This window comes from Paralichthys olivaceus, chromosome 16, assembly GCF_024713975.1.
Source record: "Paralichthys olivaceus isolate ysfri-2021 chromosome 16, ASM2471397v2, whole genome shotgun sequence".
In the NCBI taxonomy this organism is placed as follows: Eukaryota; Metazoa; Chordata; class Actinopteri; order Pleuronectiformes; family Paralichthyidae; genus Paralichthys; species Paralichthys olivaceus.
The window spans coordinates 23,704,551-23,776,639 of NC_091108.1; the positions used below are offsets into that span (position 1 = coordinate 23,704,551).

General features: G+C 41.6%; 2 protein-coding genes and 3 long non-coding RNA genes across 5 annotated transcripts; 4 read left to right on the forward strand and 1 right to left on the reverse strand.

The window, feature by feature from the left end:
• The first annotated feature begins 686 nt into the window (after positions 1–686).
• LOC138405023 (uncharacterized) lies at positions 687–1,622 on the forward strand. The gene is made up of 3 exons (XR_011238674.1): positions 687–906; positions 1,396–1,463; positions 1,559–1,622. It is a non-coding gene; the product is annotated as an uncharacterized lncRNA (long non-coding RNA).
• A 22,238-nt stretch (positions 1,623–23,860) lies between these two features.
• LOC138405088 (golgin subfamily A member 6-like protein 22) lies at positions 23,861–25,575 on the forward strand. Its single transcript, XM_069511282.1, has 2 exons — positions 23,861–24,033; positions 24,112–25,575. Exons 1-2 carry the CDS (start codon positions 24,022–24,024, stop codon positions 25,378–25,380), a joined length of 1,281 nt encoding a protein of 426 aa, XP_069367383.1. The 5' UTR covers positions 23,861–24,021; the 3' UTR covers positions 25,381–25,575.
• Positions 25,576–43,365: 17,790 nt separating this feature from the next.
• LOC138405187 (uncharacterized) lies at positions 43,366–45,050 on the forward strand. Its single transcript, XR_011238872.1, has 3 exons — positions 43,366–44,081; positions 44,563–44,630; positions 44,726–45,050. It is a non-coding gene; the product is annotated as an uncharacterized lncRNA (long non-coding RNA).
• Positions 45,051–49,752: 4,702 nt separating this feature from the next.
• LOC138405190 (E3 SUMO-protein ligase ZBED1-like) lies at positions 49,753–53,345 on the reverse strand. Its single transcript, XM_069511884.1, has 2 exons — positions 51,998–53,345; positions 49,753–51,496 (listed from the first exon to the last, which is right to left on the reverse strand). The coding sequence occupies exons 1-2, from the start codon at positions 52,848–52,850 to the stop codon at positions 50,469–50,471; spliced, it is 1,881 nt and encodes a 626-aa protein (XP_069367985.1). The 5' UTR covers positions 52,851–53,345; the 3' UTR covers positions 49,753–50,468.
• A 9,553-nt stretch (positions 53,346–62,898) lies between these two features.
• On the forward strand, positions 62,899–66,680 carry LOC138405189 (uncharacterized). Its single transcript, XR_011238874.1, has 3 exons — positions 62,899–64,045; positions 64,862–65,063; positions 65,176–66,680. It is a non-coding gene; the product is annotated as an uncharacterized lncRNA (long non-coding RNA).
• The last annotated feature ends 5,409 nt before the right edge of the window (positions 66,681–72,089 follow it).

Sequence of the window (72,089 nt, forward strand, 5' to 3'; positions counted from 1 at the left end):
GCGAGCCAGACCCCGGAGGATACTTAGAGATACTACGCCGTGGAACCTGAATCCTTTTACACTTTACATACACACACACACACACACCATCCACGCAACAGTGCGGTGGGACTGATTTTCCACCTTCACGGTGTTGACTGAACAGTGACTGAAAACAGGTGAACTGAACTTTAGAAAAAACGCAGCTGCAAAACTTTATTTTATTTTTTATTTTCTATACTTACCCGGGTAAGAGTTGTGATAATTTGTGTGATTGATGTTTTTATTCATCCTTCCCATCCTGTAATAAAATAGGGAAGCGTATACTCCTGCGTCATCGTTTGATCAATCCTGGGCTCCATAGTCGATCTTAGAACTTCTGATTTCACTGGTTATTGAACCTAGTTACTATTTTTCAGTACTATTCTCTTTTCCTCTCAGAAGGGTTACACTTGTTTAGTTTTATTTCATAATACATGATAATATTGGATCATTCATTTGTATTTATCAGCATGTAAGCTTGTTGCAGTGTCTCAAACCCAGTTTTTCATCAATGTCACAGAAGAACAACAATGAAATGGATGGCTACACACCAGAATTGTATGGACCTGAGGGCAGAAAGTGACCTTACTTTGGAGGAGATGGATGACAAGGAGTTGTTGGACATGGTCTGGGCAGTGGTCAACAAATTGTCAGAGGGCACAAATAACCATCCACTTCCTCAAGATGTCACTGCTCAGGAATGGCATGACTTGTTCAACTGGACTGGTTCTGATGAGGACCCCCCCCCTAATAGCATCACCTCTCAGCTTGGAGCAGCATCCTCCTGAAACCCAATGGTGAACTGGCTGCTGCCATAAATCACCAGCAAGTGTCCTGCAGTCAGGCCCCGTGTTCAGCCAGGCAGGGCCTCACATCCAGACACAGGTAAGGTACTAACTATAGGTTAGAGAGCGATTCAGAGGAACTTTATCAATACCTGTATCAAGAAAGATACTTATTAATGGAGGATGGGGTAATTCATGAGTACTCAGAGTAGTGAACCTGACCGAGGAAAGAAACGTTTACATTGGTAGAAACCTCCCGTTTGGCACGCAGAAATTATTCTTTCATTAAATTGTAAAAACTGTGCATGATTGATTTCTTCTGTGGTTGATTAAAGAATCTGGTGTCAGTGATAGTGCTGTGCTTTAGAGTTCTGGGAAACACCACAGAGCAACTACAGGTTACAGATATTATTCATCTTTGGTTCATCATGTTCAGGAGGACAATATTAAGATCAGGACAGAGATTATACAAGGCTGGGTTAGGTATAAATGTGTGTGGTGGTGGTTTTAACTCTCTGACACCAAGGGGACAGATGACAGAGGATGCAGGTTGTCTTATCTCTTATTTTGTGTCTGTTCTTGTCTCCAGTTCAACAATGTGCCATCAGGGAAGCTGACCAAACACCTGGAGGTGAGGCTGGCTCCTGTTGGATTATTGTAAGTATCGCACACATTAATGCAAACACACACAAACACACCTCTGAGCTACTGTTTCTATTTGTCTTCTTATGTGTCTGATTGTGTTTATGTAGCAAAGGAAAGGGGGTTTACGGGGCTCCAGGAGACAGACTTCCTTTTCCCGTGACCAACCGCCACTCACAGTAAGTCTGCCTGACTAGTTCACAGTCACCTTGTCTGTCATGAATTTATATTTCTTTGATTGAGATGCTTTCATGTTCTTTTCTTTCCTCACACTTTTAAACATTGGTAATTCATGCTTTCTGTGTTTTTTCTGTTTTTCCACAGAAAGAGAAAATGTGAGAGCTAGCAGGATGATGACATGCCGTATGTCAAGCTTTCGAAGACGGAACAGACACTAAACGCTGTTGCTGAGCTCGAAACTCCTGACTGTGCAGTCGTTGAGCCCAACCTTTAAAAGAGAGTATGTGTCTTTGCTTTGTAGGTTTGAGACTCTGTGTCACACAAACCTCATCCAGCTGTGTCTATGACCACACTTCTAAAACCGTTCTCTAACTATAATTCTTGACATCATGACACATCTATATACCCAGATTTAACTTGTGCAAAACAAGAAAGACACCAGTTCATTGTTGATATGCATTATGATATATACCAAATAGATATTAGAAATATAATAAAACAAATGATTTACCAAAATAAAATTAAAATCGCGTTTATAAAAATACTATATATATACATATACATACATACAGATATACATGCAGATATACATGCATTTATACTTCTGACCAAATGTATTTATGCAAATATTTTAATGACCTATTTTTCTTATAGTAGAGTAGGTTTTAATAATGTGACTTTACTTTTACTTTTGTTAATATAAAGTATTCTGTTACATTTCATTACTGGATGAATAAGAAGTATTTAAGTGGGTAGAGAAGAGACGGGGACTTTGATACTGATTATAAAGGCTCAGTATAGTGTATGACTTGCTTATGGATGAGGCACTGATACAATCCTGGATGAAAACTATTATAACTAACAGGTTGTGGTTTTAACTCTCTGACACCAAGGGGACAGATGACACAGAGGATGCAGGTTGTCTTATCTCTTATTTTGTGTCTGTTCTTGTCTCCAGTTCAACAATGTGCCAGCAGTGAAGCTGACCAAACACCTGGAGGTGAAGCTGGCTCCTGTTGGATTATTGTAAGTATCACACACATTAATGCAAACACACACACACACACACACACACACCTACCTCTGAATCTCCGTTTGTATCTGTCTTCTAATGTGTCTGATTGTGTTCATGTAGCAAAGGAAAGGTGATTTATGGGGCTCCAGGAGACAGAGTTCCTTCTCCCTGTCCAGACACAGGAGGCTCTGGAAGAGATGGCAGCTGACACTGTCGCTGCTGTCCAGACACAGGAGGCTCTGGAAGAGATGGCAGCTGCCGTTGCTGTCGAGGCACAGGGGGCTCAGGAGAAGATTGCAATGGAATTGAATGCTGCAAGAAACAGCTCTCTGTCAGCTCTCCTGTTTTCTACTATGGATTATCCAATGCATCTAGTTGAGGACAATCTTCTTCTCCAAAATTCAGTTAAAATAAAAAAAAAAAGATTACAATGGTACTTCAAGCTCCTGAAGTTTGTTACATTCTCCTATGTGTTTTAACCTGTAATGGAAATTACATTTAATTGCATGAGGGGACAATGGTTGACCAAATTGTTAATCTAAAAAGGGTAACCTTAAGGTTTATGATGGTGGCTTAAGAGACACAGAAATTGCCACCACAATATCCAACCAGATGTTTTTTCATTTATCCGACCACCTCTCGTTTATTCGACCGGACGTCGTTGCTCCGGTCAGGTTTCTCATTTATCCAATCACATGTTGTATATCCAACCAGATATTTTGTCATTTATCTGACCACCTCTCGTTTATCCAACCGGACATTGTTGCTCCGACCAGGTTTCTCATTTATCCAATCACATGTTGTATATCCAACCAGATATTTTGTAATTTATCCAACCACCTTTCGTTTAAAAAAATGAGAAACCTTGGTGAGACAAACAAGGGGTGTTTGGATAAATTTATGAAGTGGGATGATTCAGATCCGTACGGACATTTTAAGGTCCTCATCAGTGCATAAAAGCAGAAGAGATCATTCTGTGCTTGGTTTCTCCTCAGAAACAGATCTCTGTCTGCTCGACAAGCTTTAAAATGATGGAGTACATGACAGTGGTTGTCCGATGGTGCCGTGTGCCACAGCCTCACATCAATTAACCCACATCAGGTCTTGGTGGTACATGAGCAGGTGGAACTGTACAGAAAATGAGACCCAGCATTTGAGAGTTATTTGCGCTCACCTATCCAGCGCTGGTGTTTGGAGCTATATAGCCAAACTGTTCTCTACAATGAAGAAGCTATGGTCAGACCCGACGTTTAATCTATTGGGCTCTGGAGCTTTTGAGTTATTGTTGACAGATAAACAACCATTGACTGAAATTGTCAACCAATATAGTGTCACATACACTGAGATTCAGCCAGGAGTTAGCTTCTACGAAAATGTCATGAAGACAGTAGCATTGGTGAAAGCGTGCAGTATGTTTAATTGCATGAGCAGACATGTATGTGAATGACTGACCAAAGAGTTGACCAAATTGTTAATCTAAAAGGGTAACCTTAAGGTTTATGATGGTGGCTTAAGAGACTTGAGTTTTATGGCCTCGAGAAACCACAACTTTATGGTATCTCTTGGTATCTCTTGGTATCTCTGATTGGGATCTCACACCTGGGGTCTCACAGGGGGGTCATCCACAGATCATGTAAACAAATGGACAGGATATCTCCTCCACTGAGAGAAACTACAGGAGGGTAATAAATACCTTTGCATGCTTAGTGGGAGGGGGCTGCGAGTTATAGGAACACTGATTCTCCTATGTTCTTTTCTCATTTGTGCATGCCATTCAGGTGATGTGTACTGATGAGTCCATCTGCAGATGCTGAATTAAACTTTCAGAAAGAAGTGTTTGACTTTGTGCTTGTTTCACAGAAATTGCCACCACAATTTTGGTGTTGTCGGCAGGATCACTCTTGTGAGAAGACACTCTGGATCTCAGGGCTGAAAGGTAAAACTGCGCAGGGAGTCTGGGACTCTGACCTCAACCTCCCTGACAAAAGAAGGTAGAGACGTGAGGGCCTGATGCCTGAGAACCAAAGACTGCTCTCACTGCTGTGATCCAGCGGACCAATTAGCACAAAGACACTGTCTTTCTGGGAAGACAAATTCAGAAGGGAAACGGTTCTCTCACAGGGTGAGTGACAGACGTGTCTGCATGGCAAGGTTTGGAACCAATGTAGAATCAAGGAAGCTTCGGGTGTTCTTGGAGATCATGGGTGGTCTTGTAGACCACAGAGTTAATATAGAATAAGCCTGTTGGTGATCTTAGAGAAGGTCACATAGTTAATTGGGAACTAATGAGTATGGTATTAGAATAAGCAGGTTGGTGATCTGAGAGGAGGTCACAGAGTTAAGGAGTATGGATATATACAAGATATAATAATAGGGATTGAAGGTAGGGATTGAACTAATCTCCAAGTCTCAGTGTGTCCGACTAGACCCTGATCTGGACTCAGCTCCACCGAGAGGACAACTACAGCCAGCAGCGGTGCAGTGTGATGACCAGCAGGACACTCAGCTGCTACCGGTGCAGAGGGCGCAGGCGGCAGCTCCAGCTGTCCCTAACCTCCATCCAGACCTCGACCTTGTTGCAGCAGAGGAGGTGGATAGGCCTCCATCATGCACCACTCACATACTCCACGGCGAACTGGGAAGGAGGCAATTTATGATTTGAATGCAACCCTGCAAGCACCGATAGTGGAGGTGGCTGCAGGAGATGGAAACACTCAGCTGATCTCCAGACCATGGTCATTCACCAATATGAAAGAACCTACCATTTCATCTCTCCCACAAGTGTTAAGTGGGGGAGCGGTATGCAGTGCAACTGGAACCAGCACTGAACAGCAGAGACTGCTGATGACTGAGATGGGGACTCAGTATTCGAAAGTGGCAAGATCTGTCTCTGCACAGGAGCGGTGAATGGTGAATCCAGCATGGGGTCATGCTGATCATGCAGGAAAACTCTTGAACAGCAAGACAAAGAAAAAGGACAGCTGGCAGCATATCAAAACCAAGTCTGCGGGCACAAGAAAGGTCATGGACGGAGAGGAAGGGGACGTGGAAGAACTGACGCTTGTTTCAAATGTGGCAAAATTGGACATTAGATCAGGGATTGTCCTGAGAACCAATACACATAGTGTGATTGAGTAGCGTTGGAGCTGGGGACAGTATATAGAGAGATACACTGTACCATTGTTTTGTTAAAATGAGGTTAAGGAAATTTTAAACATTAATTTTTGTTGTCACCACGCTGGCTGATAGATTTTATTGGTAGAGATTTGATGTGTTCATTGAGTAATATGCTAATTTTAACATCACAAGGCGTAGATGTAACTAGAGGATTTGATACATGCATATCAATGGAAGATTCTGAACTCTTCCCTCACCTCTGTAAGTAACACTTTTCTTGTGTGTTCAATCACTGTGTTGTCTCAGTAGCTTAGATTGATTCACTGGAAAGGTATCAAATTCTGATCTCCATGTTCTATTAGGCAAAGGAGAACAAAAACAATTAGTATTGAAGGTTTTGGAACTTTGGACCAAAAGGGGTTATGGGAAGGGAAAAAACATCTGATCCCAATAATAATAATAATTTGATCAGAGGTTTAGAGGTAAATCACAAAAGATTTCTGCAGTGATAAATGCAATTATCTTAAAACAGTTCTTAAAACAGATCAGATCATTATAGCAGGTGATTTCAATATTCATGTAGATGTTGCCAATGACAGCCTTAGTTCAGCATTTAAATCAATAATAGACTCGATTGGTTTCACTCAACATGTGAATCAACCGACCCACTGCCTGAATCACACTCTTGATCTTGCCCTGACATATGGCATTGACATAGAAAATATAACTATTCCAACAGAACCCTCTTCTGTCTGACCATTTTTTACTTACATTTGAATTCAGAATTGTTAATTACGTCAATTCTGGACGGAAATTCTATTATAGTCGATGTCTATCCGACAAAACTGTTCACAAATTTAAAGAACTGCTCCCCTCTTCCCTTCCCTCTCAGCCATGTGTCAGTACTATACAAGAAGATTATCAAGACCTTACTCCCACACTAGTTGATAACTTTGTAAATAGTACTGCAGCCTCACTAAAAACAGCACTTGAAGCTGTCGCCCCATTAAAAAAGAAGAAAGTAAGTCAGAGGAGATTAGCTCCATGGTATAATTCCCAAACGCGTGTTCTAAAACAGACATCGCGGAAGCTAGAAAGTAAGTGGCGTTCCACCAATCGCCAAGACTTCCACCTAGCCTGGAAGAATAGCCTTATAAATTACAAAAAAGCACTTAGAAATGCTCGAACCTCTTAATATTCATTACTAATAGAAGAAAATAGGAACAACCCCAGGTTCCTCTTCAGCACTTATCTTTGTTAACGTTAACAATGACTCCTCCATGCATATCCATACAAGGTTCTGTCCTTGGACCAATACTCTTCACCTTATATATGCTCCCCTTAGGCAACATTATTAGACAGCACCACAGCAGACAGCTGGGGGAACTCCCATCATGCACTGAGCACTTCATCACTTCCCTCTTTCTCTCTGTCTCTCTGCCCCCCCACACCTGTTTATTTATTTATTTATTTATTTTAACATGTCATCATGTCAAAGTGTCACTTTGTCCTCCCATAGTCCCTCTGGCTCTTCTCTCTCTCTCGTTTCAGATAACTCTGGCTGCAGGACAAAAACGACTACCATCACCATTGTTATCATTAATTACAATAACTCAGTAATTCATTAATATATATAATCCTGTTGTAGATCACTACATTGTTATTGTTATAGTCAGCCTTGATACTGATGGTGCCCAATTGTTCCCGGTCTCTCTCTCTCCACCTCATTTCTCTCTTGGCTCCCCCGCTTTCCACCCATCTCTCCTTTCCTCCCCCTTCCTTTTCTTTCCTCACCCCAACCGGTCGAGGCAGATGACCGCCCACATTGAGCCTGGTTCTGCCAGAGGTTTCTCCCTGTTAATGAGGGAGTTTTTCCACTCCACAGTCGCCTGTGCTTGCTCATTGTGGGAACTGTTGGGTTTCTCTACGTTAATATTGTTTTAAGGCCTTGACCTTTAAATGTAAAGTGCCTTGAGATAATGTAAATTATGAATTGGCGCTATATAAATAAAATTGAATTGAATTGAATTGAATTCATGTCCCACGGAAATAACATTAACTTTATAACCTTACAGTAAAGTTTTTTCGCGGTGTTGCTAAGTTAAGCTCACTCTACTTTATACTGTATATGCAGTAGGAACAGAAAAGCACAGATATCAATGTTATTCTATATAAAATGCAAAGACTTTCCCTAAGACAACGTGACATACATATCTGTCAATTATGTTACTATGCTTCCCTGCAGACTCTTCACTTCCTGGCCCTTACCGAGACCTGGATCACTCCAGAAAACACTGCCACTCCAGCTGCCCTCTAATCTGCCTACTCCTTTTCACACTCCCCGAGACAAACAGGTCGAGAAGGATAAATCTGGTCTCCTCCTCTCCCCCATGTGGTCCTGCCAGGTCCTTCCCCTGGACCACCTTCCCAGATCTGCTTTTGAATTCCAGGCTGTCTCTGTCACACTTCCTTTCAAACTCAACATTGTGGTGATCTATCGCCCTCCTGGTCCTTTCCGTGACTTCTTTGATGAGATGGATGCCCTCCTGAGCTGCTCCCCTGACGATGGCACACCGCTCGTTGTCCTGCGCTCCTCTGAATTCATTGACTTCTTCTCCACATTTGACCTCACCCTCTTCCCCTCTCCACCGACCCACCGGGCTGGGAACCAACTCGATCTTGTCTTCACAAGATCCTGTAGTACCTCGGCACCACTCACTGTGTCTGACCAACACGCTGTCACTTTCTCTCTCCCCTTAAAATTCACCACCTCCCTCGCCCCCAGGCCTCACACGGTCACCACCCGCTGCAATCTGAAATCCCTCTCTCCCTCTGCTCTCTCCTCTACTGTTCTTTCCTCACTACCATCTACAGACAAATTTTCACTAATGTCTACTGAGGAAGCCTCCTCCACTCTGCTATCCTTCTCTTGTCCTCTTTAGATGCTCTATATCCTCTCACCTACCTACCGGCACGATCTGATGGCCTTACCTGCTTCAGCCCTCTCTCCTCTGAAGATGTTCTCACGCTAGTGACGTCTAACCGTGCCACCACCTGTTCCCTTGACCCGATTCCCTCCTCCCTTATCCAAGACATCTCTCATGACATCCTGCCATTCCTCACCACTCCGATTAACTCCTCCCTCACTTCAGGCATTATTCCAGCTCCTTTCAAGACAGCCATGGTAAAGCCACTCCTAAAGAAACCCACCCTAGACTCAGCTGACATCTGAAACTACAGACCTGTATCTCTTCTTTCATTCCTCTCTAAAACACTGGAACGTGCAGTCTAAGACCAACTGTCCTCCTATCTTTCAGAAAATGACTTCCTTTACCCTAATCAGTCAGGCTTCAGGACTGGTCACTCCACTAAGACGGCCCGCCTCACAGTGACTGAGTTTCTCGGTGCCGCCAGAGCCTCGTCCGACTCGTCAGTCCTCATTCTCCTTGACTTATCCTTTGTGTTTGACTCAGTCAACTACCAAATCCTCCTCTCCACTCTGGCTGAACTTGGCATTGCTGACTCTGCTCTGACCTGGTTCACATCATACCTGACAAATCGCACCTTTCAGGTCACATGGAATGGCTCCTTGTCCAATCCCTGCCTTCTGGAAACTGGTGTCCCTCAAAGCTCAGTATTAGGACCACTTCTGTTTTCACTATACACTAGATCGCTAGGCTCTGCAATCACATCGCATGGATTCTCTTACCACTGTTATGCTGACGACACCCAACTGTTCCTCTCTCTTCCCACATCCTCCTCCAGCACCCACGTTGTGACGTGCATCTTGGAATGTCTGGCAGACATCTCCGCTTGGACAGCTACGCATCACCTCAAACTCAACCTTAGAAAACTGAACTGCTCTTCATCGCGGGGAAATACTGCCCTCATATGGACCTGTAAGTCACTGTCGAGGATGTCACGGTACCATCTTCGTCGACGGCAAGGAACCTGGGCGTAATCCTAGACGATGGACTGTCCTGCGCCCCCCAACATCACTGCTGTGGCCCGATCCTGCAGGTCTGCCCTCTACAATATCCGCAGGATCCGGTCTTTCTTCACAAAAGACGCAACGCAACTCCTGGTCCAAGCGCTGGTCATCTCCCGCCTGGACTACTGCAACTCCCTCTTGGCTGGACTCCCAGCCTCTGCAGCTAAACCGTTGCAGCGTATCCAGAACGCTGCAGCGCGCCTCGTTTACAATCTTCCCAAATTGTCCCATGTGACCCCCCTCCTCCGTGACCTCCACTGGCTTCCTGTTGGGGCCAGCATCCGATTCAAGATGATGGTGCTGGCCTTCAAGGCCGTCAATGGAACTGCACCTGTCTACCTCCAAACACTAGTCAGACCACATGCCCCAGCGAGAGCACTTTGCTCATCTACATCAGCTGGCTGACTAGTACCCCCATCACTGAGAGCAAGCAAAGCCCGCTCAGCGAAGTCAGAATCAGAATCAGAATCAGAATTCTTTTATTTGCCAAGTATGTTTGCACATACAGGAAATTGCCTTGGTGTCGTTGTGCACTACTTATGTACATAAAACAACAATATAAAAAACAACAATATGTAAGAAATTGAATAAAATAAAATAGAATAAAATAAAATAAAATAAAATAAAGAATATACATATATACATTAACAGATTAACAGGGTTATGGGCACGTGCTGTGCGAAGGTGCAGAGATTGGTGATAGTGCCAGTAGTATATAAGTAATAAATTATAAATTATGTGCAGGGGGTGGGGTGTGGTGGGGTAGAGTCAGTGCGGTGCAGAGTCAGTGTGATGCAGGGGGCTTGTTTGTGAGCCCCACTGCCACGGGGAAAAAACTGTTCAGATGGCAAGAGGTTTTAGTCCTGATGGCCCGGAACCTTTTTCCGGAGGGAAGTCTCTGGAACAGGTGGTGACCGGGATGTGAAGGATCAGCAATGATCTTGCCTACTCTCCTACTGGTCCTGGAGTGGAACAGGTCTAGGAGGGCCGGCAGGTCACAGCCGATGACCTTCTCAGCTGACCTTATGATCCGCTGCAGTCTGCCCTTGTCCTTGGCAGTGGAGGCAGCGAACCAGACGGTGATTGATGAGGTGAGGATGGACTCAATGATGGCTGTGTAGAATTCAACCATCACTTTCTGCGGCATGTTGAATTTCCTCAGTTGCCGCAGGAAGAACATCCTCTGCTGGGCCTTCTTGGTGATGGAGGTGATGTTCTCCGCCCACCTCAAGTCCTGTGCAATGATGGTCCCCAGGAATCTGAAGTACTCCACTGTTTTAACTGGGGAGTTGCACAGGCTGAGGGGGGCAGTTTGGGCTGGGCTCCTCCTGAAGTCTGCCACCATCTCTACAGTTTTCAAAGCGTTCAGCTCCAGGTGGTTCTGGCTGCACCAGGAAGCCAGGCTGTTAACTTCCTCTCTGTAGGCGGCTTCGTCCCCATTGGTGATTAATCCGATGAGGGTCGTGTCGTCTGCAAACTTCAGGAGTTTGACAGAGGGATGGCTGGAGGTGCAGTTGTTGGTGTAGAGGGAGAACAGTAGAGGGGAGAGCACACAACCTTGTGGGGCTCCAGTGCTGATGGTCCAGGACTCAGAGACAAGCTTGCCCAGCCTCACGCGCTGCTTCCTGTCAGTCAGGAAGTTAGAGATCCACCTACAGGTGGGCTCAGGCACGCTCAGCTGTGTCAGCTTGTCACGGAGAAGAGCTGGGGCGATGGTGTTGAATGTGGAGCTGAAGTCCACAAACAGGATCCTGGCGTAGGTGCTGGGGGAGTCGAGGTGCTGGAGGATGAAGTGGAGTCCCATGTTGACTGCGTCGTCTACGGACCTGTTGGCTCTGTAGGCAAACTGCAGTGGGTCGAGGAGGTGGTTGGTTATTGTCTTGAGGTGGGTCAGCACGAGGCGCTCAAAGGTCTTCATTACTACAGAGGTCAGGGCGACAGGTCTGTAGTCATTAAGGCCTGTGATCCTCTGCTTCTTGGGAACGGGGATGATGGTGGATGTTTTGAGACAGGCGGGTACAGCACATTCAGCCAGTGAGGTGTTAAAGATGTCCGTGAACACTGGCGAAAGCTGGTCTGCACAGTGCCTCAGTGTGGAGGGGGAGACAGCGTCGGGTCCAGGTGCCTTGCGGGGGTTCAACTTCTTCAGAAGCTTGTTTACATCCCTCTCCTGAATAGAGAGAGGTGTGATGGGGGGGAGGGGGGTTGAGTCTTTGTCCAGGCTGGGGTGAAGAGGTGTAATAGCTATGTGGGGGGGCTGGGAGTCTGGGTTAGAACTGGTCCATTGTCTTTCAAATCTACAGTAAAAGTCATTCAGTTCGTTTGCAAGTTTCAGGTCTTCCACAGAGTGGGGGGATTTGGTTTTGCAGCCGGTGATCACTCGCAGCCCCTTCCAGACTGACGAGGAGTCGTTGGCTGCAAACTGTTGTTCCAGCTTCTTTGAGTACTGTCGTTTGGCCTCCTTAATCTCCTTGCCAAACGAGTATTTTGCCAGTCTGAAACTATCCATGTCCCCACTCTTGAAGGCCGCCTCCTCCAAACGAAGCTGTTTGAGTTTTGCAGTGAACCAGGGCTTGTCGTTGTTATAGCTCACCCTGGTGCGTGTTGGGAAACATCTGTCTTCACAGAAGCTGATGTATGACGTCACTGCATCTGTGTATTCATCGAGGCTGTTGGAAGCAGTTCTAAAAATGTCCCAGTCAGTGTTATCCAGACAGTCACGCAGCTCCTCCACAGCTTCTCTGTTGCTCCAGTTCTTGGATCTCAGCACAGCAGGTTTAGAAAGTTTGAGTTTCTGCCTGTAAGCTGGGATCAGGTGAATAAGAGCGTGGTCGGACAGGCCCAGAGCAGCGCGGGTAACTGCATGATACGCCTTGGTGATGGTGCTGTAGCAGTGATCAAGAGTGTTCTCCCCCCTGGTCGGGCATTTGATCAACTGTTTATATTTCGGGAGTTCCTGAGATAAGTTCCCCTTATTAAAGTCCCCGAGGACAATAACAGGGGAATAAGTGTTCTCTCTCCTCCTCTCCACCCCCAGTACCTGCTCGGCGAGTTGTCGTTGTGCTTCGCGTACGTCAGCTTGCGGGGGGATGTACACGCCGGCCAGGGTGAAAGAGGTGAACTCACGGGGAGAGTAGAACGGTCGGCAGGTAATGAAAAAAGTTTCCAGGTCCGGAGAACAGGACTGTAAAATGACTTTCACGTCGCTGCACCAGCCCTGGTTTATATAAAAACAAACCCTCCGCCTTTTGCCTTGTGTGAGAGGATCGGGTCGCGGTCCGCGCGCAACAGCTGGAAGCCGGTCATCTGTGCGGCGGAGTCCGGTGTGGCTTCAGTCAGCCACGATTCCGTGAAACACAAGACAGAAGTAAGGGAAAAGTCTCTATTTGTCCGGATGAGGAGGCGCAGTTCGTCCATCTTATTGCACAGCGAGCGGACATTGGAGAGGAGGATGCTCGGGAGAGGTGAGCGTAATCCCCGCTCCCTGAAGCGCACCAGGGCCCCAGCGCGCTTCCCTCGTCGTCTCCGCCGGAGTCTCACTGCGTGTCCGAGGACCACCGCACCTTTGATGAGTAAGTCCACTAAATCCACGGAAGAGGCGATAAAGTTGGGACATAAATCGGATGGTGTTGTGTCCCTGATGGAAAGAAGCTCGTCCATCGTGAAAGTAATCCGAGTAGGGTCGCAGTAAACAGAATTAAATACTAAAAACAAACACAAAAGTGCGCACCAACACACCGAGGCGACCGTTCGTGGCGCCATCTTGGTGTGTTTAGTCTTAAGTTGTGACTCTTCTCTGTTTTAGCACATCAGTAGTGGAACATCAGTGGTGGAACAAACTCCCGACCAATGTCAGGACAGCGGAATCGCACTCCATCTTCCGCAAAAGACTCAAGACTCATTTGTTCAGACTTCACCTCGACCCTGCATAGCATGACTCCCGAGAACCGGAGATGAAGCTGAAACGGCGCCAAAATTTTCAGTGGCCGGGAGGGGCATTACGTCTATAGTAGTTTAGCACTACCATAGACAATGAATGGGAATGTGTTTAGGGCCGTTTAGCTAAACAATCCACGGCTGCTGCGTGGGAGACCGGGGTCGATTCCCAGATGGAGAGGAACATATTTTTTACATAAAATGTCGAGAATTTCCTGTGAAAGTGAAAAAAATAAAAAAAACTGAATCCACACCTGCATCCACATTAAATGGGTTCCTCCCCTTCCATTCATCAAGTTTGGTAGAAAAAGGTTAATTAATGTGGAGGTGAAGGGGCGGAGAGAGCACCTTCACCTGCACCACTGAGGATCAATCAGCACAGGTGAGAGCTGTTAGCTGATTGATCCTCAGACTTTAAAAGGAGGCAGCAGAGCTGCCTCGGGAGGACGCACAAGACACTCGAGAGACACTCGGGAGACACACTGGAGAAGAACACTCCAAGAAGCCAGAGGTCCAGCAATAGGGCTGGACCCATTGAAGTTCCGTATTGTACGTTTCAGTTGGACCTTAATAAAAAGATGTTTCTGAACCCACAATGGTTGGACTGGTCTGTCTCTGGCTGTCGTGAGGGGAACCCCGTGGCGTGGTCAAACGCCACAATTAATTTTTTTAGTAATCTGGCAAACAAATAAACCAATAAACAAACAGAGGTAATAAATGGATCTTTCCAGTTATCTTCATCTGGTGAAACACCTTTTGTCACCACCAGTTCAACCAGCGAAACACAGTTTAAGACTGGTCGATGTTTTCAGCAGAGGATCTAGAAAAGAGGGATTGTAGAGGAGGAAAAGATGTTCTCCATCTCATACATTATTATCTATTTGCTCAGGGTACTTTGTAAAAGACGAATAGAAGAAATATCATCTGAAAGAGGACAACAGTTTTGCTCTACTTCCACTGAATGTTGCTTGGACAGAACCACTTCTTCCAACTGTCTGATCAAAGTTTTCATGACTTGTTCAGCATATTTTATATAAATAATATATTGATATAGATATATAAATTGTATAGATAATATCAATATACCTCTAGTAGCTGGGTTGAAGAAGATTGTGACTGTGTTGCTCCTCTTCATTGGAAGGATGAACACAAGAACAGCGAGATACTGTAGTGTGTTGGAAATGATGTTTACAATAAAACTCGAGGAACCTGTTGTTCACAATAAATTAAACAAATTAATAATTTCTTTTAAAGTCACACTGTCCCGTTGACCAAATAATTGACACACTTTTCAGTGGAACTATTTTCTACCAAGAAATGTTCTCTTTCCAGCATCACAGGGGTCGGACACTCACTGATGAGAGGCGTCCCCCTGGTGATGGGCAGCAGGTTGTTCATGATGAGCAGGATGAGGGTCAGCTTGAAGGAGGAGCGGTTTGGGGCCCAATAATACTCAAGATTAGCCGTATGAAACATCTTACTGTGTGGTTGTTCAGGTATATGAGGGGCAGAGGAGATCTCAGCATGTAGATTCCTGAAAAGATCAATGGTTCAGTTACAACCAGTATACTACTGTTTACTTCCTCTATTTACTTTGTATTCCATTTACATGCTGAAAAACACATATGGGTCACAGTGTAGAAATTGTTAAATAAAACTTTTGGGGGCTGAGGCCTTAAGACAGCAAGACAACAAAATACTTTATTTGTACACATTCACATGGATAGATATAATCTTTTTTTTTTTTTTTAGAGTTTATTAGTGTAAGCCAAGAAATATATCCTATATATCATCAAAAATCATGTACAAATACAGTAACAGAAAATCACAGAGATGGATGTAATTTAATATAAAAAACAAAGAGACACTGTGACACATACATCTGCCCGTCATTTATCTGGTCTTTAGTCAAACAGTCTCTTACCTTTGCTGTATAAAACACCTCACATGTGTAAAGTAGTTGTAGAGCAACATCTGCTGTAGTTTGTTGTTCTTCAGTCACTGAAGTTAAAGGAAAAGTCAAGTAAGAAAGACAGAGATGAAGCTGAAACAGCGCCATAATGTTCAGTCGCCGGGACGGGCATTACCTCCATAGTGATTTAACACTACCATAGAGAATGAATGGGAACGTGTTAGGGACGTTTAGCGCAGAAGGCCTGTGTTCGATTCCCGGCAATAGACTATTTTTGGCCAATTTTTTGGCAATTTTTTCGAAAATTTCGAAAGTTGAGCAGATGAAATGTCAACATGTACTTCTGGAATTGGTTTATTTGTGTAACAGACAATGAAAACCATTTGAAACTTTTTTCTTGAAATATCACTTTTGTAATAATAAGATAGTTAAGTGGGCCTTTTCATGTTTTGAAAAATTTGTGGCAATGACATTGACTTGAAATTGAGAGCAGGCATTGCAAGTCAGAACTGTTCATCAATAGGAAACACAAGCAAAGCATTCTATTTACACGGTATATTTTAGAAGCTCATAGAATCAAGACTGTTCCCTTCAAGTCTAAATCACTTTTGTATTGGGTCTGTTGTTTGCATTAGGGGGCAGCTGGGCAGCTGGGCTTTTAGCACCACTCTGCCCGAAGTGTGAGTTGTTGGGCCATGAAGAGGTATATTGTTATCGTGGTAAAAGGCTCAAAGTTAACTAGAAAGTGATTCTGAGATTTACACACTTCCAGCACTACCAGTAAATCTTTCAAAATGACTTTACAAGCGTGGATACGTCATGAGCCATAGTCATCCATAGTTATGCTGCTATAGGCCTAGACGGCGGGGGGATCACCCATCAGGCACCAGAAACCAGCACCTTCTCTCTTCTCTCTCTGCCTTGTTTATTTTATTGTATCTTATTACATGTCTCTAATTCCTTGGGTCTTCTCCTCCCCTCCTTGGTCCATGCTGTGCGGCTCTCCGGAACCCATCCTGGCCCGGGTCCTGATGAGGGATGGACCTAGTGAGGTCACCGGTTTGTCGCAGGGCTAACGTGGAGGGTCATGCAACCACCAGCATTCTCACCTGAGGACCTCTTACCTTGGAGCCATGTTCACTACTACTACTGCACATGTTGGACCATGAGGGAGGTAGGAGTGCCCGGAGGGACCAACGCGCCCTTGGAAGACCATGCCAACATCCAGGTGGTGATTCCCGGGCTGGATTCAAGCCCATGACCAGAGACTGTGACTCCACCCCCCATTTATTTCCTTTTTTCCCCTATATATATTTTTTTTCTCCACTCACCCCAACCAGTCCTGGCAGAGGCCGTTGATAGATACATGTAGGGAAAGTAGATTTAGTTCTCATGGCCAATGTGTTTGATGTGCAAGTGCTGCCAAATATATACAGAATATATCCTTGCTGGCCCATCCACTGCAGACAGAGAGGGGGATCCCCTCCGTCTCCTGTTTATAATGCATGAAAATCCAACTTAACTGATTAAAGATTTTGACAAGACCAGTTGATGCAGTCGTATTTTTTATTATATATGAAAATATATTTTTATTTCTCGCCGGAGTAGTCCTGGTTTGGGGAGATTATTACAGCTGGAGGTGCAGCGTGCAGGGAGAAGAGGCATGATAACCTGTGTTATGTTATTGCTCATAGTTGTTTTAGCTTTATGGTGTATTTAGTGTTAGTCGTTCAGTTTTGATTGCTTTTTTGTCATAGGGTTAAATATTAAAAACCTATGTTGGAGCTAGTGAAATAGGAAGTATATTCTGGGGATGTATAGTACGAGACCTGAGGAGGTCTTTCTGAGCTTGCTCCACAGAGCGCTGTGTGAGCTTGGGGTTCAGGGTTTTTTTTGTTTGTTTTTTTTTTTTCCCCTGCGGAGCTACTCACTCTATTCTTTCTGCAAGTGTTCTAAATGAAAGGTAATTGTAACTTCATTAGCTGGAATGTTAAATCACCCAGTCTTCTCACACCTAAAGAAGCTCAGGGCTGGGGTAGCCTTTCTTCAGGAAACCCACTTGCATGATTCTGACCAATGGCGATTAGGTAAATGCTGGGCAGGACAGTTTTTCCATTCTAACTTTAAAGGAAAGCCAGGGGTGTGGCCATCCTTGTTGATAGAAACATTCCTTTTGAGCCCTGCAACATTACAGCAGATAAATTTGGACATATTACCCATGTTTCAGGCAAGCTTTACAATAAGCCAGTGGTCTTGGCCAATGTGCATGCGCCTAATGTTGATGACGTACAGTTTTTCAATAGATTTTTCTCTGAACTCCCTGATCTAAATTCTAAATTTTTAATTCTCGGGGGAGATTTCAATTGTTATTTGGATGCAGTATTAGACCGCTCCTCACCTAAACCTACCACTCTCAGCAAATCCGCCAGTTACATTAAAGCATTTCTTGATGATTTTAGCCTTTCTGATCCCTGGCGGTTCTTGTATCCTACAGGAAGAGAATATTCCTTCTTTTCCCATGTCCACCACACTTACACTCAAATTGATTATTTTTTTATAGATAATAAATTCATCTCAAACCTTAAGTCATGTAAATACGAAAGTATTGTTATTTCTGATCACGCTCCCCTGGTTCTGGTACTAGCTTTTCCAGATGCTGACTATACAAGGAGACACTGGAGACTAAATCCATTGTTACTCTCCGACGAGAGCTTTCTCTCACACATCTCTACACATATTTAAACTTTTTTAAGCATCAATAGAACACCTGATGTGTCTAATAAAACAATTTGGGAAGCTATGAAAGCGTACTTAAGAGGAGAAATTATATCATTCTCAGCATATAAAAACAAGCAGACTGACATTGCTAATCAGATTTTAAACATAGATAAACAACATGTAAATTCACCTTCACCTGATCTGTACAAGAAGCGCTTGAAACTTCAGGCCGAATTTAACGTTCTTTCCTCTCATGAAGTCGAAAGTCTCTTACTTCGGAGTAAAAGTAACTATTATGAGCACGGTGGAAAAACTGGCAAACTCCTGGCTACTCAGCTGCGTGGGTTGAGAATGAACCAATTTATTGCTGGAGTACAGACTGATACTGGATGTATAACATCTGACCAGAAAGAGATTAATGACAAGTTTAGAACTTTCTACTCAAATTTATACTCTTCAGATTGTACAGCAGACTTTAATATTATGGAAAACTTCTTTAATAACCTTGACTCACCGTCCCTTTCTCAAGACCTGAGAAATAACCTGGATGCACCCATCACCCAGGAGGAAATTTCAGCAGCTATATCTTCTATGCAATCAGGTAAATCCCCTGGCCCAGATGGGCTTCCATCAAATTTCTTTTAAAAAAATTCTGCTGATCTAGTCCCCGTCCTGTGCTCAGTGTTCTCTGATTCCTTAAACTCAGGTGCACTCCCTCCCTCGTTCAATAAGGCCTGTATCTCCTTGTTGCTGAAAAAAGGCAAAGACCCACTAGATTGTGCTTCATACAGACCGATTTCATTGCTAAACACGGATGTAAAGATCCTCGCCAAAGTTTTGGCCCACAGACTGGAGGATATCCTTCCTTCTGTAATATCGCCAGATCAAACTGGTTTTATTAAAAGACGCCATTCGTTTTACAATATTCGTCGGCTATTTAATATTCTGTACTCCCCCAAACATGTGGATTCAGAGTGCCTTGCCTCTATGGATGCTGAGAAGGCATTTGATATAGTAGAGTGGAACTATCTTTTTTTTACACTTGGAAAATTTGGTTTCGGTTCTGTCTTTTTGTCCTGGATCAAAACATTGTATAAATATCCTTCAGCCTCTGTTTTGACCAATAGTCATTACTCTGAATACTTTGATTTACACCGTGGGACCCGGCAGGGTTGCCCACTAAGCCCACTCCTTTGCGGAATTGCCATTGAGCCTCTTGCAATTGCCTTACGTAGCAATGGGCGGGTACAGGGAATATGGAGGGGAGGAGTCGAACATAAAGTCTCGCTGTATGCAGGCGACCTACTTCTGTTTGTTTCAAAACCAACCACTTCTCTACCAGAAGCCCTCACGATCTTAGATAATTTCAGTCAATTTAAATAAAAGCAAACCATTCCCAATTAATAAGGAAGCTCTTAAACTTAACTATACCCATCTCCCATTGAAGGTGGTCAAAGATCAATTTAATTACCTCGGAATTTGTGTCACCAGAGAATTCAAAAACTTGTTGAAATCAAATTTTCTCACTTTATTTGATCAGGCAAAACAGATTTTGTCTCTGTCCCTTATTGGAAGAATAAACTCGATTAAAATGACATTGCTTCCAAAGTTCCTCTACTTGTTTCAATGTCTTCCTGTTCTCATCCCCAAATAATTTTTTAGAGCCCTTGACTCATTATTGATATTTTACATTTGGAATGGTAAACACCCTCGGCTGCGGAAAGCATTTCTCCAAAGATCCAAGCAGGCAGGGGGAATGGCTCTGCCTAATTTCCAGTACTACTACTGGGCAGTGAATATTGGGTGTTTGTTATTTTGGAGACATTTCCATCTCGAACCCACTTCCCCGGCCTGGGTTACAATGGAGGTCTGTGCTAGTAACCCTGTTTCCTTACCTGCCCTCTTAGGTGCCGCACTTCCACTTGCTTCGGATATTCCCAAGAGCAACCCAGTAGTTAAACACTCCCTGTTAATCTGGGGCCAATTTAGGAAAAGTTTTGGACTACAGCTTTTTTCACTTAAAAGCCCAATTGCTGCTAACCATCTATTTGCTCCTTCAATGGCTGATGGCGCATTCAATATTTGGCACAGAAAAGGTTTGAAATGCTTTGAAGATCTATACATTGATAATTGTTTTGCGAGCTTTTCTCAACTAACAGAAACTTTTTGGCATTGCCAAAACCCACTTTTTTAGATTTTTACAAATTAGGACTTTTATACAGCGCTTAACGACCCAATTTCCTTATAAACCCCCAGTTACCCCTGTTGATATATTTCTTTCTGTTAACCCCACCTCTAAAGGTATCATGTCCAATCTATATAACCTTATTTCCAAACTGCACTGCTCTTCAGTGGTAACTATAAGAACTGCTTGGGAGCAAGACCTAAATTACACCTTTACAGAGGACACATGGGACTCGGTGCTTGATCGGATACACTCCTCTTCTATGTGTTCTTGACATGCACTTTTACAATTTAAAGTAGTGCATCGAATCCACATATCAAAAACCAAATTAGCGCGAATGTATCCTGATGTCGACCCTACATGTGATAAATGTAAAGGCGCACCTGCCTCACTCTACCACATGTATTGGACATGTCCCTCTTTAGGTCACTTTTGGACATTGGTTATCCATGCGTTATCAGATATCCTCCATCATCGAATTGAGCCAAATCCCTTGACTGGTATTTTTGGCATTGCTCCAGATTTGAACTTACATAAAGCTATGCTCAACTTTCTTGCTTTTGCCTCTTTACTAGCCCGACGAGCTATTTCACTTAAGTGGAAGGACCCAGCTCCTCCTTGCTGTTCACATTGGCTCAGAGACATGATATCCTGCATGAATCTAGAGAAGATTAGATACACTATTCGGGGATCAGAAAACAAATTCTACAGAATATGGCGCCCCTTCTTGGTATTTTATGAAAAACCTTCAACAATAATTTTTGAGTAGCCCCCTCCCCCCCCTTTTATTTTTTTAATTTTTTAATTTTTTTAATTTTTATTATCTATTTTATTCATGTATCTATTTTTTTATGTATTTCACCTGTTTTTGGTGGTGTCTGTGCTGTGCTTTTTTCAGTTATTAAATCTTATTAATCTTTTATCTTTCCAAGCGTGGTTGTAATTTTTTTATTTTTTATTATTATTATTATTATTCTGTCTATTTACATTTTTTTGTCAGTAGATGTTTAAGTATGTCCATGTCCGGATGTTTTGACAAGGGATTGTTTTGTGTTATGGATGTTGTACGAAAAATCAAAAAAACTTTTTTCCTGTGCATTGATTGTCTTATATGTATTTTATCATTAATAAAAAGACCAATGAAAGAAAAGTAGTTTGTAAAGAATTGTTTTGCTGTATTGAGAGACCTGCCTGAGATTAACTGATAATTTACTCAAGCTGAAAAGTGCACCACCAGTGATGATGATTCTCAGACTGAGTGAGGTTGTGACGATATGTAATTACTTGCCAAAAAGTCCTTTTTTATGAAGTTACAACTAATTAAACACATTCCTGCACATGCCTAAACATGTTTAAACACATTAGCAGCAGTGTTCAAACATTGTAAGTGAAAGAAGTTTGACTTCTGACCCAGCTCCGAAAGCTGCCTGAAATGGACCACACTAAATGTCTGATTACTAGCAGCCAGTTTGTGCTAGGGTGGAAAGCTGATATTGTTGGGAAGAGGAGAGTCTAATCTTTAATTTGGTGTATAAAGGCAAAATTAAGCAAATTTTTTCTACTTGTCAGCGCCAGTGTACCAGGCGATGTACGAGTTCTTACCCCTTTTGCAAAATAACTTCCGCAAAATCCCACCCCCCCAACCGAACTCCACTCCCCGCCCTCTCTCCGCTTCCCCAACGGGCGCTGACCTTCGGGGACGTGTGCATTTATCAGACCCGTGGTGCCCCGGCTGCTTTGGTGACACTAGATGACCTCGAACTGATCGCTGGCCCTCGTGGTGGCGACGTCTCATTTGAATGTCTGCCCTATCAACTTTCAATGGTACTTTTTGTGCCTACAATGACCACAGGTAACGGGGATTCAGGGTTCGATTCCAGAGAGGAAGCCTGAGATCAATTATTATTAAATTATTGATGACCATATACGACAAAGAATGACATAATGTGCCACACTCACGGCTGATGAAGGGCTGGATGCTGAGGGTCAATGAATTGTGTGAGATGTGTCAAATCTGTTGGTTATTATTTTTGTTCATTATCATATGTAAACAAATGGAGGCAAGATTTTTAAAATATATTTTGCATTGAAGAAATAATTGTCTGCATTCAGATTGAGCTCTATATTATCAAATCAGTAATGATTGGATGACTAATGTGCATAACAAAGACATAAATATTACATAAACCAATCCTTTTAGCCCAGTATTAAGTGGAACATAGTAAATTAAATTAAATGGAAACAGTCAAACACATCTGCAGAAGCATTGACAATTGTATTGATTTAATATACACACATACAAATATTAATAATATGCATTTTCATTAATATCTTATGCCACTGACAGTATTCGACCAACACTCACAAAGCACTGCTCAATAGCCATGAATCTATGAATGAAATTAAAATATGAAACCTTTATTTGCAGTGTAAAATCACATTGAACACATGAACAACACACAACAATACAATACTTGATCACAGAATGTCAGTGCCTGTGTTGTGCATCAATAGCTCTCACACACTAAAATCACATAGATCAACATGTAAATATACATCCTCTCAATTATTTCGCATCAGTTTTAGAAACCAGCCAGCATCAAGGTCCACACTTTCCTGACACACACACACATTTTTTTACAAACACGAATCCAAACATGCTGCAGAAATGCACAATTCCCCATGCTCTCAGTGACACACAATGCAAAAATTAGTTTGCAAAAATGTACCCACTTTCCGGTGATGGTAAAGTAGTTGACTACAGCTGCTCTACAGTGTTTTACATTTTCATTATTTTATTTTCATCCTACTACATTTATTTTATAATGCTTGTGCTGTTAAGATTTCACACTATGTACTTACTGACACATAGACTTATATTTTGTTGATGCTTATGTACATATCTACATACTTAATTTAACACTTCATAGCATATTTAATTAATTCCCTCAAGCATATCACACATTATCTAATGGATCTGAAATCCTTGATTGATTTTCTTCATTTGGTCTAGAGACTAACCTCAGTCTCAGACAGGGATCACTGTAGCTATCAGTGCAACATGTGTATAGTAGCCGCCTAGCTCAGGATTTGTGTATGCTCCGCAGTGATGTGCATCATATAGAAGTCAACCTGATAAACCCCCAGGGGCCGCCATGTTGTGCAGTTATAAAAATTGCCATGAAAACGGTTGCTTCTTAAAATCTTCTTTGATGATTGATGAGGGGCCAACCATCAAAGGGATGGCTGGCCTGCAAATCCTTATCAAATCCAATCAAAGAACCAAAAACTCTAGACATTAAAGGATATTTCTTTGGTCCTCTGAACTACCAAACATAAATAACAAGTTCCCTTGCTTCAAGTTATTAGCTTGTGAAAATAACAGACCGTCAACTGAGAAGACCACAGTCCTCATTAGTGAAGACAACAATCCTGCCTACGGAGACAACTGCTGATTTGTTCAGTAAAAATTCATCAAGAAGACACTGCTCTCATAACTACAAATCCCCCTTTACCAAAATGGACATCCTGGTAATAATTATTTTTTTTTAGAAATGTATGTTCAGGTTCAGGTCTTTTAATAATGAATTCCATGTTTCCATTTTTCAGACATGTGGAACAATGCAGTCTGAGATTAAGGCTCTGAAAGAGAAGCTCAAACTGAATGATGAGCTTCTCATAAGGGAGCAGGAGAAAATGACAGCTCGCTCTAAAGCCCACATTGGTGTCCTGGCTGAACTGGCTGTACAGAGCAACAAGGTGAAGGCTCTGGAAGAGAAGCTCAAAGAGAACGATGAGCTTCTGATGAGGGAGAAGGAGAAAATGACAGCTCACTCTAAAGCCTACACTGGCAAACTGGCTGAACTGGCTGTACAGAGCAACAAGGTGAAGGCTCTGGAAGAGAAGCTCAAACAGAACGATGAGCTTCTGATGAGGGAGAAGGAGAAAATGACAGCTCACTCTAAAGCCCACAATGGTAAACTGGCTGAACTGGCTGTACAGAGCAACAAGGTGAAGGCTCTGGAAGAGAAGCTCAAACAGAAGGATGAGCTTCTGATTAGGGAGAAGGAGAAAATGACAGCTCACTCTAAAGCCCACAATGGTAAACTGGCTGAACTTGCTGTACAGAGCAACAAGGTGAAGGCTCTGGAAGAGAAGCTCAAACAGAACGATGAGCTTCTGATTAGGGAGAAGGAGAAAATGACAGCTCACTCTAAAGCCCACAATGGCAAACTGGCTGTACAAAGCAACAAGGTGAAGGCTCTGGAAGAGGACAATGTGGCTCTGAAGGAGAAGGTGGCCCTTTTGAAAAGGGATTTGAGCAGGGTTGAGCTTGTGGTGACAGAGATGGAGGAAAGGCAAGCTCACAGCCAAAAGATTGACTCCATGGACAAGGAGACTCAAACCAGCGATCTGCTTCAGGATGAGAATAATGCTCTTCAAGAAGAGCTGATGAAGCTCAGAGCTTCTTATCATGAGGTCTGTCTGAATCAGACTACCAACCAGGAGAAGTTCGACATTGAGCTCCAGGAGGAGAAGCAGGAAAATAACGTTCTCCAAGAAGAGCTGATGAAGCTCAGAGATTCTTATCATGAGGTCTGTCAAAATCAGACTACCAACCAGGAGAAGTTCAACACTGAGCTCCAGGAGAAGAAGGTTCTCCAAGAAGAGCTGATGAAGCTCAAAGCTTCTTACAATGTGGTCTGCCACTGTCATGAAGCTGATGTTTCCAGTCGGGAGCTCAATGGAGAGAGTAAGGATGATGTCACTGAGGAGAAGTCTCTCTCCAGTGTTCTCCCTGAGAAACCAAAGAAGACTTCACTCTGGAAGAGAATCCGCCACGCTCTGGGGTTGAGAAAACCACAGTGTTGGAAGTAGTCAGCAGCGCCCATCCAACAGCACCTGAGCTGACCTTACCCAGTGTTGTAATGTAACGAAGTACAAATACTTCTTTACATTTCTACTTAAGTAGAAATTTCACATATCTGTGCTTTACTTTGTTATTTTTATTTCTGACAACTTTCACTTTTACTCCACTATATTTCCTAAGTAAAATGTGTACTTTTACTCCAATACATTTCTCCTAACCATCTTCTTTACTCATTACTACAAATTAAAATCAGAAGAAATTTGAGTTGGTGACGTAATGCCGTAAACTTTTTGTGGTATATACGTGTGCCTGCAATATATATTATGTCAGTGGGTGGCAGTTTCACTCGATGTACCCCATGAAGAAGAGAGTGACTGTGACTGGTACCTGAATAAGAAAGAGTGAAGTTTGTTCCGCTGAATTAGCTTGCCTGTTAACGTCTTTTTTCATTTACACTACACAACACATTCGTTGTCATGTCAACCGCCAAGCACGAAGAAGAAGAAGTCCCGCTTGTCTGGGTGTTGTGGTGAAACAACTCGTGGTCCAAAAGTCCAAAAATTCAGTTAAAAAAAAAATTAGTAGAACTCAACTTAAAAGCAGCAGAGTTTTATTGTCGACAACAAAACCTGAGAGCATTCAGTAGCGAGCCGGAGCTGCACCAGAAGAACTCTGACTAACAGTGGTGTTGCTCCGCTTTATCTATCCTTAAGGGCCACACCTGTTACGACCTTCCCCCTGGAAAATCTCCAAGCACCGGGGTTACTTTGATACGTTGGACTTGAGTTTACCCCTGGAAAGCCTCCAAACACCTGGGTTGCTTTGGCCTTGGAGCTGGGACTTTCCCTCTGGAGAGCCCCTACCGTACCATGATGAGTCTCTTTTTCTTTTACACAGTTTTTCTTACTCTTGACACCATTATATCTGTCCAAACCATTTACTATTTTTTAAAAGATATTTCTCTCTGATTTTACACCATTATATTTCATTCTTGTCAGACTGCCTTTAAAAAAACAAAAAGATTATGATTTCTTCACACAAGTTATACATACACTACATACTGATTGTTACACATAGAGTATATTGTTTGATTCGTTTGATGATTCGTAATATCTGTCTTAAACTTATTGTAATCATTAGCAATTTATGTTATAATCACTCCAGTTTGCAGTGCAGATTAAAGGTACATAGTGACATTCATATGTGACACAGTGTAATGAACAGAAATTTTACTACACGGGCATGTCACATTATTGATGCCATCATGGAAGCACTTGCTGCCGGCTCTGCTGCTAACGTTAATGCTCCGGTAGCAGATGACGAGCATCTCGACTAAAGTGGCGAACTTGGTGAACTCCGTGGTGGTGATGAAGATAACGTTACACCGGCCGTATTGTCAAGAAATATTTTCGTAGGGGGTCACGTGATGCAGCGAAGCTAGGTAGACGCAGACCCACAGGCTCTTCAAACAAATCCATTTTAAATTATTTTAAAACACCCAAACTCAGTCCGAATCTGGTCGGTTAGCTTTATTATGGACCGGAGAACCAGAAACAAGCAACTGAACTCAGCTGGTGAGCAAAACTCGACATCTATTGATAAAACATCTCCCGGCTACGGCGAGGAAGAAGTTCATGTAATGGCGGCGGCCGCGGCACAAGGCCACCTGGAAGGTGTGAAAGACTCCCTCATTCTTCAAGAGATACGAAACGGAAATCAAGCTCTCTCCGGTAAAATCGACGCTAAAACGGCAGAAATTAACCAATCTATCTCTGGACTAAAAGCAATGCTGGATATATTGAACACCCGCACAACCGAGGCGGAATGCCGCATCAGCACAGCGGAGGACCAGCTGGTGAGCCTGGATTCTTGCGTCCAAAAGCTGAGTAAAGAAAATGAGTTTTTATTGGAGAAAGTCGACCAGCTGGAAAACTACAGTCGACACAACAATATACGGGTCGTTAACCTGAAGGAAAACTGCGAGGGTGGGGACCTTGTGAACTTTCTTGCTAATTGGATCCCAGCCACTCTCGGACGAGAGCATTTCACTGAGCCGCTGATCATAGAGCGAGCGCACCGAGCTTTTACGCACCGTCCACCTGCAGACCAGAGACCGAGACATGGATTGATACGCCTGCTTAAATGCCAAGACCGGGACAATATCCTGCACATCGCCGCACAGCGGTCCCGCAAGAACAACGGTCCCATCATGTACGAGGAAAAGCCTGTACTGTTCTTTCCTGACCTGAGTGCCAGCTTGATGAAACGCAGAAAGGAGTTCGACCAAGTGAAGAGGGAGCTTCGATCCAAGGACATCCCGTTTGCCCTGCTTCATCCTGCAACATTGAGGATCACGCTTCCCGATGGAGGAAGGAAATTCTTCAAAACACCAAAAGAAGCGGCGGCATTCCTGCGCGACTCCCCGGAACGAGCATGACGGACCAGGCGGACAGAACCAACAGGTGGATGAAACCCAGCGGCAGCTCCGGAGCTGTCTCTCATTAACACTGCCGTCAATGTTGTTATGCTAAAGGTGCTGAGATATAAAGTAAGTGATGGCAGCAATTCAAGTTTAAGTTTACTTCAGATGGATTGGTTTCATGTTATCCCACCCTGTTTGCATTCTAACAATTTCAGAAAAGGGTGTTTTCAGCGTTTTTTTTCATATAAATTCTTGTTACACCGAAATGGATACTATGCATATTGTAAAAATCTTTCTTAGATAGAGCCTTGGGCTGGTTTATTTGTTTCTGAACCATGCCAGACATGTCATACTTGACAAGTGCGAAGTGCACAACCCAGTTCGAGAGGGAAGATAGTGTCAAACGTTCAGGATTAGGCACTTGGGGGGAAGAGGGGTGGGTTAAGGGGTTTGTTTTCTTGTTGAATGTTGGTGCTTTGGTTTATCTTTTTTTCTTTCATCACGGGGGATACACTGGCTCTTGCACAGTGCATTTACAAGGAGGCTATGGTACTCTGATGTACACAGTTAGTATTAATGAATAGGGTAGTTAAGTTTGTTAGCTTTAATGTGAATGGGCTAAATGGACCAGTTAAGAGGAAGAGAGTTTTGACACAACTTAAAAAACTGCACATTGATATCGCTTTTTTACAAGAGACCCATCTTACCACACAGGAGCATAAAAAGCTGAGAAGAGAATGGGTGGGACATGTGTTATCATCCTCATTTAACTCAAAAGCCAGGGGGGTTGCTATTTTAATAAATAAAAATATTCCAGTTACAATTGGAGAAACTATGATTGATCCAGCAGGCCGCTATGTCCTAGTTAATTGCCAAATCTACTCAGAACCCTGGACACTGTTAAACTTATACGCACCCAACTATGATGATGAATCCTTTGTTCGGGATATTTTTATGAAAGTATCGGGGGGACAACAAAACATACTTGTAGGAGGCGACTTTAATTTTTGCTTAGATCCTATATTAGATAAGTCAGCTACGACAATATCCAAAACAAAAGCAGCCAAGACTACCTTATCATTTATGAAAGATCTAAACCTGACTGATGTGTGGCGACAGATGCACCCTCAGACTAGAGACTATTCCTTTTACTCTTGCCCACACAAATCTCACACCAGGATCGACCTTTTCTTATTGTCAACACAGTTGATTCATAGAACACTGGAATCTGACTATTTATCTAGGACGCTGTCTGATCATTCACCTTTGACCCTATCTATTTTGATGCCAGAAAAACCAGCAAACCAATATAGATGGCGTCTGAACCCTACTCTCCTTCATAGACCAGACTTTTGCCAGTTTATTAGGGACCAGATAAAATTGTTCTGTGAGATAAACTGCCCCTCCTCCCCCGGTAGTTTCATATTATGGGACACGCTGAAAGCTTATCTAAGAGGGCAAATAATATCTTATACAAAGGGTATCAAAAAGAAATATATGGCAGAGATAAATGAGCTAGACGCAGATATTCTGAAATTGGAAAAGGAGTTTCAACAATCTGGGTCTAAAGAACTTTACCAACGGTTGGTTAACAAAAAACTAAAATACAATACTTTACATACCTATAAGGTTGAAAAAATAATTTTAAGAACCAAACAAAAATATTATGAGCTGGGAGAGAAAGCTCACAAAATCCTGTCCTGGCAATTGAGAACAGAGGAAAGCTCAAGGACAATTAATGCAATTCAAACTGAAACTGGTGCAATCTCACACAACCCAACAGAAATTAATGATGCATTTAAACAGTTTTATACAAATCTATATACATCAGAATCGCCAGAGGATCTATCTAAGATTGATGAATTCCTGTCCACTATTGAATTGCCGAAACTCAGCCATGAAGACCAAAAGAATCTTGATTTGCCCTTCACTAAGAAAGAAATCGAAAAGGCCTTATGCTCACTACAACCCAATAAATCACCAGGAGAGGATGGCTTCCCCCCTGAATTCTACAGAGAATTTAAGGACTTATTAACCCCCCTTATAATGGATGTGATTAATTTGGCATCTCAAACTCAAACCCTTCCTGAATCATTCTCCACTGCCATAATCACAGTGATTCACAAAAAAAATAGAGATCCATTAAAGTGTTCCTCTTTTCGACCCATTTCATTATTGAATTCAGATTATAAATTGATTTCCAAAGCCCTGGCAAACAGGCTTGGCCAACATTTGCCAAAATGAATAAACCCAGACCAGAGTGGCTTTATTCTAAAACGCTCATCAGCCAATAATCTGTGCAGACTCTTTAATATTATCCATCTAACGAAATCTAAACCTGAACCTAGTGTAGCTGTAGCATTAGATGCTGAAAAGGCCTTTGATAGGCTTGAGTGGCCGTATTTATTCAAAGTTTTGGACAAGTTTGGATTTGGCCATTTGTTTATCAATTGGGTGAAAACACTTTACCATAAACCCAGAGCCAAAATTACCACAAACGGACAGACTTCGACAGCATTTCCCTTGAGTAGATCGAGTCGACAGGGCTGCCCTCTGTCTCCAGGACTCTTTGTCCTGGCTATTGAACCACTTGCTGAAGCAATTAGACGAGATCCAGAAATAAAGGGGTTCAGAGTGGACCAAATAAATCATAAAATCAATCTCCTGGCAGATGATGTAATTCTGTATCTAACAGACCCGGTTAACTCTCTCACGAAATTACAGACGCTGCTAAACACATGGTGCTATTTCAGGATACAAGGTCAATTTGGAAAAGAGTGAAATTATTCCGCTCACGAACTTTGATCTCACCGAATACCAACAAACAACCCCATTTAAGTGGCTCCAGAATATTAAATATTTAGGAATAATTATAGACAATGATCTTAAAAATTTGTACAAACTTAATTACCTCCCATTGCTGAGTAAAATCGAGGAGGACCTCAACAGATGGAGGAACCTACCCATAACTCTTATTGGTCGAATAAACTGTGTGAAAATGAATATTCTCCCGAGGTTGCAGTATCTTTTCCAGTCCTTACCCGTTCCATTACCTGAAACCTTTTTTAAAACACTCAACAATCACGTTAGACAGTTTTTGTGGAACGGTAAAATCTCAAGGGTGTCAATGGAAAAACTAACATGGGATTATAGCCTGGGAGGTTTCCGATTGCCCAATTTTAAAAAATATTATTTAGCGGCCCAGATGCGATATATTTCGTCACTTTTCGACGGCGATGTTGCCCCCTCTTGGATACAAATTGGACTTCATCCTCTGAAAGAAGGAGCTTCCAGTGATTTCATTTATAAATGGAACTCCAAAACCATATCCAAAAGGACAGATAACCCTATTCTGAAACATTTTATTAAAATATGGTATGAAGTTCAAAAAAATCTTGGGCTGGATTTGAGACTGTCCCCAAAAACACCTCTAAGACAAAATGAACTTGTACCCATGACTCTAAATAATAAAATTCTGGAGACTTGGCATGATAGGGGAATCCAGCATCTGGAAGATTGCTTTGATAAAGGACGTCTCATGTCTTTTGAAGAACTGAAGAGGAAGTATGACTTGTCCAGTAGAACTTTCTTTTGTTACCTCCAGTTAAGAGCTTTTTTGAGAACTAACCTGGGCCCTGAAATGATTCTACCTGTGTTAACTAATCTGGAAAGAATGCTTCATGAGGGACATGTATGCAAATTTATTTCTAAAATGTACTCCATGTTTGTGAATGAGTGCCCAAAACCAGGATTACACAGATCCAGGATGAGATGGGAATCAGACTTGAATATAGCAATTGATGAACAACTCTGGTCAGATTTGTGCCAGAACAGTCTGTCAGCAACGGTTAATGCCCGGTACAGACTTGTGCATTATAATTTTCTTCATCAACTGTACCTCACCCCACAGAAGCTACATAAATCCAAACCTGAATTGTCAGAAATGTGTTTCAGATGTGGTATAGAGGTTGGCTCCTTCCTACACTGTACCTGGCTTTGCACAAAGGTGAGGTCCTTTTGGTATGACTTTTGTAATGTCTTAACTGAGATCACGGGAGTTACCTTTCCATTGGATCCTGAGCTATGTTTACTGGGAAACTTCACAACTTTCAACGGGTCTTTGACGAAGCTCCAAATTAAATTTGCAGAAATTGCATTATGTGTGGCCAGGAAATGTATAGCAATGACTTGGAAGTCTGATTCCCCGACTCTCATAGACAGATGGTCTGTGGAAATGAACAGTTGTATTACTCTTGAAAAAATTACATATAGTCTCAGAAAGAAATATAAGTTATTTTTGAAAATCTGGCAGCCTTATTTGGAGTACATGGATACACCACCAACGGTACCGTAGGACTAAATATTTGGAGCTCTGAACTACTGAATTACATTATGTACTGTGTCATTGCTGTATTTCTCTGTGATGTGTCATCCTATGCACCAACTCTTTTTTACTTTTAATTTCTCTTTGGGTGGGGGGGATTATTTATTTATTTACCTTACTTGTTTAATTTGTTTTATTTCATCTGTGTGAATTTTTTAAATTTTGTTATGTCATTTTCTGTAATGTTTAATGTAGTATGTTCTGCAAGTTTTCATGCATCGTGAAAATATTTGAAAAATAAAATATTCCAAAAAAAAAGAAATATTTTCGTACGTTGGAGTGAAAGATTCTTCCTACTGGATTAAGTGCCTGTTATGCCTACAGAGAGTGACTGAAATATTGGCATTCAAAAACTCCCCGTCCAACCTAAAGAAGCACATCGAGATAGGTTAAATACATTTTCATTCAATGAAGCCATAATGTCATGTTGGGACCTGGTATCTGTGAACCATAGTTGGGCCTACATGTGTAGTCAAAAGCCTGACCGCATGTCTCCTTTGCTCTGGAGACAAAGGAGAGCTTCCAGAACTCAGTCTCCCAGGGTGCTTCCTCTTCACATATAGGTGGTAAAACTGCTCCAGAAGACAACTCTCAACCACTATTGGTCACTGTGTCCCCCATGACCCATGAGGTCACAAGGCCAATATAAGCCGAGTTTCCTAGCTCTCTTCTCTGTTCTGCCTCTTCCCCTGCTGACCGCTCCTGGTGGAGTAGGTTCTGGCCCTGCTCTCCCAGCCAGGGAGACTTCCTCCCTACACAAGCTCCTCAACTTCCAGCAGGCCTGCCTGGAGCAGACTGCTAAAACCTTCCAAAGGCAGTGACGCGAGAGCCTGCCTAAGAACTTCAGCACAATTGGCCACGACACAAGGTCTGATCAGCAGATGCACAACAGGAGCCACAAACCAACAAGACCACTTCACTCGACTTCAAACAGCACATCCAAAAAGGAACTTTCCCTCTTTTTCATGGACAGGTAACACAACTGGGCTCTATTATTACGCTAGGCTAAGCAAAGGACTGTTTAGTCCTATTTCTATTTCATGTGATGTTTATAAGTTTGAATTGTGTTGTTGTGATATTTGGTAATATGTTATTTGAAAGTTAATGTTAGTTCTGTTATACTGATCAGTTTCTTTGCATGCATCTAACTACTTTCTTTAACCTGGCACCAACACCTCACACACTCATTTCCACAAACTTAACACATACATGTGATCTCAGCCACATGGTCTCAAAACTCCATCTTCATTAATGTTGCATAAGTGTGAATTTTGCCAACCTCTACACTGTCAAGAATTCCATATCCTTCAACTTTGCTAGCTATTGATGTGGTAATTTTGGTTATAGTTATTTATTTAATTATTAATCAGAGTTCCAAATTTGTAGTCAGTAAGTCTTATTTCTTAATTTGGCTATCTTTTCCCTTCCTTTGAAGGGTGGTGCCCCGATTTATCCTTTATCAGTTTAATATTAATATTTTTAATATTAATATTTAATATTTCTCTGATAGCCACATTTATTTAATGCCCAAAAGCACACCATTTAATGGTGCCCCGCATGAAGGAAAGTACATAATCGTACCCCGCGCAAGGGAAAGTACATAATCACAACATTTTTGGTGCTCTGTGTGAGGCAAAGTCATTAATAATAACATTATTTTGACTCCTCGTGGAGCACAGCACAACAGTCAACGTTATTTAAGTGATCGCTGCTGATGACGGGCTCTCCATCTCCTCTTTAAAATGGTAAATGGTTAAATGGTTGTATTTATATAGCGCTTTTCTAGTCTTGAAGACCACTCAAAGCGCTTTACACTACAGTTTTCCATTCACCCATTCACACACACATTCATACAGTGCTTCTATAGCTAGCACTTTTTTTGATGTTCTATTGGGCAGTTTTGGGGTTCAGTATCTTGCCCAAGGACACTTGGCATGCAGATGGGAAGACTGGGGATCGAACTTCCGACCTTCTGGTTGGAGGACAACCGCTGTACCCCCTCAGCATTTTTTTCGCCTAAATATTGATTTATCCTCACCCAAAAGGCAGAGCATATTCTCCAGTCCCTGCAAAGGCTTTGTTCTCACATGTGAACTGGTCCACGCACCTCTCCAGCCAGCCACGTCAGATGAAGATTCAGAGAGACTGCATGGAGAGGACACTGTGATGGGAGAATCTCCAAGAGTAGTCACACCACTGGGGCTGTGAGGTGGCCACCTTTTGTGTTTGCCTCCTGTGGATGACTGCTCTTCAGGGTAGGACAATGTCTCTTCCAGGAGTCTTTGGAGCTATTATATATGGATTGTTGGACAGAGCTGGAATTAGTGATACTGTGGCTTAATTGTTCATTTCTTCTTTGTTCCACAGGCACAGCAGCAGTGCAGCACGGCTGATCTCCAATTGGGACATGATGTTGCAACTTATCACCTAACTAATACTATTTCCAATAATGTGACTATGCCACGGAAATAATTCAGAAAAGAAAGGAGTACGCGGGAATTAAGAAAGTTTTAAAAGAGAGAGGAATCCGTTTCTAGACACCTATGGCCAGAATGAGGATACACTGGGACACCGGCCCATGGCCATGGCAACAGGTAGGAAACAAAGAGGACACCGCAACACGAGCAAAACATAAACTACAGAAATACAGAGGAATGGACAAATAAAGTATTGTCGTATATTGGGGTTGCGATGATGTGAAGATGATGAAGGAATCTCCGATGACACCGTCTTGATTGTATATAAAAGTTTAATACAAAAAGTTCAGCATCAATACAAGCAAAGCAATCTGCCTGGAGAGAGATTCGGGGCCAATGTGAATCTTCTCTGCTGCCTGGAGAGAGATTCGGGGCCAATGTGAATCTTCTCTGCTGCCTGGAGAGAGATTCGGGGCCAATGTGAATCTTCTCCCGAGGCAACTTCAACTCCTCGTTTATATAGGAGGGTTGTTTGCGTAAACCTAAAGAAAATGCATCTGGCTTTCCTCCAGATTGTCCGGTGTCAGGAAGGGAATAGCACCAGCTTAAATTTAGGGTGTCAGTTAGAGCCGTGGTCTAATGCTCTAATGTATACATTCAGTTATTCTCAAACAACCTAAAATTCCTCAGATTTTCTTAGGAGCTGGGGGCCTCAAACCCAAGGATAGACTTCCTTTAAAGGGAAGACAACACATAGCATTTCAGACACCACAGTATGTAAGTGCATTTAAATGAATAAGTAAGTGAAAGATAACACATGTTAGACACTGAAGACAAATAGTCTAAGAGATTGTATATAGGTCTTCAGTCTTCACTGTTAGGACTGATCGGACGCTGTATGTGTGAGCTATAATGATCACTTCATTCCCAAAACACAGGCTCTCTAGTGGTTCCAAGAGTCTGTAAGAGTAGAGCAGGAGGTAGAACTTTTAGCTATCAGGCTCCTCTCCTATGGAACCAGCTCCCAATCTGGGTTCGGGAGGCAGACACTGTCCCAGCATTTAAAGTAAAACTAAAAACCTTCCTCTTTGACAAAGCCTATAGTTAGGGCTGGATCAGGTGAGTCCTGAACCATCCCTTAGTTGTGCTGCTATAGGTTTAGACTGCTGGGGGAACTCCCATTATGCACTGAGCACTTCATCACTTCCCTCTGTCTCTCTGTCTCTCTGCCCCCCCACACCTGTTTATTTATTTATTTTAACATGTCATCATGTCAAAGGTTCACTTTGTCCTCCCATAGTCCCTCTGGCTCTTCTCTCTCTCTCGTTTCAGATAACTCTGGCACCGGGACTGCAGGACAACAACAACTACCATCACCATTGTTATCATTAATTACAATAACTCAGTAATTCATTAATATATATAATCCTGTTGTAGATCACTACATTGTTATTGTTATCTCTCTCTTCTCTCCCCCGCTTTCCACCCATCTCTCCTTTCCTCCCCCCTTACTTTTCTTTCCTCACCCCAACCGGTCGAGGCAGATGACCGCCCACATTGAGCCTGGTTCTGCCAGAGGTTTCTCCCTGTTAATGAGGGAGTTTTTCCTCCCCACAGTGCTTGCTCATTGTGGGAACTGTTGGGTTTCTCTACGTTAATATTGTTTTAAGGTCTTGACTTTTAAATGTAAAGTGCCTTGAGATAATGTAAAATATGAATTGGCGCTATATAAAAAAAATTGAATTGAATTAATGAGACAGATGCTCAAGAGAATCTGGATAACAAGAATGGACCTCACTAAGGAGGGGCCCCCATATTTCATCTGAATTTCCCCTCAACCCACGGGGGAAACGTGGGGGGCAAGTGCCTACTGTTGTATTCTTAGTTCGATTTTTTTTTTATTGCTGAGTTGCTCAATGTTCTTTGGGCTATTGTTTGTTCTCATGGTATATTATATATATATATATATATATATATATATATCATGGAGTATAATGCCATTTTCCAAAGCTATAAATGAACAGCATATCGTTAGTGTCGTTAAATGTTAATGGGTTAAATAATCCAATTAAAAGGACTAAGATCATTTTGAAAATGAGAAAACTTAAGGCTCAAGTTATCTTCATGCAGGAAACACACCTTTCCCAGGAAGAGCATGAAAAGCTGAAGAAATTTGGTTTTAGAAACACCTATTACAGTACTTGTAAACAAAGCAACAAAAGAGGTGTGGCAATACTTATACAAAGCTCAACTAAATTTGAATGTCTAAAAGAAATCAAGGATACAGAAGGACAATATATTATAGTGAAGGGGAAACTAGAGGAAGAGATGGTTACGTTAATTAATGTATATGCCCCTCCAGAGAGTACTAAACAATTCTTTAAATCATTATTCCCAGTCATGGCCTTAAAATCTGAAGGTATAGTGATATGTGCTGGTGATTTTAATATGATAATGGATCATAGGGTAGACACAACAAGTATAAAAAGAAATAAGACACATATATCTAAATTTGTAAACATGTCGTTGAAGGAACATGGACTGTTTGATGTATGGCGTGAACTGCATCCGAAGGAAAAAGACTATACACATTACTCTACTTTATATAACACCCCTCGCCCGGGGAGTAACTCAATGTAGAACCGCCACTGACCTTAAGGAAGGTGGATTGCCACCCTCATGTAATGAAGCAATCATATCTGTAATCCCCAAGGAGGGTAAAGACGCAGAATATTGTAACAATTACAGACCCATTTCTATGCTCAATGTAGATTACAACATATACACATCCATTATAGCAAGGAGATATCAGAATTTCATGACAGAATTAATTGATGAGGACCAAACTGGATTTACTACAGGACGACAAACATTAGATAACATAAGAAGGACCCTGCAAATAGTAAACTCGATACAAATGAAGGAAACTAAGGCTATATTGCTGAGTCTTGATGGCGAAAAGGCTTTTGATGGCGTAAATTGGATATTTGTATATTTAACATTAGAATGTTTTGGATTTAACAAAGAAGCCATTAAATGCATCAATACAATATACCAGAATGCTATAGCTAGAATAAAAATGAATGGTAGTCTAACAAAAAGCATAAAGCTACAGAGGGGAACACGCCAAGGATGTTGCCTGTCCCCTCTCCTCTTTGACTTATACATTGAACCTCTGGCGCAGGCTATAAGACAGTGTGAGGAAATAAAGGGAATACATATTAAAAAACCAAAACATGTAATAAGTCTGTTTGCAGACAATGTAATAATATATTTAGAAAGACCTGATACAAACCTAACACATTTAAGTATATAAGTATATACGGAGACCACTCATTATATAAAACAAATGTGAATAAAACACAGATTCTGGCTTTTAATTATACCCCTTCCCAAGAAATTACAAATGCTTATAAATGGAAATGGAACTCAGAAAGCATAAAATATCTTGGGGTAACCCTAACAAAACAGATAAGCCATCTTCAGAAGATAAATCCAGCCATGTTTTCATTGTGATCAGATTCATATACAAATTAAGAGGATATTGAGAGATGGTCAACCATATCACTGGAGGTCAGTTCAAAGATTGACATTATTAAAATGAACATTTTCCTGATGCTGTTGTATTTCTTCCAATCCCTTACTGTCAATATACAGTTAGAAAGATTTAAAACCTGGGACAAAATGATATCGAGGTTCATTTGGAGTGGTAAAAAACCAAGAATAAAATATAGCACGCTACAACTGGCTAAGAATCGGGGGGGATTCCCATGGCACTCCCAAATTTAAAGGATTATTATGAGGCAGCACAACTTGGTCAAGTGGTGTGACAAGCATTATAACTCCAAATGGAAAGAGATTGAGATGAGGGTGGCTAGCAAACCAGTGCAATCCCTTTTGGGCAACATTACATTGCTAAAAACTACTAAAAGGTTCAATAGATCCAATAACCTCCCACACACTGACTATCTGGGCTGATTTCAATAAAAGGCATAGATTGGAAAAGAAAGTGAGATTGTTGAGCTGGATTGCATATGATGAAAGATTCAAGCCAAACTTGAGTGACCTGACATACAGGAACTGGGAGAGGAAGGGAATCACTGCCATGTGTACAATACTAAAGAATGGAAACAACATGTCTTTTCAGGACCTTAGAGAAATGTATGGATTAAAAAATTAGGATTTTTTTTAGATAACTACAGCTAAGGGATTATATTATAAGGGAAATAGGGAGCGCAAAAATATTAAACGGAGTGATAGATGTACTAATGCGAGTATATAATGGGTCAAAAATCAAGGTGGTATCTGTGTTATATCAAAACCTCAGAGACTGTACGAGTGCTTCAACTGATTACATTAGGGCTAGATGGGAGACGGAGCTGGTCCTGCAGTCAGACCCCAAGTTTAGCCAGGCAGGGCCTCACAACCAGACACAGGTAAGGTACTAACTATAGGTTAGAGAGCGATTCAGAGGAACTTTATCAATACCTGTATCAAGAAAGATACTTATTAATGGAGGAGGTCGTAATTCATGATTACTCAGAGTAGTGAACCTGACTGAGTATAGAGACTTATTATAATGGCCCAGTAAAGTATATGAGTTGCTTATGGACGAGGCAGTTATGTGATCCTGTAAGATAACTATAGAATAGATTTTTTTATTTGTATCTGAAAGAACATAGTTCCAAAGAAATCAGGTGTAATCATGACAGTGGATGTATAGTATATAGTATATAGAAGCATAGGAAGTGTCCATATCTCCATTTAGCTCAAAATCACAGTGAAAAAATATCACAACAAAACAGCTTCTAAATAAAAGTATTAGATTCTTGTGTAACCCAGGTTAAAAATCTGTATTAAAAACAATAAATTAGTTGATTGAATGAAGAAAAGTGAAATTCATGGTGGAAAAATCAATTCATTTAATACTACCTTTTGGTTAATAATAAAAAACAGATGTTTATCTAAAAGGAGAGATAGAACCATAATAAAATAATTTATAGAGAGTTTTAGTTTGAAGGAGACGGGTTGGAGACGGTCTGTCACCCAATCAGAAAAGAAGCCCCGCCCATTGAGCTGATCGGAGCAGGTTCACTTCCTCTGAAGTTGCCGGGAAGAGAGAGAGCAAGGCGCATTAAACAGACACTCACCATAGGAAGATAAAACAAGAAAAGTGGATCAGACTCGGAAAAGCTGCCGAAGAAATCTCCCGGGACGACCAGGACCTGTGTGAGCACAGTCGGAGGAACCTCTCGGGAAGAGAAACGCATCGGTGAGCGGCCGTCTTGATGTGCTAAAGGCTAATAGCTAATGCAACGAGTTAAACCGTTAGCATAGGAGCTAACATCAGATCACTAGCTCCGGTGCTGATTGGCGCGAGAGAGACACACTACGACACACCACACATTAATGCTGAAGCCCTAATCCGACATTTTAAAGGTGCATTGTGAGACATTTGTTTGCTCCTTTGTTGCACATAGAGCTGTGTTATGTGTGTGTTTAGCACCTTATTTGTGCATTCTAAGCTCATCCAGCCATATTTTATTAGCTGTGCACATTACATGTTTTTCTTTCTAGATGATTGATATTGTTTTATGTGCTAATTACGATGTAAAGAGCACAGGATATTTTGATACTGTTGATTTGGAGTGAGGAAGATTATTTCAATAACATAATGTGATATTTTGAGTGTTGCTTATTTTATTACTGAACATGGTGATAGCATGTTGCAACAGTAATTGAGTAAAATTGTTATTCTCTATTAGGCCTGGGACGATAACAAATTTTGCTGGACGATATATTGTCCCACGAATTATTGCCGATAAATGATATGATTGTCAACATGATAATATATCATAATAATGCACACCCTTTCAAATACAATAAACTTTTATTTTTCAGTGATTTTTTTTACCATCGTAATTGTAATTTCAGGAACGTTGAAATATCCTGAATAAATAAAACAAACAAAGAATAAAATGGACTCTCAGTCTCTGTTAGCAAAAACAGCACTCAAATATAAAACCACACACAACCAAGACAATAAATAAAATGGCTTATCAAGTCTCGATTAACAAAATTGCACTTCAATAAATATTGAACATTTAGGCCGTTTGTGACATGTATTTTCTCGCAGGCAATTCGTTCTGTCTGTCAAACGTTTGCAGCATCTCTCTCAATGCTGGCTTTTCAGCTGTACTAAAGGGCAGCATTTCTTTTGCGATGCAGCGAACTACCAGTTTTGCTCCATTTATATTTACTTTGTCGACCAAACGCCTCAGTGAGTGTTGACTTTCGGGACGAAGGCTCTGCATCTTGAGGTGCACTTTTTTTTTCCCCAGCTGGGAACACTGGGTCGGGTGGTTGTGCTTTAGGTGGGCATGCAACTTTGTTGTGTTGCTTTTTTTTGTTGCCACCACTTTTGAACTGGCTCGTCCGTGTTGATGGGCTCACCTTGCTCATTTGGTTATTACAGATGTGGTAGAAAGACGTTTTTTTGTACAATGTTTATTTTTTTTAGTACATCAGTTTGGCTGAAATCTGTGGTGCTTCCACCTGCTGAACACAGAATAAACTATAAGTACCAGTCTTGGCTGCTTAACACAGCTCATATTACATGTGTAAAAATTATTGTAGGCTATTGTATTGTACAGTATCTGTAAATAATCGTGTTTCTCCTCTGTTCCTTAATATCTACAGATATGACAATGATTTCAGCATAAAACATCCTTTAACGTGACTTTTTTCATTTCATTACATGAAGCACTGCAACACCTGATGTCCTCTGAATCCACTGTGGCAGCAGCAACAAGGTGGAGATCGGCAGCTTCAGGCTGGTCAACATGTTAATAATATTGAGTCAATTTCTATATCCATTATGGTTGGTAAAATGAACACTGTTATCACAACAATGTTCATCTTTTACTTTCTGATTTGATAAACTTTAGATAAAAAGTCTTTTCTTTTTTGTCATAAGAGACAGAACACGGTCAGCACAGCTGTGTCCCTCAGGTTCGTCCGTCCCTAATAAAATGACAGGAAACATAAAGTATGGCATTATTGCCGAGATAAGTGTTACTTTCAAACAAAGTCTATGTCCTTATATGCTGTGGATATTCAACTATGTATTTGAATATGGTTTGGGATTAAACAGTGTACTACAATGAATGTGCAGTATGGAGTTCTTTCACATTAAAAGTATTGCATTTATAATGTAATGCATCATGTGCAATCATTTGCTTTAATTGTTAGTAAGTTATGAAAACAGGTCTATACCTGGTAGGTAAACTGTTCATTCATAAATAAAGTCCAGCTCAACAAGTTTCACACTGCAGCAGCTGCACTAACGTTATTTCTGAACCAATAATCTAATAAAACATTATTACTGAAGTTACCCACAGTAACGTAGTCAAGCCAAATAGGTTGGGGAGCTGAACAACTTTACATAACGTTAAATATCTAACTTGGTGGAGCTCATTCACTAAACACACAGTCGCCTTCAGTTTAAAAGATTTATCACCATAAACTCTAACGCTCCTCTCTCCGCTGTGTGAACCGCTTCATGTCGGTTTAATAACCCCCGTCACTCCCGTTAGCATTGCCATTACTGCTGGTATGTTGCCTGGAGGTTAGCGGAGCTAAGCTAACCAGCCAGGTACAGAGACAATGATACCTGCTCATCACTACTGACACGTAAATAAAAGGCAGTACTTTACACACCACAGACACTTCTCCGTCAGGACAATCAGCCGAACAAAACTCCTCCCCAGACCCGGTCGCGTTCGGTGACGGGAATTAGCCTGTTAGCTCAGGTGAAGCCGAGCAGACCACAGGCTAACTGCCAGAGTGACGAGCTAATGGTGACGTCACGTGTCAATCAAGTGATAATTATTCACAATTTCAAACCTCTGTATTACCCCCCCCCCAGAGTTGTTACGAAGGAAGAACTTACTGATTGAGTCTAAAACCGTATTTTGAACCAGGCTGTAAACAGGTTTAATTCTGCTCTAAAGTCTGGCGTTTTAACATGGGAGTCAATTCCCATTGACTCCCTCTTGGAGCCAGCCTCAAGTGGCCACCCAGTGAACTGCAGTTTTTTGCACTTCCGCATTGGCCTCAGCGCTCAGCCCGGGATGTTGCCGCTTGGTGTGGAGCCAATGCTAGTGGCCCTGCCTCCCCCCACAGAGACAAAGAGACTGGATGACTGACAAGAGGGTTCATTCCGCTATGGAACAAACGCCCCCAGGTGCTGAGACCGAGCACAGAGTGAACCCTCTTGTCATTCAGCCTGCTTGGAGGCGAGAGAAGAGGAAAACAAACGCGCATGCACATGGCAATAAAACGAGGCCGGAAAAATTATCGAGTTCATTTTAATTTATCGTGCGATTAATTGATTTATTGATTATTGGCCCAGGCCTATTCTCTATTGATAAAGAGTTTATGTAGATTTAACATGATTAATGTACTATAATTCATTTTTTGAGATTTGAGAAAATTAAGATGAATGCTCTGATCCAACTTATCGTAGGTCAGGTTTTTTGATGGACCCATTGAGAGTTTGACCTACCTGGATGTTGGAGCCAGTCAAAGTTTGATGGCGAGCCAGACCCCGGAGGATACTTAGAGATACTACGCCGTGGAACCTGAATCCTTTTACACTTCACATACACACACACACCATCCACGCAACAGTGCGGTGGGACTGATTTTCCACCTTCACGGTGTTGACTGAACAGTGACTGAAAACAGGTGAACTGAACTTTAGAAAAAACGCAGCTGCAAAACTTTATTTTATTTTTTATTTTCTATATATAAGAGTTGTGATAATTTGTGTGATTGATGTTTTTATTCATCCTTCCCATCCTGTAATAAATAGGGAAGCGTATACTCCTGCGTCATCGTTTGATCAATCCTGGGCTCCATAGTCGATCTTAGAACTTCTGATTTCACTGGTTATTGAACCTAGTTACTATTTTTCAGTACTATTCTCTTTTCCTCTCAGAAGGGTTACACTTGTTTAGTTTTATTTCATAATACATGATAATATTGGATCATTCATTTGTATTTATCAGCATGTAAGCTTGTTGCAGTGTCTCAAACCCAGTTTTTCATCAATGTCACAGAAGAACAACAATGAAATGGACGGCTACACACCAGAATTGTATGGACCTGAGGGCAGAAAGTGACCTTACTTTGGAGGAGATGGACGACAAAGAGTTGGACATGGTCTGGGCACTGGTCAACAAACTGTCAGAGGACACAAATAACCATCCACTTCCTCAAGATGTCCCTGCTCAGGAATGGCATGACTTGTTCAACTGGACTGGTTCTGATGAGGACCCCCCCCCCCCAATAGCATCACCTCTCAGCTTGGAGCAGCATCCTCCTGAAACCCAATGGTGAACTGGCTGCTGCCATAAACCACCAACAAGTGTGCTGCAGTCAGGCCCTGTGTTCAGCCAGGCAGGACCTCACATCCAGACACAGGTAAGGTAGTAACTATAGGTTAGAGAGTGATTCAGAGGAACTTTATCAATACCTGTATCAAGAAAGATACTTATTAATGGAGGAGGGGGTAATTCATGAGTACTCAGAGTAGTGAACCTGACCGAGTATAGAAACGTTTACCTCCCGTTTGGCACGAAGAAATTCTTCTTTCATTAAATTGTAAAAACTGTGCATGATTGATTTCTTCTGTGGTTGATTAAAGAATCAGTGGTGTCAGTGATAGTGCTGTGCTTTAGAGTTCTGGGAAACACCACAGAGCAACTACAGGTTACAGATATTATTCATCTTTGGTTCATCATGTTCAGGAGGACAATATTAAGATCAGGACAGAGATTATACACGGCTGGGTTAGGTATAAATGTGTGTGGTGGTGGTTTTAACTATCTGACACCAAGGGGACAGATGACACAGATGATGCAGGTTGTCTTATCTCTTATTTTGTGTCTGTTCTTGTCTCCAGTTCAACAATGTGCCAGCAGTGAAGCTGACCAAACACCTGGAGGTGAGGCTGGCTCCTGTTGGATTATTGTAAGTATCACACACATTAATGCAAACACACACACACCTACCTCTGAGCCTCCGTTTGTATCTGTCTTCTAATGTGTCTGATTGTGTTCATGTAGCAAATGAAAGGTGATTTACGGGGCTTCAGGAGACAGAGTTCCTTCTCCCTGTCCAGACACAGGAGGCTCTGGAAGAGATGGCAGCTGACATTGTCGCTGCTGTCCAGACACAGGAGGCTCTGGAAGAGATGGCAGCTGACACTGTTGCTGCTGTCCAGACACAGGTGGCTCTGGAAGAGATGGCAGCTGACACTGTCGCTGCTGTCCAGACACAGGAGGCTCTGGAAGAGATGGCAGCTGCCGTTGCTGTCGAGGCACAGGGGGCTCAGGAGAAGATGGCAATGGAATTGAATGCTGCAAGAAAAAGCTCTCTGTCAGCTCTCCTGTTTTCTACTATGGATTATCCAATGCATCTAGTTGAGGACAATCTTCTTCTCCAAAATTCAGTTAAAATAAAAAAAAAAAGATTACAATGGTACTTCAAGCTCCTGAAGTTTGTTACATTCTCCTATTTGTTTTAACCTGTAATGGAAATTACATTTAATTGCATGAGCGGACAATGGTTGACCAAATTGTTAATCTAAAAAGGGTAACCTTAAGGTTTATGATGGTGGCTTAAGAGACACAGAAATTGCCACCACAATATCCAACCAGATGTTTTTTCATTTATCCGACCACCTCTCGTTTATTCGACCGGACGTCGTTGCTCCGGTCAGGTTTCTCATTTATCCAATCACATGTTGTATATCCAACCAGATATTTTGTCATTTATCTGACCACCTTTCGTTTAAAAAAATGAGAAACCTTGGTGAGACATACAAGGGGTGTTTGGATAAATTTATGAAGTGGGATGATTCCGATCTGTACGGACATTTTAAGGTCCTCATCAGTGCATAAAAGCAGAAGAGATCGTTCTGTGCTTGGTTTCTCCTCAGAAACAGATCTCTGTCTGCTCAACAAGCTTTAAAATGATGGAGTACATGACAGTGGTTGTCCGATGGTGCCGTGTGCCACAGCCTAACATCAATTAACCCACATCAGGTCTTGGTGGTACATGAGCAGGTGGAACTGTACAGAAAATGAGACCCAGCATTTGAGAGTTATTTGCGCTTACCTATCCAGCGCTGGTGTTTGGAGCTACAGTATATAGCCAAACTGTTCTCTACAATGAAGAAGCTATGGGCAGACCCGACGTTTAATCTATTGGGCTCTGGAGCTTTTGAGTTATTGTTGACAGATAAACAACCATTGACTGAAATTGTCAACCAATCTAGTGTCACATACACTGAGATTCAGCCAGGAGTTAGCTTGTACGAAAATGTCATGAAGACAGTAGCATTGGTGAAAGCGTGCAGTCGGACCCTAAGAAAAGAGCTGACCATTGCAGACCATAGGATGATGTTTAAGCTATCCTGCAGACATGTAAGTACTGAGCACATCCTCTCTTAAACTTTTTTTTTTCTCAAAAAACCCCGAAAAGTTTATATACTCCTTTTCCACAAATCGTTTGTTTGTTTCATGTCACCCTGACAGGAACCCCACAGCCTGGTAGTGTTGCCACCTGGGTCTGCCACCAACATGATCACAGTGCGATGCACTGAGCCCCAGATGATATATGACCTTATGCTGAAGCATGGCTTACATTGAGCCTGTAATGGAAATTTTTACATTTGTGTATGTTTAATTGCATGATGTATGTATGTGAATGACTGACCAAAGAGTTGACCAAATTGTTAATCTAAAAGGGTAACCTTAAGGTTTATGATGGTGGCTTAAGAGACTTGAGCTTTATGGCCTCGAGAAACCACAACTTTATGGTATCTCTTGGTATCTCTGATTGGGATCTCACACTGAACACTGATTCTCCTATGTTCTTTGCTCATTTGTGCATGTCATTCAGGTGATGTGTACTGATGAGTCCATCTGCAGATGCTGAATTAAACTTTCAGAAAGAAGTGTTTGACTTTGTGCTTGTTTCACAGAAATTGCCACCACAATTTTGGTGTTGTCGGCAGGATCACTCTTGTGAGAAGACACTCTGGATCTCAGGGCTGAAAGGTAAAACTGCGCAGGGAGTCTGGGACTCTGACCTCAACCTCCCTGACAAAAGAAGGTAGAGACGTGAGGGCCAGATGCCTGAGAACCAAAGAGTGCTCTCACTGCTGTGATCCAGCGGACCAATTAGCACAAAGACACTGTCTTTCTGGGAAGACAAATTCAGAAGGGAAACGGTTCTCTCACAGGGTGAGTGACAGACGTGTCGGCATGGCAAGGTTTGGAACCGATGTAGAATCAAGGAAGCTTCGGGTGATCTTGGAGATCACGGGTGGTCTTGGAGACCACAGAGTTAATATAGAATAAGCCTGTTGGTGATCTTAGAGAAGGTCACATAGTTAATTGGGAACTAATGAGTATGGTATTAGAATAAGCAGGTTGGTGATCTGAGAGGAGGTCACAGAGTTAAGGAGTATGGATATATACAAGATATAATAATAGGAATATACGGAGTGTTTGTTGATTTTAATACACTTGTTATATTGGGTTCTGACGTCAAGTTCATGATTTAACAAACTATGATATAATATAGTAAATAGAGTTTTGCACTGGAGATGTGACTGGGACTGAAGGACTGAGACCTGAGCCAGGATCATCTCGACACTGCGATGAATCTGCTTTAAGAGAAGTTCTCAACCCCCAAAGGTAAGTACATTTAAGTAAACTTAAGTATATTAGGGGTATAATTGGCTTTTTGAGGTTATTAAGAAAGACTTAAATCCTAAAATTAAAATCCTAACAACACATTTTTTAAGAAAAGTAAATTAAAAAGAACGGATTAAAATAAATTAGGGAATTTCTAAATGTCTTTTCCCATATCAGCATAACTTTGGTCCTCCAAATTTTGTATTTTGTTGAACAAATGGGGAGTTTAAATTGATAAATAAGAGTTATGTTAAAACTGCTGAGACAACCTATTAGAGAAATGGGTTTAAACATTGGCAAAGGAAAGAAAGATAAGGATAATGCTAATCCACTTTCTTTTCTTAATGTTCAGTATATGTTAATAAGTGATGGTAAGCGTAGAGTTAGAGAGGAAAGAGTTAGAGAGGAACGAGTTAGTGAGGACAAATTAGAAGGAAAAAAGAAATGTAGGGATATTTGTACTGGATTGTGTGAATTTTGGTTAACTGAAGTGAATCAGGACATTACATCAGGGATTGTCCTGAGAACCAATACACATAGTGTGATTGAGTAGCGGTGGAGCTGGGAACAGTATATAGAGAGATACACTGTACCATTGTTTTGTTAAAATGAGGTTAAGGAAATTTTAAACATAAATTTTTGTTGTCACCACGCTGGCTGATAGATTTTATTGGTAGAGATTTGATGTGTTCATTGAGTAATATGCTAATTTTAACATCACAAGGCGTAGATGTAACTAGAGGATTTGATATATGCATATCAATGGAAGATTCTGAACTCTTCCCTCACCTCTGTAAGTAACACTTTCTTGTGTGTTCAATCACTGTGTTGTCTCAGTAGCTTAGATTGACTGACTGGAAAGGTATCAAATTCTGATCTCCATGTTCTATTAGGCAAAGGAGAACAAAAACAATTGGTATTGAAAGTTTTGGAACTTTGGACCAAAAGGGATTATGGGAAGGGAAAAAACATCTGATCCCAATAATAATAATAATTTGATCAGAGGTTTAGAGGTAAATCACAAAAGATTTCTGCAGTGATAAATGCAATTATCTTAAAACAGATCAGATCATTATAGCAGGTGATTTCAATATTCATGTAGATGTTGCCAATGACAGCCTTAGTTCAGCATTTAAATCAATAATAGACTTGATTGGTTTCACTCAACATGTGAATCAACCGACCCACTGCCTGAATCACACTCTTGATCTTGCCCTGACATATGGCATTGACATAGAAAATATAACTATTCCAACAGAACGCTCTTCTGTCTGACCATTTTTTACTTACATTTGAATTCAGAATTGTTAATTACGTCAATTCTGAACGGAAATTCTACTATAGTCGATGTCTATCTGACAAAACTGTTCACAAATTTAAAGAACTGCTCCCCTCTTCCCTTCCCTCTCAGCCATGTGTCAGTACTATACAAGAAGATTATCAAGACCTTACTCCCACACTTGTTGATAACTTTGTAAATAGTACTGCAGCCTCACTAAAAACAGCACTTGAAGCTGTCGCCCCATTAAAAAAGAAGAATGTAAGTCAGAGGAGATTAGCTCCATGGTATAATTCCCAAACGCGCGTTCTAAAACAGACATTGCGGAAGCTAGAAAGGAAGTGGTGTTCCACCAATCACCAAGACTTCCACCTAGCCTGGAAGAATAGCCTTATAAATTACAAAAAAGCACTTAGAAATGCCCGAACCTCTTATTATTCATTACTAATAGATGAAAATAGGAACAACCCCAGGTTCCTCTTCAGCACTGTAGCCAGGCTGACAGAAAGTCACACCTCTACTGACCCATCTATTCCTCTAGATCTGAGAAGCAATGACTTCATGAGCTTCTTCACTAATAAAATTACAACCATCAGGGATAAAATCCACCACCTCCTCCCAGTGAATAACACTGATACATTGTCTGGTCCTGAAACCATAGCACCAGATTTATGTCTAAACAAATTTTACTCTATTGATCTTCCTGAACTGACCTCGTTAGTTTCATCATCTAAACCAACTACTTGTCAGCTGGGCTCTGTTCCAACTAGACTTTTTAAAGAAGTCCTCCCCCTAATTGACCGTTCCATTTTAAATCAGATTAATATGTCTTTGCTAACCGGCTACGTACCACAGGCTTTTAAGGTAGCCGTTATTAAACCTCTGCTTAAAAAGCCTACGCTTGATCCAGAGGTTTTAGCTAACTATAGACCCATATCCAACCTGCCCTTCATTTCCAAAATCCTAGAAAAAGCCGTTGCTAACCAGCTGTGTGGTTACTTAGATAGTAACGGTTTATTGGTCAAATTTCAGTCAGGATTTAGAACCCATCACAGCACAGAAACGGCACTATTGAAAGTCACCAATGACCTTCTTATGGCATCAGATGATGGACTTGTCTCTGTCCTCGTCTTGTTGGACCTTAGTGCAGCCTTTGACACAATAGATCATAAGATTCTGCTACAGAGATTAGAACAACATATAGGAATTAAAGGAACAGCACTACACTGGTTTAAATCATATTTATCAGATAGATTCCAATTTGTTAACGTTAACAATGACTCCTCCATGCACATTAGGGCTGGGCGATATGGACCAAAAGTCATATCCCGATATATTTAGGCTGAATATCGATATACGATATATATCCCGATATTTTTATTACAAAGTGACGGCAAATGTTCAGTCAAAGTCAAAGCCAAATATGACATGTCACAGGTAGTTTTATTGAAACCGGCTATTTCAGTGAACAGTTGCAAAATCAAATGAATGAATAAATGCTCAGCTGTTCAAATAACTATAAAATGTAAACATAAATACTGTATAACAACAGGAGTACCTTTTTTTTTTAAATCAAAGCTCCGTAAAAAAATACCTTAAATAAAAATAGCCTATGAAAAAAAAATAGGCCAATCTTTTATGAGAAAAGTACAATATCAACATTAGCCGTAGTAAGGGCAGCATTTATATATAAAGAAAGAACAAAATAAAGTGCTCAGTTTAAGGAAAATGTTTTTAAACATCTTTTTTCACTTAAAAACAACATAAACAGTAGTGCTGTCTTGAGGTAGACATTAGAATACAGACAAGCGTGTCCTCCTTAGTTTACAGATTTTGTGCGAGAAACACCAGCCTGTCAACGGCATCTGGCTTCAGAGATGCTCTGTGGCAGGTCACAATATTGCCACTGCAGCTGAAAACCCTTTCGGAGGGTGAACTGCTAGCTGGTACCAAGAGATACTTTTTTGCCAGGTGGCTCAGAGCTGGAAAGACAAATTCATGATCCTTCCACCACTTGAGGGGATCAGTGTCACTCTCCACACTTGCTGACTGCAAGTAACTTGACAGTTCATTTTCAATAGCCCCCCTCTTGGTTGGTGCAGTGGTGGTTGCTGTGCGCTGCTTGAAGAAGCTTGCCAGTGTCTTCTTAGCTTTTGGTGCCACTGCTGCTGCTTCTCCATCTGCAGGCTCAGGCACAGTAGGCACACGTAAGTAAGGCTGCTGACAGCTGCTCTGATCAGCCAGTAGCGTCTCCACCTCCAAGACAGCTCTGTGCTTCAATGCATCGACCTTTTCACTTGGGATGTAGGTGGTCCTGAACCGTGGATCCACAAATGAAGCCATCTCCAGTAGGTCAGTAGTGGCTGGTTCAGAATACTTACTGTTGAGGTACTCAACAATGCTGGTCTTGATCGATTTGCGAAGCTCGCTATCACCCTCTTCACATGCCAGGAGACTTTCGTTAAAAAGGTGCAGCACAGGTTTCACATATGATAGAGTGATGTACTCCGCACCTGACAAAGCATCGGTAAAGTCCTGGAGAGGTTTCAGGACCTTTTGGACTGCTTCTAGGACCTCTAAGTCCTGCCAGGTAGGGACAAGGTGTCTGGTCTTTATGTCACTAGACAGGACTTTGGCTAGTGCTCCTTCCTGCTCCAGGACTCTCTCTATCATCTGCTGCCTTGACCCCCAGCGTGTGGCAGACTCGGTTATGAGTTTGTGACTTGGCAGACCCAGCTGAATCTGGACTTCAGCAAGATGTCTCCTTTTCTTCCAGCTGTATGAAAAACAGCTTACAACTCTCTTGCACAGAGAAATGGCCCGAGTGACGCGCGTGTCATTCATGCCATGTCCTGTCAGAATCATAAAAAACTATTAATTAAATGGGTTTATGCGAGAAATTCAACTCTGGTTTCACTTTAACACACTCATACAGCCAAGTGCTTTCCAAAATCAAGCTTTAGATTTATTCTACATTAATATTATTTTCTCGTTTTATAGTTTATTTTTTTAATCAACACCAGTCCTAAACATAAATAACAAATACTATATTCATTTATTTTCTGCATTTTAATCCTGTAAGAGATTTTTATGTATTATTATTTTTGTAGAATTTATAAATGATGACTTTACTATATGTACATTTACTCATGTTTCGTTCTTGTTGTTCTTAGAATGGATGCTATTTTTTAATGCTACTTCATATTTCTACTCCAGTAAAAACTCCACACTGTTTAGGCCTACGTGTGAAAGTTGCAGACAGACACACACAGGAAAATAAGGAAAAACTAACATTTTAATATGTTTTTGTTTAAAGTAAAAAATCTGAATACTCCTTAGAACACTGCACTCACCAATAGCCAGGTGTAATCTGTGACTGAAGCACTGCATCCTCAGCCACTTGTTCAGCTCAACCGCTTTGACGATGTTGCTCCCGTTGTCGGTTGTTATAGCAACCAGATGCTTTTCTTGGAGTTTCCAGCTTGCAATTGCGTCCTGTAGGGCCTCAGCTATATGCTCACCAGTGTGATCCTGGGGGAAATAACTTGTCTGGAGACACACTGTTTTTATCTCCCAGTCTTGAATGAAGTGAACTGTCACGCTCATGTACGGCCCACACGTCCTGCTCGACCACATATCGCTGGTCAAAGCAAAATGGGTCACGTTAGCGAGCCGGTCAGCAAGGCTCAGTCTGACTTCATTGTACATTTGTGGCAGTGCTTCTCGTGCAAAATAGTTGCGACTGGGAAGCTCATATCTCGGGTCCATAGTTTTCAGTAGCTTTTTAAATCCGACTTGTTTCACAGTTGCAATAGGGACCATATCTTTAGCAATGTGATAGGACACCGCTTTAGTTATAGTACACCACATGTCACTTTTCTTTTCATAAGGCACAGTGCGGGAAAATGAAGCTCGCAGTGAGCTTTGTTTCGGGGATGGAGCTTTTTCGGGTTGTGGACGGCTCGCGGCTGGGGCTTCTGCAGCGCGCAGTTTCACACACTCTTCGTACTGCAGTTTGTGCCACTGTTTTAGGTGGTGAAAAAGATTTGTAGTGCTTCCACCCCTGGCTATAACTTGTTTATGGCACTTTTGTTGCTCATCTGATACCTTGAATCCGAGCCATCTCCATATTACTGAGCCACTGCATTTTCTTTTACAAACCAAGTCCCCCTTCGCATGCTCCGCAGACGTTGTTGCTTCCTCCATGTTTTTTTAAGAGTGCCGGAGTGTCTGTTCCGGCCCCTCCCCTCTGTGTGCATGAAACAGGAGGGGCGGGGGCGCGGGGAGCAGTGCAGAGAGCTCCGGGTGAGCAGCTTGCCTGGAGCAAGGATCACAGCGCAAATTTGAACTATATCGATATGGTCTAATTCCATATCGCATTTAAAAATATATCGATATATTTTTTATATCGATATATCGCCCAGCCCTAATGCACATGCAAGCTAATCATCATCACAAGGTTCTGTCCTTGGACCAATACTCTTCACCTTATATATGCTCCCCTTAGGCAACATTATTAGACAGCACCACAGCAGACAGCTGGGGGAACTCCCATCATGCACTGAGCACTTCATCACTTCCCTCTGTCTCTCTGCCCCCCCACACCTGTTTATTTATTTATTTATTATTTTAACATGTCATCATGTCAAAGTGTCACTTTGTCCTCCCATAGTCCCTCTGGCTCTTCTCTCTCTCTCGTTTCAGATAACTCTGGCTGCAGGACAAAAACGACTACCATCACCATTGTAGATCACTACATTGTTATTATTATAGTCAGCCTTGATACTGATGGTGCCCAATTGTTCCCGGTCTCTCTCTCTCCACCTCATTTCTCTCTTGGCTCCCCCGCTTTCCACCCATCTCTCCTTTCCTCCCCCTTCCTTTTCTTTCCTCACCCCAACCGGTCGAGGCAGATGACCGCCCACATTGAGCCTGGTTCTGCCAGAGGTTTCTCCCTGTTAATGAGGGAGTTTTTCCTCTCCACAGTCGCCTGTGCTTGCTCATTGTGGGAACTGTTGGGTTTCTCTACGTTAATATTGTTTTAAGGCCTTGACCTTTAAATGTAAAGTGCCTTGAGATAATGTAAATTATGAATTGGCGCTATATAAATAAAATTGAATTGAATTGAATTGAATTCATGTCCCACGGAAATAACATTAACTTTATAACCTTACAGTAAAGTTTTTTCGCGGTGTTGCTAAGTTAAGCTCACTCTACTTTATACTGTATATGCAGTAGGAACAGAAAAGCACAGATATCAATGTTATTCTATATAAAATGCAAAGACTTTCCCTAAGACAACGTGACATACATATCTGTCAATTATGTTACTATGCTTCCCTGCAGACTCTTCACTTCCTGGCCCTTACCGAGACCTGGATCACTCCAGAAAACACTGCCACTCCAGCTGCCCTCTAATCTGCCTACTCCTTTTCACACTCCCCGAGACAAACAGGTCGAGAAGGAGGAACTGGTCTCCTCCTCTCCCCCATGTGGTCCTGCCAGGTCCTTCCCCTGGACCACCTTCCCAGATCTGCTTTTGAATTCCAGGCTGTCTCTGTCACACTTCCTTTCAAACTCAACATTGTGGTGATCTATCGCCCTCCTGGTCCTTTCCGTGACTTCTTTGATGAGATGGATGCCCTCCTGAGCTGCTCCCCTGACGATGGCACACCGCTGACGTTGTCCTGCGCTCCTCTGAATTCATTGACTTCTTCTCCACATTTGACCTCACCCTCTTCCCCTCTCCACCGACCCACCGGGCTGGGAACCAACTCGATCTTGTCTTCACAAGATCCTGTAGTACCTCGGCACCCTCTGTTACCCCACTCACTGTGTCTGACCAACACGCTGTCACTTTCTCTCTCCCCTTAAAATTCACCACCTCCCTCGCCCCCAGGCCTCACACGGTCACCACCCGCTGCAATCTGAAATCCCTCTCTCCCTCTGCTCTCTCCTCTACTGTTCTTTCCTCACTACCATCTACAGACAAATTTTCACTAATGTCTACTGAGGAAGCCTCCTCCACTCTGCTATCCTTCTCTTGTCCTCTTTAGATGCTCTATATCCTCTCACCTACCTACCGGCAGGATCATCTCCCCCCTCCCTGGCTGTCTGAATCTCTGCGAACCAATAGATCGGTGCTACGAGCAGCAGAGAGAAAATGGAGAAAATCACATCATCCTGATGACCTTGCCCATTAGCACCACATCCTCTCTGACTTCACCTCAACAGTATCAGCAGCTAAATCTGCCTTCTACCTGTCAAAGATCAACTCCTCTGCCTCCAACCCCAGGAAACTATTCTCCTTATTCTCTTCTCTCCTCACCCCTCCTACTCCTCCCCCTCCTTCCTCCCTCACTGCTGACTTACTTTACCAAGAAAGTAAAAGACATCAGCTCCTCCCTTACTCCTGTGCCCATCCAGAAAGCACCTCCCCCAAACCTCACCTCTGATGGCCTTACCTGCTTCAGCCCTCTCTCCTCTGAAGATGTTCTCACGCTAGTGACGTCTAACCGTGCCACCACCTGTTCCCTTGACCCGATTCCCTCCTCCCTTATCCAAGACATCTCTCATGACATCCTGCCATTCCTCACCACTCCGATCAACTCCTCCCTCACTTCAGGCATTATTCCAGCTCCTTTCAAGACAGCCATGGTAAAGCCACTCCTAAAGAAACCCACCCTAGACTCAGCTGACATCTGAAACTACAGACCTGTATCTCTTCTTTCATTCCTCTCTAAAACACTGGAACGTGCAGTCTAAGACCAACTGTCCTCCTATCTTTCAGAAAATGACTTCCTTTACCCTAATCAGTCAGGCTTCAGGACTGGTCACTCCACTAAGACGGCCCGCCTCACAGTGACTGAGTTTCTCGGTGCCGCCAGAGCCTCGTCCGACTCGTCAGTCCTCATTCTCCTTGACTTATCCTGTGTGTTTGACTCAGTCAACTACCAAATCCTCCTCTCCACTCTGGCTGAACTTGGCATTGCTGACTCTGCTCTGACCTGGTTCACATCATACCTGACAAATCGCACCTTTCAGGTCACATGGAATGGCTCCTTGTCCAATCCCTGCCTTCTGGAAACTGGTGTCCCTCAAAGCTCAGTATTAGGACCACTTCTGTTTTCACTATACACCAGATCGCTAGGCTCTGCAATCACATCGCATGGATTCTCTTACCACTGTTATGCTGACGACAACCCAACTGTTCCTCTCTCTTCCCACATCCTCCTCCAGCACCCACGTTGTGACGTGCATCTTGGAATGTCTGGCAGACATCTCCGCTTGGACAGCTACGCATCACCTCAAACTCAACCTTAGAAAACTGAACTGCTCTTCATCGCGGGGAAATACTGCCCTCATATGGACCTGTAAGTCACTGTCGAGGATGTCACGGTACCATCTTCGTCGACGGCAAGGAACCTGGGCGTAATCCTAGACGATGGACTGTCCTGCGCCCCCCAACATCACTGCTGTGGCCCGATCCTGCAGGTCTGCCCTCTACAATATCCGCAGGATCCGGTCTTTCTTCACAAAAGACGCAACGCAACTCCTGGTCCAAGCGCTGGTCATCTCCCGCCTGGACTACTGCAACTCCCTCTTGGCTGGACTCCCAGCCTCTGCAGCTAAACCGTTGCAGCGTATCCAGAACGCTGCAGTGCGCCTCGTTTACAATCTTCCCAAATTGTCCCATGTGACCCCCCTCCTCCGTGACCTCCACTGGCTTCCTGTTGGGGCCAGCATCCGATTCAAGATGATGGTGCTGGCCTTCAAGGCCGTCAATGGAACTGCACCTGTCTACCTCCAAACACTAGTCAGACCACATGCCCCAGCGAGAGCACTTTGCTCATCTACATCAGCTGGCCGACTAGTACCCCCATCACTGAGAGCAAGCAAAGCCCGCTCAGCGAAGTTGTGACTCTTCTCTGTTTTAGCACATCAGTGGTGGAACAAACTCCCGACCAATGTCAGGACAGCGGAATCGCACTCCATCTTCCGCAAAAGACTCAAGACTCATTTGTTCAGACTTCACCTCGACCTTGCATAGCATGACTCCCGAGAACCGGAGATGAAGCTGAAACAGCGCCAAAATTTTCAGTGGCCGGGAGGGGCATTACGTCTATAGTAGTTTAGCACTACCATAGACAATGAATGGGAATGTGTTTAGGGCCGTTTAGCTAAACAATCCACGGCTGCTGCGTGGGAGACCGGGGTCAATTCCCAGATGGAGAGGAACATATTTTTTACATAAAATGTCGAGAATTTCCTGTGAAAGTGAAAAAAATAAAAAAAACTGAATCCACACCTGCATCCACATTAAATGGGTTCCTCCCCTTCCATTCATCAAGTTTGGTAGAAAAAGGTTAATTAATTTTTTTAGTAATCTGGCAAACAAATAAACCAATAAACAAACAGAGGTAATAAATGGATCTTTCCAGTTATCTTCATCTGGTGAAACACCTTTTGTCACCACCAGTTCAACCAGCGAAACACAGTTTAAGACTGGTCGATGTTTTCAGCAGAGGATCTAGAAAAGAGGGATTGTAGAGGAGGAAAAGATGTTCTCCATCTCATACATTATTATCTATTTTCTCAGGGTACTTTGTAAAAGACGAATAGAAGAAATATCATCTGAAAGAGGACAACAGTTTTGCTCTACTTCCACTGAATGTTGCTTGGACAGAACCACTTCTTCCAACTGTCTGATCAAAGTTTTCATGACTTGTTCAGAATATTTTATATAAATAATATATTGATATAGATATATAAATTGTATAGATAATATCAATATACCTCTAGTAGCTGGGTTGAAGAAGACTGTGACTGTGTTGCTCCTCTTCATTGGAGGGATGAACACAAGAACAGCGAGATACTGTAGTGTGTTGGAAATGATGTTTACAATAAAACTCGAGGAACCTGTTGTTCACAATAAATTAAACAAATTAATAATTTCTTTTAAAGTCACACTGTCCCGTTGACCAAATAATTGACACACTTTTCAGTGGAACTACTTTCTACCAAGAAATGTTCTCTTTCCAGCATCACAGGGGTCGGACACTCACTGATGAGAGGCGTCCCCCTGGTGATGGGCAGCAGGTTGTTCATGATGAGCAGGATGAGGGTCATCTTGAAGGAGGAGCGGTTTGGGGCCCAATAATACTCAAGATTAGCCGTATGAAACATCTTACTGTGTGGTTGTTCAGGTATATGAGGGGCAGAGGAGATCTCAGCATGTAGATTCCTGAAAAGATCAATGGTTCAGTTACAACCAGTATACTACTGTTTACTTCCTCTATTTACTTTGTATTCCATTTACATGCTGAAAAACACATATGGGTCACAGTGTAGAAATTGTTAAATAAAACTTTTGACTGTCCTTTCACTTTGCTGGGGACAGTGGAGGGGGCTGAGGCCTTAAGACAACAAGACAACAAAAGACTTTATTTGTACACATTCACATGGATAGATATAATCTTTTTTTTTTTTTTAGAGTTTATTAGTCTAAGCCAAGAAATATATCCTATATATCATCAAAAATCATGTACAAATACAGTAACAGAAAATCACAGAGATGGATGTAATTTAATATAAAAAACAAAGAGACACTGTGACACATACATCTGCCCGTTATTTATCTGGTCTTTAGTCAAACAGTCTCTTACCTTTGCTGTATAAAACACCTCACATGTGTAAAGTAGTTGTAGAGCAACATCTGCTGTAGTTTGTTGTTCTTCAGTCACTGAAGTTAAAGGAAAAGTCAAGTAAGAAAGACAGATGAAGCTGAAACAGCGCCATAATGTTCAGTCGCCGGGACGGGCATTACCTCCATAGTGATTTAACACTACCATAGAGAATGAATGGGAACGTGTTAGGGACGTTTAGCGCAGAAGGCCTGTGTTCGATTCCCAGCAATAGACTATTTTTAGCCAATTTTTTGTATTTCGAAAGTTGAGCAGATGTAATGTCAACATGTACTTCTGGAATTGGTTTATTTGTGTAACAGACAATGAAAACCATTTAAAACTTTTTTCTTGAAATATCACTTTTGTAATAACAAGATAGTAAAGTAGGCCTTTTCATGTTTTGAAAAATTTGTGGCAATGACATTGACTTGAAATTGAGAGCAGGCACTGCAAGTCAGAACTGTTCATCAATAGGCAACACAAGCACAGCATTCTGTTTACACGGTATATTTTAGAAGCTCATAGAATCAAGACTGTTCCCTTCAAGTCTAAATCACATGCTTTTAGCCCCACCCTGCCCGAGGTGTGAGTTGTTGGGCCATGAAGAGGTATATTGTTATCGTGGTAAAAGGCTCAAAGTTAACTAGGAAGTGATTCTGAGATTTACACACTTCCAGCATTACCAATAATTCTTTCAAAATGACTTTACAAGCGTGGATACGTCATGAGCCATAGTCATCCATAGTTATGCTGCTATAGGCTTAGACGGCTGGGGGATCACCCATCAGGCACCAGAAACCAGCACCTTCTCTCTTCTCTCTCTGCCTTGTTTATTTTATTGTATCTTATTACATGTCTCTAATTCCTTGGGTCTTCTCCTCCCCTCCTTCCATGCTGTGCGGCTCTCTGGAGCCCATCCTGGCTCGGGTCCTGATGAGGGATGGACCTAGTGAGGTCACCGGTTTGTCGCAGGGCTAACATGGAGGGTCATGCAACCACCAGCACTCTCACCTGAGGACCTCTCACCTTTGGAGCCATGTTCACTACTACTACTGGGCATGTTGGACCATGAGGGAGGTAGGGGTGCCCGGAGGGACCAACACGCCCTTGGAAGACCATGCCAACATCCACGTGGAGATTCCCGGGCTGGATTCAAGCCCATGACCAGAGACTGTGACTCCACCCCCCCTTTATTTCCTTTTGTTCCCCTATATATATTTTTTTTCTCCACTCACCCCAACCAGTACTGGCAGAGGCTGTTGATAGATACATGTAGGGAAAGTAGATTTAGTTCTCATGGCCAATGTGTTTGATGTGCAAGTGCTGTCAAATATATACAGAATATATCCTTGCTGGCCCATCCACTGCAGACAGAGAGGGGAAAGCTGACATGGAGCTCCGGGATCCCCTCCCTCACCTGTTTATAATGCATGAAAATCTAACTTAACTGATTAAAGCTTTTGACAAGACCAGTTGATGCAGTCCTAGATGCCGGTGTTTTGCCGCCGACTTGTTGATGCCTTTTGAGTACCTGTAGAGGGCTCCGATATGGATGATACCTCATCCTGTTGCCCCTCCATAGGTGTTTCTTTAGTTGTCTGGAGATATTAATGACAGATATCAGACTGATGAAATCAAGTAAAAATAAATGTTCTAATATAGTCAATATCTTTCATGTGTGCATGTGGCAGTGTAGATGTATTTCACTAAATCTAAATGAATTTGAATTACTGTATTTAATGCAGTATAAATTATGTTAACGACAAAGCAAGATGGACTATATGTTTATGTATGTGAATTTTTGTATGGTAAGAGCATGTCCTTTATGAGAACTATCAGTTATACAAAGAATCATTTTGACCACCTTGCATTTCCACGGCCAGTCTGATTCACCATAATTATAGGTGATCTCCTCTCCTGGACTTATGTCACGTTTTGCAAACAAACACAGATGGGGCTTCCCTTCCACTGTCAAGTACTTCATCTTGGCATTGGGATTCATATGGTTGTCATTTACGAGCCTTCCAAGTGACCCATCCTCTTTTGCTGCATCAACACTACAAAAGCAAAGATAACACATTATTACAAATTGTAATTTGGCAATATAAATTTGCCTGACTTAGAAGCCTTCCCTCAACAATATAGTCTGAAAACTGGCTTACTGCCATTCCAACTGGCACGTGCATGGTCAATTGCAATCACCGATGTCTCAGCGTGCAAGAGAGCAGCATTAGGCCATGTCACAATAACTTGAGCTGAGTCTTGCAGCATATAACGAAATTCTCCCCAAACAAGGAAGAGGGAAACACAGAAATAACTTAACCTATTACATGTAAGAATTAAAAGTAGTTTGTAAAGAATTGTTTTGCTGTATTGAGAGCCCTGTCTGACATTAACAGATAATTTATTCAAGCTGAGAAGTGCACCACCAGTGATGATGATTCCCAGACTGAGTGAGGTTGTGACGATGTGTAATTACTTGCCAAAAAGTCCTTTTTTATGAAGTTACAACTAATCAAACACATTCCTGCACATGCCTAAACATGTTTAAACACATTAGCAGCAGTGTTCAAACATTGTAAGTGAAAGAAGTTTGACTTCTGACCCAGCTCCGAAAGCTGCCTGAAATGGACCACACTAAATGTCTGATTACTAGCAGCCAGTTTGTGCTAGGGTGGAAAGCTTATATCTGTTGGGAAGAGGAGAGTCTAATCTTTATTTTGGTGTACAAAGGCAAAATTAAGCAAAATGTTTCTAGCTGTCAGCACTGGTGTACCAGGCGATGTACAAGTTCTTACCCCTTTTGCAAAATAACTTCCACAAAATTCCACCCCCCCAACCGAACTCCACTCCTCGCCCGCTCTACGCTTCCCCAACGGGCGCTGACCTTCGGGGACGTGTGCATTTATCAGACCCGTGGTGCCCCGGCTGCTTTGGTGACACTAGATGACCTCGAACTGATCACTGGCCCTCGTGGTGGCGACGTCTCATTCGAATGTCTGCCCTATCAACTTTCAATGGTACTTTTTGTGCCTACAATGACCACAGGTAACGGGGATTCAGGGTTCGATTCCGGAGAGGGAGTCTGAGATAAATTATTATTAAATTATTGATGACCATATACGACAAAGAATGACATAATGTGCCACACTCACGGCTGATGAAGGGCTGGATGCTGAGGGTCAATGAATTGTGTGAGATGTGTCAAATCTATTGGTTATTATTTTTGTTCATTATCATATGTAAACAAATGGAGGCAAGATTTTTAAAATATATTTTGCATTGAAGAAATAATTGTCTGCATTCAGATTGAGCTCTATATCATCAAATCAGTAATGATTGGATGACTAATGTGAATAACAAAGACATAAATATTACATAAACAAATCCTTTTAGCCCAGTATTAAGTGGAACATAGTAAATTAAGTTAAATGGAAACAGTCAAACACATATGCAGAAGCATTGACAATTGTATTGATTTAATATACACACATACAAATATTAATAATATGCATTTTCATTAATATTTTATGCCAGTGACAGTATTCGACCAACACTCACAAAGCACTGCTCAATAGCCATGAATCTATGAATGAAATTAAAATATAAAACCTTTATTTGCAGTGTCAAATCACATTGAACACATGAACAACACACAACAATACAATGCTTAATCACAGAATGTCAGTGCCTGTGTTGTGCATCAATAGCTCTCACACACTAAAATCACATAGATCAACATGTAAATATACATCCTCTCAATTATTTTGCATCAGTTTTAGAAACCAGCCAGCATCAAGGTCCACACTTTCCTGACACACAAACACACACACACATTTTTTACAAACACGAATCCAATCATGCTGCAGAAATGCACAATTCCCCATGCTGTCAGTGACACACAATGCAACAATTAGTTTGCAAAAATGTACCCACTTTCCGGTGATGGTAAAGTAGTTGACTACAGCTGCTCTACAGTGTTTTCCATTTTCATTATTTTATTTTCATCCTACTACATTTATTTTATAATGCTTGTGCTGTTAAGATTTCACACTATGTACTTACTGACACATAGACTTATATTTTGTTGATGCTTATGTACATATCTACATACTTAATTTAACACTTCATAGCATATTTCATTTATTCCCTCAAGCATATCACACATTATCTAATGGATGTGAAATCCTTGATTGATTTTCTTCATTTGGTCTAGAGACTAACCTCAGTCTCAGACAGGGATCACTGTAGCTATCAGTGCAACATGTGTATAGTAGCCGCCTAGCTCAGGATTTGTGTATGCTCCGCAGTGATGTGCATCATATAGAAGTCAACCTGATAAACCCCCAGGGGCCGCCATGTTGTGGAGTTATAAAAATTGCCATGGAAACGGTTGCTTCTTAAAATCTTCTTTGATGATTGATGTGGGGGCAACAATCAAAGGGATTGCTGGCCTGCAAATCCTTATCAAATCCAATCAAAGAACCAAAAACTCTAGACATTAAAGGATATTTCTTTGGTCCTCTGAACTACCAAACATAAATAACAAGTTCCCTTGCTTCAAGTTATTAGCTTGTGAAAATAACAGACCGTCAACTGAGAAGACCACAGTCCTCATTAGTGAAGACAACAATCCTGCCTACGGAGACAACCGCTGATTTGTTCAGTAAAAATTCATCAAGAAGACACTGCTCTCATAACTACAAATCCCCCTTTACCAAAATGGACATCCTATTTATAATTTATGTTATAATCACTCCTCAGTTCGCAGTGCAGATTAAAGGTACATAGTGACATTCATATGTGACACAGTGTAATGAACAGAAATTTTACTACACGGACATGTCACATTATTGATGCCATCATGGAAGCACTTGCTGCCGGCTCTGCTGCTTACGTTCATGCTCCAGTAGCAGATGACGAGCATCTCGACTAAAGTGGCGAACTTGGTGAACTCCGTGGTGGTGATGAAGATAACGTTACACCGGCCGTATTTTCAAGAAATATTTTCGTACGTTGGAGTGAAAGATTCTTCCTACCAGATTAAGTGCCTGTTATGCCTACAGAGAGTGACTGAAATATTGGCATTCAAAAACTCCCCGTCCAACCTGAAGAAGCACATCGAGATAGGTTAAATACATTTTCATTCAATGAAGCCATAATGTCATGTTGGGACCTGGTATCTGTGAACCATAGTTGGGCCTACATGTGTAGTCAAAAGCCTGACCGCATGTCTCCTTTGCTCTGGAGACAAAGGAGAGCTTCCAGAACTCAGTCTCCCAGGGTTCTTCATCTTCACATATAGGTGGTAAAACTGCTCCTGAAGACAACTCTCAACCACTATTGGTCACTGTGTGCCCCATGACCCATGAGGTCACAAGGCCAATATAAGCCGAGTTTCCTAGCTCTCTTCTCTGTTCTGCCTCTTCCCCTGCTGACCGCTCCTGGTGGAGTAGGTTCTGGCCCTGCTCTCCCAGCCAGGGAGACTTCCTCCCTACACAAGCTCCTCAACTTCCAGCAGGCCTGCCTGGAGCAGACTGCTAAAACCTTCCAAAGGCAGTGACGCGAGAGCCTGCCTAAGAACTTCAGCACAATTGGCCACGACACAAGGTCTGACCAGCAGATGCACAACAGGAGCCACAAACCAACAAGACCACTTCACTCGACTTCAAACAGCACATCCAAAAAGGAACTTTCCCTCTTTTTCATGGACGGGTAACACAACTGGGCTCTATTATTACGCTAGGCTAAGCAAAGGACTGTTTAGTCCTATTTCTATTTCATGTGATGTTTATAAGTTTGAATTGTGTTGTTGTGATATTTGGGACTATGTTATTCGAAAGTTAATGTTAGTTCTGTTATACTGATCAGTTTCTTTGCATGCATCTAACTACTTTCTTTAACCTGGCACCAACACCTCACAAACTCATTTCCACAAACTTAACACATACATGTGATCTCAGCCACATGGTCTCAAAACTCCATCTTCATTAATGTTGCATAAGTGTAAATTTTGCCAACCTCTACACTGTCAAGAATTCCATATCCTTCAACTTTGCTAGCTATTGATGTGGTAATTTTGGTTATAGTTATTTATTTAATTATTAATCAGAGTTCCAAATTTGTAGTGAGTAAGTCTTATTTCTTAAATTGGCTATCTTTTCCCTTCCTTTGAAGGGTGGTGCCCCGATTTATCCTTTATCAGTTTAATATTAATATTTTTAATATTAATATTTAATATTTCTCTGATAGCCACATTTATTGAATGCCCAAAAGCACACCATTTAATGGTGCCCCGCATGAAGGAAAGTACATAATCGTACCCCGCGCAAGGGAAAGTACATAATCACAACATTTTTGGTGCTCTGTGTGAGGCAAAGTCATGAATAATAACATTATTTTGACTCCTCGTGGAGCACAGCACAACAGTCAACGTTATTTAAGTGATCGCTACTGATGACGGGCTCTCCATCTCCTCTTTAGTCGCATCCATTTTTTTCGCCTAAATATTGATTTATCCTCACCCAAAAGGCAGAGCATATTCTCCAGTCCCTGCAAAGGCTTTGTTCTCACATGTGAACTGGTCCACGCACCTCTCCAGCCAGCCACGTCAGATGAAGCTTCAGAGAGACTGCATGGAGAGGACACTGTGATGGGAGAATCTCCAAGAGTAGTCACACCACTGGGGCTGTGAGGTGGCCACTTTTCCTCCTGTGGATGACTGCTCTTCAGGGTAGGACAATTTCTCTTCCAGGAGTCTTTGGAGCTATTATATATGGATTGTTGGACAGAGCTGGAATTAATGATACTGCGGCTTAATTGTTAATTTCTTCTTTGTTCCACAGGCACAGCAGCAGTGCAGCACGGCTAATCTCCAATTGGGACATGATGTTGCAACTTATCACCTAACTAATACTATTTCCAATAATGTGACTATGCCACGGAAATAATTCAGAGAAGAAAGGAGTACGCGGGAATTAAGAAAGTTTTAAAAGAGAGAGGAATCCGTTTCTAGACACCTATGGCCAGAATGAGGATACACTGGGACACCGGCCCATGGCCATGGCAACAGGTAGGAAACAAAGAGGACACCGAAACACGAGCAAAACATAAACTACAGAAATACCGAGGAATGGACAAATAAAGTATGTAAGTGCATCTAAATGAATAAGTAAGTGAAAGATAACACATGTTAGACACTGAAGACAAATAGTCTAAGAGATTGTATATAGGTCTTCAGTCTTCACTGTTAGGACTGATCGGACGCTGTATGTGTGAGCTATAATGATTACTTCGTTCCCAAAACACAGGCTCTCTAGTGGTTCCAAGAGTCTGTAAGAGTAGAGCAGGAGGTAGAACTTTTAGCTATCAGGCTCCTCTCCTATGGAACCAGCTCCCAATCTGGGTTCGGGAGGCAGACACTGTCCCAGCATTTAAAGTAAAACTAAAAACCTTCCTCTTTGACAAAGCCTATAGTTAGGGCTGGATCAGGTGAGTCCTGAACCATCCCTTAGTTGTGCTGCTATAGGTTTAGACTGCTGGGGGAACTCCCATTATGCACTGAGCACTTCATCACTTCCCTCTGTCTCTCTGTCTCTCTGCCCCCCCACACCTGTTTATTTATTTATTTATTTATTTTAACATGTCATCATGTCAAAGGTTCACTTTGTCCTCCCATAGTCCCTCTGGCTCTTCTCTCTATATCGTTTCAGATAACTCCGGCACCGGGACTGCAGGACAACAACGACTACCATCACCATTGTCATCATTTATTACAATAACTCAGTAATTGATTAATATATATAATCCTGTTGTAGATCACTACATTGTTATTTTTATAGTCAGCCTTGATACTGATGGTGCCAAATTGTTCCCGGTCTCTCTCTCTCCACCTCATCTCTCTCTTCTCTCCCCCGCTTTCCACCCATCTCTCCTTTCCTCCCCCCTTACTTTTCTTTCCTCACCCCAACTGGTCGAGGCAGATGACCGCCCACATTGAGCTTGGTTCTGCCAGAGGTTTCTCCCTGTTAATGAGGGAGTTTTTCCTCCCCACACTGCTTGCTCATTGTGGGAACTGTTGGGTTTCTCTACGTTAATATTGTTTTAAGGTCTTGACTTTTAAATGTAAAGTGCCTTGAGATAATGTAAAATATGAATTGGCGCTATATAAAAAAAATTGAATTGAATTGAATTGAATTAATGAGACAGATGCTCAAGAGAATCTGGATAACAAGAATGGACCTCACTAAGGAGGGGCCCCCATATTTCATCTGAATTTCACCTCAACCCACGGGGGAAACGTGGGGGGCAAGTGCCTACTGTTGTTTTCTTAGTTCGATTTTTTTTTTATTGCTGAGTTGCTCAATGTTCTTTGGGATATTGTTTGTTCTCATGGTATATAATATATATATATATATATATATATATATATCATGGAGTATAATGCCATTTTCCAAAGCTATAAATGAACAGCATATCGTGAGTGTCGTTAAATGTTAATGGGTTAAATAATCCAAAAAAGGACTAAGATAATTTTGAAAATGAGAAAACTTAAGGCTCAAGTTATCTTCATGCAGGAAACACACCTTTCCCAGGAAGAGCATGAAAAGCTGAAGAAATTTGGTTTTAGAAACACCTATTACAGTACTTGTAAACAAAGCAACAAAAGAGGTGTGGCAATACTTATACAAAACTCAACTAAATTTGAATGTCTAAAAGAAATCAAGGATACAGAAGGACAATATATTATAGTGAAGGGGAAACTAGAGGAAGAGATGGTTACGTTAATTAATGTATATGCCCCTCCAGAGAGTACTAAACAATTCTTTAAATCATTATTCCCAGTCATGGCCTTAAAATCTGAAGGTATAGTGATATGTGCTGGTGATTTTAATATGATAATGGATCATAGGGTAGACACAACAAGTATAAAAAGAAATAAGACACATATATCTAAATTTGTAAACATGTCGTTGAAGGAACATGGACTGTTTGATGTATGGCGTGAACTGCATCCGAAGGAAAAAGACTATACACATTACTCTACTTTATATAACACCCCTCGCCCGGGGAGTAACTCAATGTAGAACCGCCACTGCCCTTAAGAAAGGTAGATTGCCACCCTCATGTAATGAAGCAATCATATCTGTAATCCCCAAGGAGGGTAAAGACGCAGAATATTGTAACAATTACAGACCCATTTCTATGCTCAATGTAGATTACAACATATACACATCCATTATAGCAAGGAGATATCAGAATTTCATGACAGAATTAATTGACGAGGACCAAACTGGATTTACTACAGGACGACAAACATTAGATAACATAAGAAGGACCCTGCAAATAGTAAACTCGATACAAATGAAGGAAACTAAGGCTATATTGCTGAGTCTTGATGGCGAAAAGGCTTTTGATGGCGTAAATTGGATATTTGTATATTTAACATTAGAATGTTTTGGATTTAACAAAGAAGCCATTAAATGCATCAATACAATATACCAGAATGCTATAGCTAGAATAAAAATGAATGGTAGTCTAACAAAAAGCATAAAGCTACAGAGGGGAACACGCCAAGGATGTTGCCTGTCCCCTCTCCTCTTTGACTTATACATTGAACCTCTGGCGCAGGCTATAAGACAGTGTGAGGAAATAAAGGGAATACATATTAAAAAACCAAAACATGTAATAAGTCTGTTTGCAGACAATGTAATAATATATTTAGAAAGACCTGATACAAACCTAACACATTTAAGTATATAAGTATATACGGAGACCACTCATTATATAAAACAAATGTGAATAAAACACAGATTCTGGCTTTTAATTATACCCCTTCCCAAGAAATTACAAATGCTTATAAATGGAAATGGAACTCAGAAAGCATAAAATATCTTGGGGTAACCCTAACAAAACAGATAAGCCATCTTCAGAAGATAAATCCAGCCATTGTGATCAGATTCATATACAAATTAAGAGGATATTGAGAGATGGTCAACCATATCACTGGAGGTCAGTTCAAAGATTGACATTATTAAAATGAACATTTTCCTGATGCTGTTGTATTTCTTCCAATCCCTTACTGTCAAGATACAGTTAGAAAGATTTAAAACCTGGGACAAAATGATATCGAGGTTCATTTGGAGTGGTAAAAAACCAAGAATAAAATATAGCACGCTACAACTGGCTAAGAATCGGGGGGGATTCCCATGGCACTCCCAAATTTAAAGGATTATTATGAGGCAGCACAACTTGGTCAAGTGGTGTGACAAGCATTATAACTCCAAATGGAAAGAGATTGAGATGAGGGTGGCTAGCAAACCAGTGCAATCCCTTTTGGGCAACATTACATTGCTAAAAACTACTAAAAGGTTCAATAGATCCAATAACCTCCCACACACTGACTATCTGGGCTGATTTCAATAAAAGGCATAGATTGGAAAAGAAAGTGAGATTGTTGAGCTGGATTGCATATGATGAAAGATTCAAGCCAAACTTGAGTGACCTGACATACAGAAACTGGGAGAGGAAGGGAATCACTGCCATGTGTACAATACTAAAGAATGGAAACATAATGTCTTTTCAGGACCTTAGAGAAATGTATGGATTAAAAAATTAGGATTTTTTTTAGATAACTACAGCTAAGGGATTATATTATAAGGGAAATAGGGAGCGCAAAAATATTAAACGGAGTGATAGATGTACTAATGCGAGTATATAATGGGTCAAAAATCAAGGTGGTATCTGTGTTATATCAAAACCTCAGAGACTGTACGAGTGCTTCAACTGATTACATTAGGGCTAGATGGGAGACAGAGCTTCTAAAATAAAAGTATTAGATTCTTGTGTAACCCAGGTTAAAAACCTGTATTAAAAACAATAAATTAGTTGATTGAATGAAGAAAAGTGAAATTCATGGTGGAAAAATCAATTCATTAATACTACGTTTTGGTTAATAATAAAAAACAGATGTTTATCTAAAAGGAGAGATAGAACCATAATAAAATTTATTTAGAGAGTTTATAGAGATTTATTTATAGAGAGTTTTAGTTTGAAGGAGACGGGTTGGAGACGGTCTGTCACCCAATCAGAAAAGAAGCCCCGCCCATTGAGCTGATCGGAGCAGGTTCACTTCCTCTGAAGTTGCCGGGAAGAGAGAGAGCAAGGCGCATTAAACAGACACTCACCATAGGAAGATAAAACAAGAAAAGTGGATCAGACTCGGAAAAGCTGCCGAAGAAATCTCCCGGGACGACCAGGACCTGTGTGAGCACAGTCGGAGGAACCTCTCGGGAAGAGAAACGCATCGGTGAGCGGCCGTCTTGATGTGCTAAAGGCACACACATTAATGCTGAAGCCCTGATCCGACATTTTAAAGGTGCATTGTGAGACATTTGTTTGCTCCTTTGTTGCACATAGAGCTGTATTATGTGTGTGTTTAGCACCTTATTTATGCATTCTAAGCTCATCCAGCCATATTTTATTAGCTGTGCACATTACATGTTTTTCTTTCTAGATGATTGATATTGTTTTATGTGCTAATTACGATGTAAAGAGCACAGGATATTTTGATACTGTTGATTTGGAGTGAGGAAGATTATTTCAATAACATAATGTGATATTTCGAGTGTTGCTTATTTTATTACTGAACATTGTGATAGCATGTTGCAACAGTAATTGAGTAAAATTGTTATTCTCTATTAGGCCTGGGACGATAACAAATTTTGCTGGACGATATATTGTCCCACGAATTATTGCCGATAAACGATATTATTGCCAACATGATAATATATCATAATAATGCACACCCTTTCAAATACAATAAACTTTTATTTTTCAGTAATTTTTTACCATCGTAATTGTAATTTCAGGAACGTTGAAATATCCTAAATAAATAAAACAAACAAAGAATAAAATGGACTCTCAGTCTCTGTTAGCAAAAACAGCACTCAAATATAAAACCACACACAACCAAGACAATAAATAAAATGGCTTATCAAGTCTCGATTAACAAAATTGCACTTCAATAAATATTGAACATTTAGGCCGTTTGTGACATGTATTTTCTTGCAGGCAATTCGTTTTGTCTGTCTGTCAAACGTTTGCAGCATCTCTCTCAATGCTGGCTTTTCAACTGTACTAAAGGGCAGCATTTCTTTTGCGATGCAGCGAACTACAGTTTCTTTGAGCGCACACCATTTTTGCTCCATTTATATTTACTTTGTCGACCAAACGCCTCAGTGAGTGTTGACTTTCGGGACGAAGGCTCTGCATCTTGAGGTGCACTTTTTTTTCCCCAGCTGGGAACACTGGGTTGGGTGGTTGTGCTTTAGGTGGGCATGCAACTTTGTTGTGATGCTTTTTTTTGTTGCCACCACTGGCTCGTCCGTGTTGATGGGCTCACCTTGCTCATTTGGTTATTACAGATGTGGTAGAAAGACATTTTTTTGTACAATGTTTATTTTTTTTAGTACATCAGTTTGGCTGAAATCTGTGGTGCTTCCACCTGCTGAACACAGAATAAACTATAAGTACCAGTCTTGGCTGCTTAACACAGCTCATATTACATGTGTAAAAATTATTGTAGGCTATTGTATTGTACAGTATCTGTAAATAATCGTGTTTCTCCTCTGTTCCTTAATATCTACAGATATGACAATGATTTCAGCATAAAACATCCTTTAACGTGACTTTTTTCATTTCATTACATGAAGCACTGCAACACCTGATGTCCTCTGAATCCACTGTGGCAGCAGCAACAAGGTGGAGATCGGCAGCTTCAGGCTGGTCAACATGATAATATTGAGTCAATTTCTGTATCCATTATGGTTGGTAAAATGAACACTGTTATCACAACAATGTTCATCTTTTACTTTCTAATTTGATAAACTTTAGATAAAAAGTCTTTTCTTTTTTGTCATAAGAGACAGAACACGGTCAGCACAGCTGTGTCCCTCAGGTTCGTCCGTCCCTAATAAAATGACAGGAAACATAAAAGTATGGCATTATTGCCGAGATAAGTGTTACTTTCAAACAAAGTCTATGTCCTTATATTCTGTGGATATTCAACTATGTATTTGAATATGGTTTGGGATTAAACAGTGTACTACAATGAATGTGCAGTATGGAGTTCTTTCACATTAAAAGTATTGCATTTATAATGTAATGCATCATGTGCAATCATTTGCTTTAATTGTTAGTAAGTTATGAAAACAGGTCTATACCTGGTAGGTAAACTGTTCATTCATAAATAAAGTCCAGCTCAACAAGTTTCACACTGCAGCAGCTGCACTAACGTTATTTCTGAACCAATAATCTAATAAAACATTATTACTGAAGTTACCCACAGTAACATAGTCAAGCCAAATAGGTTGGGGAGCTGAACAACTTTACATAACGTTAAATATCTAACTTGGTGGAGCTCATTCACTAAACACACAGTCGCCTTCAGTTTAAAAGATTTATCACCATAAACTCTAACGCTCCTCTCTCCGCTGTGTGAACCGCTTCATGTCATGCCGCTCCCGTTAGCATTGCCATTACTGCTGGTATGTTGCCTGGAGGTTAGCGGAGCTAAGCTAACCAGCCAGGTACAGAGACAATGATACCTGCTCATCACTACTGACATGTAAATAAAAGGCAGTACTTTACACACCACAGACACTTCTCCGTCAGGACAATCAGCCGAACAACAAACGATAATATTCACATGTGAGTGAAAACTCCTCCCCAGACCCGGTCGCGTTCGGTGACGGTGATT

Bases quoted from the DNA above. Each gene is read 5' to 3' on its own strand.
- LOC138405190 (XM_069511884.1), bottom strand. From the start codon at position 52,850: ATGGAGGAAGCAACAACGTCTGCGGAGCATGCGAAGGGGGACTTGGTT. The intron at 51,497-51,997 runs GTGAGTGCAGTG...TGATTCTGACAG, and splicing joins CAGATTACACCTGGCTATTG to GACATGGCATGAATGACACG.